Source organism: Myiozetetes cayanensis, unplaced genomic scaffold, assembly GCF_022539395.1.
Source record: "Myiozetetes cayanensis isolate MyiCay16 unplaced genomic scaffold, myiCay2020 scf2-11, whole genome shotgun sequence".
NCBI lineage: Eukaryota > Metazoa > Chordata > Aves > Passeriformes > Tyrannidae > Myiozetetes > Myiozetetes cayanensis.
In genome coordinates, this window is record NW_026087411.1 from 56,582,654 (window position 1) to 56,654,742 (window position 72,089).

Here is a 72,089-nt window from a genome sequence, read left to right on the forward strand (position 1 = left end):
CTGAAGTAAATGTTGAGGTATTAATGATCTGCTTTGGGCATTTTCCTCAGTTTTTTTTACATCTTGATTTGCTTTTTCAAACCATGAGAGCAGCTGGGGCCTTTCTGTATCTATGGCAAGGAGGGAGGACTTCACTCTTGTAACAACATTTTGCAGGTAAAAAGTCAGTTATTATGTAGGACAAACAGTAATTTGTTATATAAGGCTATAACAACTTTAAAATTGATTGGTGAGTCATCCCATGTAAAACTATGTTGAGGACCACAACTTAGTTTTTGATGTGGCGGCTGGTTGATTTCTGAAGTTATATTTTTCTCAGTTGATTGACTGGAAAGCTAACCTTAGCTTTCTTTATTATTAGTGGCTACGTTGACCTGTTTTTATTTCATCTCTAGAGACTTATTTTTTGCAGTAAGGAGGCTGTAATCCCTGACAGGGATTATCTGGCAAACTATAAGCATCTGCTCTGAGTTTGTTTCCTCAGCAGACAGGGCTGGTTAAATAAACCTTGTGGCTATAAAGGTGTGATGGTTATTGGAAGGAAGAGCTGTAAACATTAGTGCAGATGGTCTACTGAGTTTGAAGTTTGAGAATAAATTTGGTAAACAGTTCAGTTTTGTTGTTCAGTAAGACAGAATTGATTTCTTGTATGTAAACAAAATCACTTCTTCCCCTATATAGGAAGGGATGGAGAAAATGTTGTAGTGACAGCGTTGGCTTCTCTGCCTCCCATGGTAGCAGGTGGTTTTTGCTGTCTATGCCCAAGTTGCAGGTCTCATGAACTGTGTGTTTTTTGAATGTGAACATGGTGAGCAAGAAGGTTGGAAGTCCCCAGAGGGTTAAAACCTGAAAACAGCTATTGCGAGTAATATGTCTAAATTTGGTCTCATGTTGTCCACACTCAAGTACACAGCAAAACCTCAGGTGATTCAGCCCAGAAGCAGACCACACACACAGAGGTGTGGTACATCAACCGTTTAGATAGAGAGATGTTAAAAAATCCTCATCCACAGAGTCTGACACGTTTTCCAGTGTAGGATTCTGCTCAAAAGTGCTATACCCTCCAACTGAAACCAAAGCCCAGTTTCTCAGTTATGGCTTCAAGCTGTTGACAGTGAATCATTTAATGGCCTGGCCAAGGGATGTCATCATGTGCCACTTGGTGGGCATGTGTCTGCATTGTTTACAAGGTTCACACGTTTGCAACAGATGAGCGCATTGTTTCCCTCTTTCATGTCGTGTTACAATGACACTGTTGGCACATTTACAGCTATTAAGCTCTTGGGGGTAGGTGAAGTTACGAAGCCATTCAACAATCCACTTTTATCCAGCAAATTAGAGAAGGGAAGATTCAATTTTCAAACCTGCTGATGCAGAACATGCTGCCATATGCGTGTATGGGGAGTGTGACCTGTAAGGGTACAAACACACAAATAGTGGTGACACACCTCTGAATTAGGGATAAAGTATTTACCTAAGTGATTCCTTTCCCACCAATGCATAGAACAACATTAATCATGTCTTGTATAGATACATTCTAGCTCCTGTCCAGTTACTGAAAAGCTTAACCATATTATAACCCCATTTTGACTATCTGTTGCTTGGGGAATCGGCTTCAGGCCTCCTGAAGGCACTAAAGAAGTGTGAACAAACACTGGCAGGCACTGGCAGACACCATCTTTATTCTAAAAGCACTTTAAGAGCCATGGTGGAGATTTCCATCTCTATTGGATGCATCATTTCTCCTGGAGCAGGTGTCTTCTCCAGCTGCTGATTCTGTCCCGGACAGCTCTGTGCTAGTCCTAGGGTGAGGAGATGGTACCATTTCTGACAATTCCACAACAAAAGCCATTGACTTGGGAAGAAGAGTCCCTGCTCATGTGCTTGTAGGAGGGGCAGTAAGCTGTTAGAGACTCATGTTTATGATTGAGTAACAAATTGTTTGCTAGGCAGTGTGGCATTAAAGGAGTTAATAATAATCAAGACAGAGATTAATATCTAATTGTAGCAACTCCAGGCAGTTTAATTTGCTTCCCTTGGCCTAGTGACAGAGTGAAACTGCCAGCTGGAATTGTGTGAAGCCTGCTCCACCCAAATCAGAGTGGTTTCAGCCAGAAAGCACCTTTCAACCTGCCCATTCTGCCTTCTTGCATGTACAGAAATCATGTACAGCTCTCCAGCTCCTCATCTCCAACTCCTAAGGTCCTCTGCACTGAGGGAATTACCCATGATCTTATCCTTGGTGGAAGCTGACATCTCCTCAAATTTGTTAGGCATGCTGAAGAAAAGGTAAAGTGGCTCAATGACTTGAGATTAGTCTCTGCCTCCTTTTGTCGGAGCCATACTCACAGCACACTGCCTCACCCCGTACAGGAAGGAGAACAGGATCAAAGGGATTAATACAAAGAGTTGCAACTCCACACTGAAATACTGTTTCACTATCTCACTTTTCTGTCAGCTACACCCCACTGCCCTAACTCTGGAGTTAGACTAGGCTCAGGAAAGGAATAGGGTAACCTGGATTTGGCACTGGGGATTAATTTTGTACCTGCACATCTCTTTGGAAAAGACTTAGAGAAATGTATTCACTATAGCAGCTTTCTTTCAAAGGGAATACTGTGTCATCCCTTTGTACAGGAATATTTTTTGTTACCTTTCCACACTGCCTAGGTTGTAATAAAGGCGTTGATCTACAGCATACCACAGCAGTGGTAAAAGTAGGAAAGTACCTGTATGTTGCATTAGCAGCAACAACAGTGGTTGAACCCACAGGGGAAATTCTAGTAGACTGGATGAAGTCACCCAGAGTGGAATTTGGCAAAAAACCTAGATTATTTCCTTCGCCTTAAAATGGTGACCCTAAGGGCTTACATGAGAAAATGTAATTTTATCCCTAATATGGTTAAATCAGTCATTCATCAAATTAATTTGAATTACTTTTCCCCATGCAAGGCTTTGTCTACTTTAGGACAGTGTCCTTGCCAGACTTAATTCAGATGATTATGTTTGTTAGAGAAATAATTACTTCAGGCTCCCAGCTCAGAATCCTCAATGTTATTTCTCATGCAAAAGCTCAAAGAATATTTATGAGCAAACTGCAGGTGTAAATATACTGAAGGGTTGTGAACTTATGTGGTACTGGCTAGGCCATGGTGACTCCAAGCCATCACAGTGAGGCACTCAGGTGGTGAGCTGCATTTTGAAGGTGTCACAGACTGCAGCAAGTGCCACTTCCACCTTTTGCTCAAAGAATTACTAAATTCTGACTGACACCATGGGGAGATTTGCCATGCAAAATGACATGCTTTTTTGATGTGAGATCATAGAAACACAGAATGGTGTCAGTTGGAAGGGATCTTAATGATCATCTAGTTCCAAGCTCCTTGTCATCGGTAGGGACACCTTCCACTAGACCAAGTTGCTCAGAGCCCCATCCAACCTGGCCTTGAACACAGGGATTGGGCATCCACAACTTTTCTAGACGACCTGTGCCAGTGTCTCACCACCCTCATAGTAAAGAATTTCTTCCTTATATCTAATCCAAACCTACTCTCAGTTTGAAGCCATTCCCCCTTGTCCTGTCGCTATATGCCCTTGTAAAAAGTCTCTCCCCAGCTCTCTTGTAGGTCCCCTTTAGCTACTGGAAAGCTGCTATAAGGTCTCTCCAGAGCCTTCTCTTTCTTCTCCAGGCTGAACAACCCTAACTGTCTCACCCAGTTGTCATAGGAAAGGGGCTCCAGCCCTCTGATCATCTTTATGGCCCTTCTCTGAACTCACTCCAACAGGTCCATGCCCTTCTTATGTTGGGGGGTCCAACATAGTAGCTGGATGCAGTACTCCGGGTGGGGTCTCATGAGAACAGAGTAAAGGGGCAGAATCACCTCCCTCAACCTGCTGGCCATGCTGCTTTTGTTGAAACCCAAGATATGGTTGGCTTTCTGGGCTACAAGTGCACATTGCCAGGTCACATCAAGTCTTTCATCCTCCCACACACCAACATCCTCCTCAGGGCTGCTCTCAATCCATTCTTCCTCCATCATGTACTTATGCTTGGGATTGCCCTGAGCTATTGTGCAGGACCTTGCACTTGGCATTGTTGAATGTCATGAGGTTCACATGTCAAGCCAAAGGTACCTCTGGAATTATGTTGTTTCATGCCTGCTTCTTTTTAGGTGATAAAGACATGGTGCTTCTTTTAAAAGAGCGAGATCCCAGGGAATCAAAAAAATCAGGAGTGACTGCAGAGAAAAATTAGAAAATCACAGCATCATTAAGGTTGGAAAAAACCTCTAAGATCATTGAGTACAACCATTAACCCAGTACTGACAAGTCCACCACTCAACCATGTCTCTGTGCACCACATCTACCCATTTTCTGAACACTTCCAGAGACAGTGACTACAGCACTTCCCTGTGTAGCTGGTTCCAATGCTTGACTACCCTTTCAATGAAGACATTTTTCCTAAATGCCTGAGCTGACCAAGTGTCTTTGAGACTGAACCATACAATAACGTAGTGACGGCAAATTTTGTCTTGTCCCAAGACCAACAAGAGTCTCACCGTTTCTTTTGGCCAGTGTCATGACAGTCAACAAACCTTTACTTCCAGACACAAGAGAGGTGCAGTGAAGAACGGAGGGCTGGCCTGGCAAGGGCCTGTGGGAAAATGCTGCAGTGGCACCGGGAAAGAAGGAGAGGGAGAGGGGGAGAGCGAGACGGAGAGGGAAGAAGGAAGCGGAAGAGGGAGGGAGAGCGTCTGCGTATCTCTGCCACGAGTAAGGAGCAACAGCTTGCTCCGGGCACTCAGCGCAGACTGAAACTGCTTCCCGGAATCCCCGGCGGGATTCCCCGCCTCTTCCCACCGGGACTGTCTCCCGGTCCCGCGCGCCCCCTGGCGGCGCCCGGCGGCGCAGGAGCCGCGGGGGCGGAGCGGAACCGGCACGGGCGCCGGGCACGGCGCTTCCCGAGGCCCGCAGGGATGGGATGGGCCGGGATGGGCCGGGCGGGGCCGGGATGGGCTGGGCCGGGCGTCGCCAGCCGGGCGAGTGTGAGCCGCAAGGGAAGGGCGGAACAAAGGCGGGCAGATACCTTTCCGCCTTGGGCAATCGGCCGTTTGACAACCCGTCCCGGGCTGGGGCTTTCCCAGGGCCGCAGGGGAGCGGGCAGAGCTTCTCGCCGCTCTGTGAGGTGTTAAACGGCACGACGGGACCGGCCCGGAGGCTCCTGCTGCAGAGCCGAGGGGCAGCTCCTGTGGCCGGGGGGAAGGAGCTCCCACGGCTGCGGCACGATGGGCGTGGGCGGAGCCGCCCTCCTTCCTGGCATCCACGGGGCTCCCGACCGACTGCCGGCGAGCCCAGCTTCACCTTCCTCATCTTCCTTCAAAGAAGGAATTAGCAGCAGCCAGGCAACACCTTAGGTTGCCTTCTTGCCTCACGCAGCGTGGAAACTGCCTTTTCTGATTGCCACATACCACTCATATGAAATCTGGGACAGGCTCCCAGAAATACCTTGGATTTAAATCTAGGTCTTCCCCAGATGGGGACAGACAGATGGATTGGATTGGTGACCTCTGCCTAAGATGAGGAAGATGTTGTAGGCTGGCTGCTGGCTTCGAAGGAAGCCCAGCAAGCCCACTGCAGCTGAACCTTGTCCTCAGGGGAGTGGTGGGCTATGACCCCTCCTGCTGCTTTGTGGCGTAGCTTTTTTTGGATCCTGAGCACACATACATACACACACACACACACACACACACGCATACAGATCTGTGGGGTCAACTCCCAGCCAGCCCTATAATACTCCAAAGCTCAGTGACACCAAATAGCACAAACATAGAAGAATGTTCATCAGGAAGGCCCTGAACCCTTCCTTCTTACTGGCAATCCTGATGCAAAGATCATGCTGTATCAGTATTACATTCTTAGTAGGATGGTAGGATGTTCTCAGCTCAGTATGATTTGTAACTATTTCTTCACTGTTTTTTTCTTAGTCATCTATTTTGCCTAAAAGTTGTGCAAGCAGGTTATGCACAACTTTATGAGTATACAGTGATAACCTAGTGACTAAAATACACAGAAGATTGCTGGGGCTAATGTGCTACTGGACTGTATTTTGGGATGCAGACACGTGACGTGTCCCTGTTGGGCTGGCAGCTCTCAGTGCCAAGGGGACACAGAAGCCTCCATTGAGGCTTGGAACAGGCTGATTCTTGGTCTTATTGAGCCATTTTGACTCTCTGTTTCTCAGGGGTTTATACTGCTTGAAATTGCCACTTGTCACTTGAGTCCTCTTGATAGGAGTTAATCTTGCCTAAATACCTTTCCTCCTGTCTTTGCTTTTACTTCTCTTATGTGGTACAACTTGAGCTTAAGTATCCCCAACAGCTTATCTACCCCACAGCTCCTCACTAAAGTTGCACCAAGGGCATGCAAGCTTGCCTTGCAAACCTGGGCCTTGGCTTGCAGCAGCTGAATCCCTGGGCTGTGAGGTTATAGGTGGCAGAAACATGCCTGGCCTGTGAGTCTGTGAGCTCAGAGAGGGAGCTCAGGAGGACTAGCCCACTGTAGGAATAATATTCACTCTCAATTGCAGTCAAAGCAAAGCCTAACAGTGAAATAAAGTGGTGATGTGATTCCGGTTCTCTTGTGTTAATAACGTGCCTGAAAGGGCTTGTCCTCATGATGTGGCTGTCACCTGCTAAAAAAGGATTTGACTCATTTGAATGCATTTCGTATTAAAATGCTGATTTGTTTCTGTAGACAGATTGCCACACAAAGTAGAGCAAGCTCCATTGGTATGAGAATGCAAACATAGATGCTAAAGGTTATATTGTTTAATTTTATTGTGGGCACTCTGTAGGCTGTAATGCATACCCCTGGTTAAAGCAAACAGCATTAAGAGAGGGCGTTGGGAGTCTTGCCTCCTTTCACACATTGCTTTGAGGTGCTACAGCTACGTGGGGCCCCTAAATAGCTCATACAGCACATAGGCAGTGTCTCACTGGGGGACCTATGGCTGGGCCTAAGTGATCAAATCTTCCTTTTTTTCCTCCTTCTGCAATAAACCCGTTTCTCATGTTGCCATCCTCTGCATGGTCCATGGGTGAATGTTTCCTGAGTGAAGGGGAGACAGAGTGATGTGTGTTGCTACCTGTCCTATATCAGGGACCAGCTTAACCATCTTGAAAGGTGAAGTGAGAAGATGTGGAAAACCAGTTGAATATTATTACCTTGTGATAGTAATTTAACAGGAATTAGAAGCTGCTACTCAGACCTATCAGCAAGCTTTTCTAGTATTCAGCTGGTGATATGAATTAGATTATTGTTAGATATTTCTGCAGTTTCTACTGCAATTCCTTTTTGTTATTTCATTATTTGACTATTAGCTAAATTGTAAGTATTCCCACACAGCCTGTTTAGGATGTGTGAAGTACCTTATATGAAATAAAACTGTTACATACTTGTGTTCCTTTTTATTTCTGTTTTCATGCATTTCTTTAAGACTCTTGAATCAGCATTTCTCTAAACCAAAGTGGAAATGCTAATATATAGCCTGGGATTTGTTTTAGAAAATAAGTAACAAAATATTTTATTAAGGAAATGTCCTAGATATGTGTAAAATGAAAGGATAAAGAGCACACCAAGATGTTAAGTGTTTGTTTAAGATGTGGGATTTTTATAGATATGTAATCACATAAACACTAAATTAATGCAAGGAGCAATAGAACTGTTGCCATTTCTGTCAGATATCACCCCTTCTGGTAGTGCTGAGTGCTTAGTGCCCAGACCTAACTATGGCTTCCATTTTTAGAAAGCCTATCAATAGCAACAAGTTGAGATGGCCAAGTAGCCAAGAGGGCCAAGACCTCAAGGGTAACCCTATGTGATGTACAAGGAGGGAGGGAACTTTCTGACTTGTACACCCTCACTCTCTTGGTCTCTTGTCAGCCCTGTTCTCTTTTGAAAACTAAACAACAATTAACCACTAGATGGCTGTATTCAGTAACAAAAGGCTGCACATATCCCCTTTTCCTTCTATAATCTGTATTAAAGGTGCAGTATTCTTTTTATAAGTTCAATTAGTCTTTTCATGGTCAAATTCATGTGGACAGGCCAAAAAAGCAGGACAGCCCACCCTGACAAGGTTATTGGCTGTGTTAGCAATCTTGGTTATTCTGTGTATTAGTAGTTGGGTTACTACCCCAGATAAGGAGGGATGTAGGGTGCAGTGCCATGCAGAGTTTTGTGTCATAGCTCTTCACAAAACCAGCTTGAGCAGGACAGCTTGGTCAGCATGGATCCTGAACATGTAGGTCCTGAGCTTTCCTCTAGTGCTAGACCCAGACTAATTCTAATTTGTTTCTATTACCATTTAGAAATCAAATTCTTTTAAAAAGCAAATAAAAATCATTAAAAGGGGCTGAAGAATTTCTTTCACAACAGACTTCGAAATTTTTGAAACCTGAATGTTGAACTTCTCACTAAAGGATGCTAGATAAGTGATAAAAGTTCAGCAAAAGAAATCCAATCCTGCAATTAGTCTCACTTGGACTCACTCAGGAATTCTACTTTAACAAAAATCTGTAGTTTTGGTGTTATTTTTTTAATGAGGATTTTAAGCAGATCATCTGATTATGTCAGGAATTTCTCATTTCCTCTGAAATAGTATTTTGGCAGAACAGACACAACATTGTGAGAATCACTTCGATATAATTGTTTGTTTGTTTGTTTGTTTGTTTGTTTCATTCAGCAGTGTTGTGAAATGTAAGCACTCAATAAAGCCCTGGGTTAATCACTGGGGTTTTCTGCAAGAATAATTTCTGTGGCACCAAAAACTTTTTCTGCCCAGCAAGGTTCCTGGTTCCTGGGGATTCCAATATGCTCTGCTGGGGTTAAGAAGAAACAGTGATGGAGAATGGCAGACCAGTCAGGCAGTAGCTACTGATATAACCTACCCACAAGGAGGGATTGGTGTATCTTGTTGACCATGACAATTGTCTTCAAAATCTTGTTGCAAATTCTCAGCTGAAAAGGATAGTGTTTTTTCTACACCTTTTCACTATTCCAGCAGTAAGATCTGAATTTAGATTATTAACCGCAATATTCAAAATAAAACTACTATGGTCAGCTGAAAGTGTCTGAGAGGTGATTTATATGAGGCTGAAGTGGTTTAATCAACATTTTACCTTCATCTTAGTCTTTTAGTAAAAGGAAGGCTCTTTCTCCAGGGTATAGCGTGTGAAACTGTTAACTACAAATTAACAAAACTTAATTAAAATTGGGCAAAACCCTTTTAAACATTTTTTATTAATGTCATGCCAATAGAAATTAGTATAAATTTCAAAGTGTGCAAATAAAGAGTTACACAAGCATTCTCTAGAGGCTTTTCTTATGCTGAGTGGTGATTTATTTATTAACTTTTTGTCCATTTCTGTCAATTGCCGGTAATTCTTCTGAGTTGTGTTTGTTTCTAATAACAGGACAAGGACTCATGCAAATTTGGAGAAAACACATGGTTGCAGCCTTCTAAAATGGGGAAATGATGGATTTCTTAACAGACCGTAAAGCTAATCTTACATCCCTGTTTAGTCAGTCCTTGATGAAACTGCCCGTTGTGATGCCAAATAGAAAGTGAGTTGTGATTATGAGCCTCTCTTTAGGGCTTGTCAGCTATGAGCCTGGCTCTGGCCATCACCTTCACTTACAGAAACATTGTACACAATCACCTAAGAGGTGATGGTGACTTGTTTGCTGCAGCAGCACTGAGATAGGATTGGGTATGTATATGTAATATACATTTATATAGAATATCTCAAACATCTGATCTAGTGTTTGAAAATGCTATGCAGAGCAGTGTTACTAGGAATGCTACTAAACAAAAACAACCCCAAAACTGAAACACTGAGAGGTTAAATTTATATAGGGAGACCAAGAATTGCCACACATTCTCCCAAACTCACAAAATTATCCTATTCACAGACAGACCTCTAGAAAGGATTAATTGAAATGCTTGGTTCAGTGGAAAATGAACTCCAGTGCTTGTTTTCTCCATACAGTGAATACTTTGTTCACCTTTTCCTTCTTTCTCTATGTGGCTGCAAGTACTGCATGTTAAATATGCTGCAGCAGCGGTACCGTGCTCCTCATGGGTACATACTGTCTGTTCTGCGTCCCTTTAGCAGCTGTCATTGATGCCTGTCAGCAGATGTTTATATGAAGTTACTGTTATTTTGTTAAAAATAGGACATATAACCCCAAGGATGAACACTGAACAAAAAAACAAGTTGTCGATAGTGATTCAAAAGGCTCAGGAGTTTTCATCTGGAACTAAGGGCACCACGAGGTCAAGTACTTTCCCTTATTCAACCCCACACAATACCCCTGGCTGCTCTGTATTTGTGGTTTCAAGCATTTTCTATCTTTGATATCATACTGTTCCACCAAAAATCAAGGGCTGCAGTGAAGAGGAAGATTTGTTGGAAAGCTTGGGGTGTTAACCCAGGCATTGGCCTACTTCTCACACTTAGATTTTAAGAGGTGGCAATCCCTCTTTTCTGCTTTTAGAAACAAACACAAGTCAAATCTCTCACAAAGCTCTGAAGAGTAAGCTGTATATATACATTGCTATATCTTGCTCCTTGCTGTGATATTTGAATGTTTTGTGGAACTCTATAATGCATGACTGCTACTGAAGCCTGTGGTGTTTTCCTCTGCCTTCAGCAGACACTGGAAAGACATGGAGAAAATTATTGAAGAGGGAGGAAATATTTACAAATAGTAGTTATGTTACTTCTTAAGCCAAAAAAAAAAAAAAAAAGAAGAGAGAGCAAAAAAAAAAGCATAGTTAAATGGCAGGAAGTGGTTCTTCAGAGAATAATTCTCCCAAGCTCTTGTGCCATTTTTAGCCTTGATCCCATAAGCAGAGCACAACAGCTCTCGAAGGACACGTGTGGGCTGCTGTACATCTTCAGCATTTTCAGCAAAAAGAACTTCAGGGGAAAAATTGCAAATAGTTCAGTACAGAGCAAAAGCCTGGGTGTGCTTCCAAGCACAGGGTGAATAAAAGATACTCCCAGCTGGGTAGGCTGCTAATCACTTGGTGGAAACATTTCTTAATCATGCAGCAGACAGCCTTAAATAATAACCTCCTAGAACAAAAGCAAACACTTCTCCACTCTTGATGCCACACCTTAAGGAGGGAGAGAAGCACTGAGAGGTAGCAGAGATGGGCAACCCCTGTGAAGTGCTGTGGGCTGCCCAGAGCAGCAGTGGTGCAAGGGGTGGGCCAGCATGGATTGTATGCTGCAAAGCTAGGCATCTGGAGCAGACTGGGGTGGTGGATGGTCATGGAGCAATGTACATGTTTGCAGAGGGGAAGATAAAAAGCAGCAGGCAGGCAGGCCAGCTGCTGGCCAAACAAGCACGAGGAGGCTGTGACAAGCAAGGAGTAGGCAAAAAATGGCTAGTAGAGGAACTGGGAAGAAGAATCTGCCCACAAGGAAACTTTTTTTAGCTGTCAGTGTGACAGCACTCTCTCTGCATGACAGCAGCTGTGCCGACCATGAGCACTGCCCTGATGCCTGCGCTGGCATTCTGGTCACACCCAGCCCTGTCCTGACATGGGCAGGCAGCACCCCTCTGCCATTGGAAAGCATGGACATGGAGAGATGGGGAAACCTGAGTGGATGGGGGACCAAACATGCAGCAAAGCTGTGGAGATCCCCCAGCCCCTGGAAGACAGTAGAGCTGTGGGAACTGAAGGCATCATTTGAGGACGTCAGATGAGTGTGCAGGATGTGCTGCTCCAGCTAAAGGCCTACTTCCCATCTGACATCTTCTAGCCACAATTAATTTTGAAATGTATGAAAGTACCTGTGACATTTTGAAAAAATATTTTCCTGTTGCCTGGAGAGATGTAGCTAGAGATAAGAGCTACGTTTAACTGAGACTTATGTATGAACATTTCCACCTGAGATACACAGACATTTGTGAAAAGCACCTAGATAAAGTGTCTGAGGAACTAGAACTACTTTCACATGGGAAAGGAAGAGATTGCATGAATCATTATATACTTCAAACTTAGATTTTACAGTAGTGAGGTTTTAGAGAGGAGAGATACCATCTAAAAGTTGGCCGAAATTGTGTCTAAAACATGCATTTGTGTAAATCCAAGACCTTGAACAAAAAAAAAATTGTGTGACTGAAGTCACAATAAACCACTTAGTTTAGCAAAATAACTTCACAATTTACCAAACCCTGTCTTATGGTGACAAACCACATGAAATCTGTGCAGATAAGCCATCACCAGTGGCTCACTGACAAGAGGTGGGGAGGACTATGTGTAATTAATGCCCAGGGGAAAAGTAGTGAACATCTGTTGAAGTAATCCCTCATTACACACAAGTGGGTTATTGATCAAATGAAATCGAATATGCTTTTGTACTAATATTCCTCTTGAGAGGATTCAAGCAGAAGGAGTAGAGAAGCTGTGGTGTGGCCTGGTGGTACAGCATCCTGCCCACTGCTTCATGCCTGGAGGGGCAGAAGAGATGGGACAAGGGGAAGCCCTTGGCTGAGATGAGCCCATGCACTGCACTGCTGGTGGGCATAGAGGCAGATTCGTCCTGTCTGGATGAGTATTTAAAGGCAAATTTTTAATTAAGTTTTTCACATGGTCTTTGATTAAACTAGAAATAGGAGGGCAAAAATGATTTGAAGGTTGGAAAAAAATCACTTGCAAGGGAAGATTCTGAGTGTGGTGTAACTTATCTTTTCCTGGTTCTCACTGTTATTCAGTGAAAAAAATGGCTTTTTAATTGTAGTTATTATCTTTACGTGGAGCCCCTGGTGGTCTAGTGGTAAAGGCGCCGCGCTATCACCGCCAAGACCCGGGTTCGATTCCTGGTCAGGGCCACTCCCGGGCAGGTGGGGCTCGTTAGCCCTTAAAGGCAACCCACCTACGTCCTAAGGACCTCGCTGCCACCGTCCAAGCTCGCTTGGCCCCGGCAGATGAACCTTAGGATTAAAGGGTGGGCTCAGTTCCACGCACACTGTGTCTCACCTAAAAAAATCCAATGCGCAGGCTGGAAGGTGTAAAGACCTTCCCCGGATCTTCGCTCGCGAAGACTGGCCATTATATATCTTTACGTGATAAACTTAGTTCTGGTGATAAATAATGTTGTAAGACTTCCTTTTCCTGTCACCAGGTTCTTTGGTTAAATAACTTATGTTTATTATGGAACAAAGCAAGGTACAATTCAAATATACCCTGTCCTTTTATTCAGCCATTCAGTAATATTCACAGAATCACAGAATCTCAGAATATGCTGAGTTGGAAGAGACACACAAGAATCATCGAATCCAACTCTTAACCCTACACGGGACCATCCCCAAGAGTCACACCATGTGCCTGAGATATCATCCAAATGCTTCTTGAACTGTGTCAGGCTTGGTGTTATGACCAAGCCTGGTGCTGGGAGCATGTTCCAGTACCCAGCTACCCTCTGGGTGAAGAACCTTTTTCTAATATCCAACCTAAACCTCCCAACTTCAGGCCATTCCCTCAGGTCCTGTCACTGGTCACTACAAAGAAGAGATCAGTGCCTGCCCCTCCTCTTCCCTCACGGGGAAGTTGTAACTGCAATGAGGTGTCCCCTCAGTATCCTCTTCTCCAGGCTGAACAGACCAAGTGACCTCAGCCACTCCTCATATTGTTTCCCCTCAAGGCCCTTCACCATCTTCATTGCCCTCCTTTGGACACTTTCTAAAACTGAATATCTTGCTTATATTTTGGTGCCCGAAACTGCACAGAATGTTCAAGGTAAGGTGCACCAGTGCAGAGCAGAGCAGGACAATCACCTGCTTTGACTGGTTGGTGATGCTTTCCCTGATGCCCCCCAGAACATGGTTGGCCCTCCTGGCTGCCAGGGCACTGCTGACTCATATTCAATTTGCCATCAACCAGCACCTTCAGGTCCCTTTCCGTGGCACTGCTTTCCAACATCTCATTCCCTGGTCTGTATGTATATCCAGGGTTACCCCATCCAAAGTGCAGAATCCATCATTTTCCCTTGCTGAAATTCATATCATTGGTGATTGTCCAGTCCTCTAATTTGTCAAGGTCTCTCTGCAGAGTCTCCCTGCCTTTGAGGGAATCAACAGCTCCTTCCTACCCTTGGGCTGGAGAGCCCAAGGTGAGTGCTCTGGCTCCTGCACTCAGGGATTGCCCAAGGTGTTACTGGGCAGGGATGGATGCCCCGACCTGCCTGATTACCCTGCTGGGAACTGCCTCAGCTTACAAACATGGGAACCTCATGGTAAAGTGGCAGTGCTGGTGTGTTTGCTGGCATATCAAATATATGGAGAGGAGGAAAGAAATGAAAATCCTGCCAAAGGTGAGGTGGCCAGGTGTCTGCTGCACAGAGGTGTGCTGTGCTCTCCCAGCTCTCACACTAGACACTGGTGTGAACCCCTGGCTGGTTAGCACTGATTGCACCTAGCAGCCTGACCCTGATAGTCAGCAGGTACCATTCGTCTTGACAATCAACTCTTTTTATGCAGGAAATATGTTAATCTCCCGAGGCCACAAACGGGAAACCCCCTCTTTGTAAACCACCTTGTAAAAGCACCGTTCAGATTCTCCCTAGACAGAACCTCCAAAGAGAGAAATTATTCTTCTGACCTATCAAGCCTGAATCTGTTGGAGAAAAATGGTCCTGAGGTGTCCTTAGTCCTTCCAAGTTGCAGCCTGGAGTCCTTGGAGCTGAGAGGGACAGGGAAATCCAAAGGATGTTTCTCTTGAGATAAGATCTTAACAGATTTTCCCTGGGTTATCTCCAAAGCCAGCTCCAACACCAGCCCACCACAGAGTGGGACCAGGAGTCCCAAAGAAAGAGTACAAGGAAACCCAAGAGTCCCAAAGAAAACCCTATACAACAAGGGTTTTTCATTTCTCCCCTGGGAATGAGGATCCTATGCTCCGTATAGGTGAGCTGCCACATATCTTACCTGCTCTGTCAGCGCCACACCTGGTATCCTACCAGGAAGGACTGCTGATGGGACACACAACATCTGAACATAGCCTGAATCTGGGCTGAGCTGGCTTGCAAAGAGGCTTGGTGCTGGACATGGGAGACACAGCAACCTGCCTCGGGAGTCAGCAAGCACAGACAAGTGCAGGTGTGGTAATGCTGACTTCTAGTCACCATGGAACACTCCATAGCATAGAGGTTGATGCTTGTTGGTCTACTGTAAATTTGACATTTTTCATTTCGTTTAGTCAGAAAAATAAAAAGATCTTGTTTCTTCATAAGCTTTCCTCCCCTGAATATAGGCTAAACCAAGAGCTATTTAATGCTCATTTACATGGAAATTTTTATTCTGATAGCAAATATATTCCTATGTGCTTTTGCTTGTGTGCTTATGTAAAATCTTAGCACAAATATGTGAACTACTTTTTTTTTTTAATTATTGCTGTTCTCTTGAAAATTTTCAGTGACCTGATGCAGAAAACCAATATCACACTGTTTTCTCTTATTTATTGTGTTAGCAGTTTTGCCTAGCCCTGCTGTTGTGTAGATTTAAATAATACAGCAATTGTGTAGAATTAAAAATAAAGAACATCACATTTTCCAGACTGAGGGACGAAAAAGACCTTTCCACAGCTGTGCTGGAGCAGCTCAGTAGCCAGAGTATAGCAGCAGAGTTGAGTGGATGGTGCAGACGCGTAGGAGTAGGAACTTTTTGCATTGCCACATAATGCCAAAACTTGATGGTCGAACTCTAACTCAGCACCCTGTGTGTCATTCATTTGCTCTTTTGACATCTGACTTGTTTACAGCATGAACACATCTCTCCCACACACAGGGACTGAAACTCCTTAAAGTCTATCATCAGGTGCTGGAATATAGGGTTGTTTACAGGCTTGAGCAGAGAATAGGTAAAAAAAATCTTCCTAGCATGCAACTTCTTCAAGGGTTTGACTTTGCTTATTTTTCTTGCAGATTAGATGGGTACACAGGAGCTACTAAAGGTCAATGACACTGGAGAGCCTTTATACTGTAGGTTATCTCCCTAGGTCAATTAATGTCTGAAGTGAAAATTTCTTGAAGTTCAGAACTGAAGGTTGACAGACTGTGTGAAGTGGTTAGTCCTTTTCAAAGGAATTCCACTTTATAAAATCAGAACATGAACATTGATACAAGGATGACTTTAGGAACATTTTGTATGTCTTCCAAAGTCTGAGTTGCACTCACATGGAGGGAAAATCAGAAGCTAACAAAACTAAAGGCAATAAAGAGTTTTTTTATCATCTAATTACTCTCAGCAGTAATAACTATCTCCTCTGGAGATAATAAAATTCTAAGCATAGAAGGAGAAAATGTTCAGCAAACATCTTGGTTTTGTATCTAACATTTCCCTTATATAATAATGTATCAGAAATCATTGTTCTTACGTGGTACAAGTAAATAACATCACTTCTTCCTGAATGCAATGTACATCCACAAATCCTACAACAGTTGCTTGAAGAAGAAGGAAAATAACCAGTGTAATTCTATGTAAATTGTTAGAAAACAAAGTTTCTTTAATAAACCTGATTCAAAGCTTTGCTGATGTCAATTACTAGCCTGGTTGACTAAAGCAACTACATAGACTTTTGTGCAGTAATTTTTTGGTATTGTAGAATGTTTGGACAGAAAAATCTAGGAACTCTTGTTGGCAAAAAATCCATGCCCATTAAAGTGAGAACTGATGCCCAGGCACAATTACTAATACATTGCCAATAAGAAATAAGAGTACATGACTTCATTAGTTATTTTTCGCACAGATCAGTGCCAGATTTGATCTCATTCTACATTTTCATCTGTGACCAGGAAGAAAATATTAAGTCACAACTGATAAAAATCAAACATGACAAGAAACTGGGAAAACTAAATATGGTGGAGGCAGAGGAGTCAGACAGTGTAAAATAGATGGATTAGCAAACTAGACCCACCAAAACAAATACATCTTACTACAGGCAAATACAAAGCGTAATGTTGCATCCTGAGAGCAACAAACAGAATAAGGGGAATGGTGAGCAAATAGCTCACTATGGGTTCACGATTTACAAGGTTAAAAGGAATGATGCAGTTCAGGGATGTCTAAGCAAGCTAGCAGAAAAGGTGTTTCTTGCACTTGTATTTTTCATTGCTGAGATTTTTTTTCCATACTTAGAATTTAGTAATTTTATATCTTTTTATTGGTTCTTCTCAGGTCTCACTGAGATCAAAATTTTATCTGTATTATAAATGTTTTTCCACTACAAGTCAACAAGTCAATATATAAATAGATAAAAGCCAGCTAAATGAACTTCTCGCTTCACTTCCTTGTTCATGCCACAGTAGTTTATTCTCACCTCCCTTGATAACCTTCAAAACCTTAAAGTAAACAAGTGGGTAATCTATTTGCCCCAATTTATAACATTAATCACTCTGTAAGCCGGTTACAAATTCCCTGGTACATATCAAGTGTATTATGATTCGAAGAAGATAAACATACCATTCAGCAGCCAGTGGTGTACAGAAAATTGTGACTCAGTACTTTTTCTTGTCGTTTGAAAAAATTTCAGATCTTTTGCTTTGTCAGAAAAAGAAACTGATGATGGAGCCAGGTAGGTTTTTGATGCAATTCCATTGACTACAAAGGAAAACCCTATTTTCTTGAATGTAGTGTTAACACAAGTGGAGGATATATTGTTTTTGGCAACAACACCAAGTGTCTTGCCATCAACACTTCTTCCAAACAGCCCTACTCTGGTATATCTCAATTTGCTCTGATTTTCTACACTGAGAACATGTTGTGCCTGAACTGGGAATTCTTTAAAAGTTCCAACGCATTTCTAGAATACTGCTAAAATAACCAAGAAGATGGTAATGAAGCAATTGTAATAAATGGTAATTCATTAGTATTTAGCTGTTGTTCAGTGTAGAGACATACATCTGGCTCTACCTCCTCCCTTTAGTCAAGTTTCATTTTGATTCCTCTATATCCCATGGGGTACCTGAAAGGAAACATGACAAAGCTACTTCAGAAAAATGAAAGAGGAGTCTAAGCGAGAGACTTAGTTGATCCCAAAGGTATGGTGATAATGCCAAGTGAGTACATCCTCAATGCAGATAGAAATAATTATTGTTATTTACCCTAATCTAATCTCATAACTATTGAGAAGAGGTAGGTGAGTACTATTTCTCCAATTCTATGCAGAACAAACATATAAATGGAAGAAGTGAGAGGTTAATTGCACTGATATGCAAAGCATTTAAATACCTAACACCCATTGATTTCAGGAAGTACTAGTGGCTGTAAGTTTTGTGTGTTTCTATGGTTTTCCCAGCATCAAACTGATTAGTCAGGAAGCTGTGTAGAGACAGGCAATCTGCATATTGCCCTGACTTTCTAACTTTCTCCAAGAGGAATCACTGCCTTAGAAATGGGTTGTAAGATTCATCTCATTGAACATGTCACCTTTACAGTGTAAACATCTACATATGGACTAGTCATCTGGACACTTCTTTTAGTTAAGGAAGGGAAAGACAACACAGACGAATTCCAACTTCTGTGTCAGCATCGTAAAAGTGGAATACAAAAATGCAACCTACACCAGATGTGGTCATCCACTTACCCTTGCTATCCTGAGATTCACTGGAAAAAACCACAAAACATATCCAGGGGATTTCCAATCCTTGATGTTATCTTTAGAGTGTTCTAATTCAGTTTCAGAATAAAGAATTCATTTGTACTTTTTCTTGTGTCTACTTGCCTCTGCTTCATCCAGCTCAAAACAAGAAAGCTTATAGATTAAACATTTTCTGGCTGCACATGCCTAGAAAATTATCATTTCCTCCTTTCAATGACCTCTGTGATGCCCTGTGATTATTTTTCATTTATTATAGGCTTTTCTGGATTAATTTTATCTGCTGATGATATTTTCATCATTGCAGAATTAAAATAAAGATTTACTCAATCTTTTATGCATTATCAAATATTTTTAAATAGTTTATGGCTTTTTGACAGGGGGAAAAGTAAGTTACAAACAATGTGATCTAGCTAGACTTTTCCTGGAACTGAAAATATTTAATTACACCCTGGAACATAACAGAAAGAGCATGTTGATAAAAGGTTAGGCACAAACACAGTTCTGGCAGCCAGAATGCAGATGTTATTACTACAGGCTGAGACTTCACTGCAGACAAGAAGAAAATAGGTAAAACCCAATAACTACTGTTTGCTACTGGACTTTGTCGAGACTTTAATTTGAAGTTGTTTACAAACAGGAAGTGCTATTAACTCAGAAGAATAAATACTGTGAAATTTGGAAGGTAGGCCCTTCGAAAAGCATGGCCTGACTTCTGCATTTCTACAGATAAATCCATCTGTGAGACAAAGAAGGCAAGCATAAAGGAGGAGCCTTAGGGGCTAGAAATTTTCAGCAAGCTGTGTTTGTGATCCTCATCTTCTCCAAAGCCCTGGGGAACAGAGGAATGTGACTGCCCTGGGAGCTGGCTCACGGGTGTGAGCAAACCAAGATGCACCTAGACGCAGCATGATGGTGGGAAAACAGTGAAGCAGAGACCTCATTGCACTGCAAAATGAAATCACAGGTACCTTGGAAAGTTGGCTAAAGCTGGAAATGTGTCATCTACTTGGCACATGCAGATGTGGAAAATACCACAAAGCTCTGCATATAAAGATCATATTGTTCCTGCTTCCAGTTTATGGCAGGTTTCTCTTCTGGGAGGGAAGAGTCAGCTTGGATCAGAGGACAGACACATGGCAGTGAGGTAACTCAACATTGTGGCTGCAGTCAACTTAAAACGTGCAGACACATCAACAAACCAAATCCTCAGAAAAAATTGTACCACTCTGAGGAGGACTTAGTGCACCGTGGAGCCCAGAGAGGAAAGCTGATGCAGCTCCAGTGCAGGGGAGATGAGCAAAGATAAAGGTCTGATGCAACACCAAGCTGGCTGAACTGAAAGTTGTTAAATTAAATCATGAAACCCCAGTGATAAGAAATTCTGCCTTAACAGGTCCTCTCTGCTGAGTCTACAAAAGAAAAAAGTGAGAGGGAGAAAATTCTGGTGATGAATATGTTAAATTTGACATTCATGTAGATTTAAGTTTGGCTGGGCCTATGGGGCCTGAGCTACATATCTGGTGTGAGTAATACTTTTTGAACTTTAATGGTGCACACTTCTGATATGACTCAAATGCACAGAAGTGCCAGAAAGCATTGGAGCCTTTCCTGCCTCCAAGCAGCTGACCTGGCACCAACCTTCAAAGAGAAGAACTATGGCAGGGCTCATCATTTATTATTCTATCACAACCACCAAAACTTCTGTTTTTTTCTTTTTTAAAGTCTCTGAAAATGATAACTTTTTTCTTTTAGACAAATGTAGACTGGTCTAAACATATGCATGACTATGAAAAAGCCATGCAACATTATCCCTTTCTGCTAGGATGTGCCTTAGTAATATATAAATGAAAAATAATGTGACTTACTTCTTCCCATCAGTAAAAATGAGCTTTATCCTCATTGCCGATAATAAGTTACAGGATAAATAAGCTATAATCTATCATGCTTAAATATCAGTTTGGCTACTTTTCTTGTCTTTTAAGTAGCTCTGTGTTAGGGACCACAGCAAAGGCTAAGACACCTAATTTTTATTAAACTCTAGCCAACAACAGAGACATGCATCTATATGAATACAGAGACTTAACAACCAGGTCTCCTCAGATAGGCATGCCTTTGTGGCATGAGGATACCAACAGCAGCAATTTAGGGTGCATCTTTTCACTCCAGAAAGAATAAAAGGAAATAAGAGACTATTTTTATAGGATTGCTGGCCAAATCCCCATTTTAGTTATCCTACAGAATACCTGGAGGGAAGTTGCAGAGCAAATTAAATTGTTAAAGCTTTACATGAATATAAATATTACTGGAGTTTGCAGCAAGACCTTTAGCCACTGTCACTGTCGTCCTCACTCTTCTGCCACCAGTGTCAGGCAACAGGAAATGAAATGAGTCCCACAACAAATAATGTTAGCAAGTGGGATTTCTGACCAGATAATCTCATGCTGCACTGTACTTCATGCTGTGACCAAATCCTGCCCCGAGGTGCTTAGCAGCATATCTGACAGAAGTCAGTAAGAAAAGCATTGGTTTCAAAGCACAAAGCACCACACTGAGTTGTTTTCCTCACAGCAGATCCCCAGCTCGCTGGCTTTGCTTTACACTGTAAATGAGAAGGGGATTTTGAGCCCTTCTTGTGACATGACACCCAACAGTGGCTCTTTTGAAAAAACAGTACTGGCTGGGAACTGGACTAGCTTAAGATGTGCATTTGTATGAGCTCACAGGAATCCCTTGACATCAAGCCACAAACAGAGGACAAAACCTAAGATCCCCTTTTCCCAGTAATTTACCAGGGGAAATCTAAATTCCTACCCAATACCATGTATGGGTAGTAGAGCTTAACTCCCCCCAAAAAGGTGGTTGGAGAAAAACAGACAAACCAGTAATGAAAAGAATCCTTGCTGTCAAAGATCCGAGGTGGTGGGAGAGAGGAGAGGTTGCATACCTAATACTCACTTTAGTGAGGCTGGAGGAGGGGGCGGTCTGGATAGCATGCTGTAGGCTGTCTTTCAATATTAGACACAGGGATTTTTTTTGAAAATTAAGATTAGTACAAAAAGAAGTCATCACAAAACTCCCAAGCAAAATTACCTGCTCTTATTTTAGATTTCTGTTTGACAGACAGTACATTGGGGTTTTTGGTTATTTTAGTATAGATACATGTATACCTACATACAGGCTTTTTTCAATAGGCATTTGTCATCTTGACAAATGGAGATGCTGGGGCTGACCAGGTTTCCTACAGCATCTGTTTCAAGTAAAAGGGCTGCAAGAGCCCTTGGCAAGTGTGCTGGTCTGCTGGGGCTGGACAGCCGTGGTTCTGACCAGACATCAGCAGTGGGCAGCTGCTGGAACCTGGGCAGACTCACTGAGTTGCCTTGACCACAGGCTGAAAAGTGATAACATTTGTACAGGTGCAGGATTGGGCTGTGAGGTACATCTAAATTTGTCCTACTACACTGAACAGATAGATGAATAACCTATCTGAGAGCTAGTGGCAGTCTTCTCCAAAATAACCATGGATAATCAAGGAAAGGGGAGTTAACAATGTAGCAGCTCAGTTAAAGCACTTGCCTTTCTTACTAATCAGATAGGACAGCCCTTCTCTGAACCAGGCAAGGGTTGATGCCATCAGTATTTATCACTGATGTGGGGGAAAGTATCACCACAGGAATGACTGAACAAGTTTAGTTTAGGCCATTGAATCTGCTCCCATCAGTGACAGATTTGCTGCACTTTATGTCAAATGTGGGCACCTGAGAAATGGAGCACTCTGATGCACTTCTAACTCCTGATTTTAAGGGGCCTTTGCAGTTTAATATAACCTGAGATTATAACTGTTCCGTGTTGTGGTTTTCTATTTCAATGGTCAATACATATTACACTATAATCTCCTACTCAAATATGCAGGGTAAAATTATGCAGCTGCTGCTCCCCTGTGGCTCTCACCTGAACAAACCATGCATAAGATCACCATGACAAACTCATGTGCACAAAATTATGCTCAGCATGAATTTTTTTGAGATTTATACCCAAAACACGTATCTGGCACCTAGACATTAGTAAAATCTTCACAAATCCCCTCAAATATTGCCTTCAGCCCCAAAAGTCCTTCATCCCCTCTGTCAGTAAAAATATCCAGGTACTGAGGATGTCTGCGGTGAGTCTATGCCCCAGTTCCCACACTGCAGAGGTGATCAGAGGCCTTTCTGCTGCCAAAGTCTCAGCAGGATGCTCAAACAAACATCACTGTGGGCATATGAAGTACCAGGGCTTGGTCCTATCAGATATTCCTGCCTACTCATTGCCTCCTAAACACAATTAGGGATGAACAAGATAATATTCTAATTACTTCCCAGTAGGTTGACTACCTCCTTGACGTAGCTGCTTAAAAGTCCCTCCACTGCCTGTTCAGAAAAGGAGCTTAGAGTCAAATATCCTAATCCCAGGTGGAAATGACACCTTAAACATATCCTGAGAGCTTTGGTCTCACGATCTCTACTTTTGTGTGTGTATCCTAATCACTGAACCACCTTTTCTCCTGTGCCTATCACTGTTAGTGTAAAGGCCACAGCTGCCACATAAATGTGGTTTAACTGACTTTAGACACTTTAGAAGAATGCGGTGGTATAGATTAGGACAGTCTGTAGCAAGAGCTACAGACATCAGGATGAAAGACAGCTGGCAAAATGGCTATCACTTGTGATTTAATCAAGCACATAAAAAGTGAATATGAAGCCACTCCTATATTTATACTAACTAAGTCAAAGGCTTTTCATTTCCTTTTATTTCATTCTTACTTGCTGCAGGCCATCAGTGGTTCAGCTGGAATCTGTACACCAAGTTGCATGGCAGGCAATTCATGAAAGTTTCATCAAATCGGAGATCCTGTCTTCAAAAACCACTTCTTGACAACTCTCCTGGAGAAGGATGTTTGCCTGTGAGTCTGCCCGCAGCAAAGAAGCGCCACTGGTGCTTCAGGCTGCAGGTTCCCTCTATCTCCGGATAACTCTTCTCTTCCACTGTGCTGGGTGAGGGGGAGTACTGTGAGGGTGGGGATGGAGGCTGAACAAGTGCAGAAGGAAAGGCTGGGGAGATGACTGGTAACTGTTGCCTAGGGCTCCTGGGATACACACGGACGTCAGTAGTTCAATGTCAGGTGTTTTCAGCCAACACAGTATGTGCTGTTTTGTGATCCCAGACCTATTAAGTGGCCTAGTACTTCAGAACACGCCAAAGATTTGCTGAGCAGAGCGCTGAAGTATCAAAAGATAAATATATGTTCTCTCTGTACTACTGAAAATGTAGAAAGTGCTTTTTTCTTTTCTATATCATAAGTTATCTATGAATTGAGTGGTTAGATTCCTGAGAAATCAAAAAACATAGATAATATTCAGATCATCTCATATTCCTCTAAAAGTATCCCTTCTCCCAATAAAATTAATATGTAAGCACAGCCTACACAATAATTCCTTCCTGCACTGTGTTATAAGGAATTCCAATGCAATACAAATAGTAATTTAGCCAATTGTTTCATATTGGGATTGCTTAACCTGGAGAAAAGGAGGTTCAGGGGAGACCTTACCATGCTCTACAACTACCTTTAAGGAGGTTGTAGCTGGGTGGGGGTCAGTCTCTTCTGCCGGGTAACAAGTGACAGAACAAAAGGGAATGGCCTCAAACTGCATCAAGGGAGGTTTAGATTGGATAATAGGAAAAAATTCTTCACTGAAATGGTTTTAAGGAATTGGAACGGGCTGCCCAGGGAAGTGGTTGGGCCACCATCTGTGGAAGTGTTCAGAAATGTGTCTATGTGGTACCTGGGGACATGGTTTAGTGGTGAACATGGCAGTGCTAGGCAGTAATCTCGGAGGTCTTTTCCAACCTTAGCAATTCTATATTAGTTTTGCCTTTCTGCTAAAAAAATAATGAATCTCTGGCTATCAAAAATTTGTGTCTTAGCAAAGGGACTTCCAGAAGTGGTCACAAAATGGGAGAACTCCAAATAAAAGTTCTCTCTTGCAGAACTGGAAGGTAAAAAATATATGAACTTGAAGAGTTGCCTGGCCAAGGAGCAGAAAGCATCAAGTGGGTCAAAATACCCTAAGGACTTTAGGGAAATACCAGAGTACTTTAAAAAAAAAAAAAAAAGGCCTCACTAGCTTTAATGTTCCCACACAAGTAAATCACAAGAGGCAGGCTGGGCACTCATTTATGTGGGGAGCTTCAGAATGAGATCAGCCTCACGTGACTTGAGGGTTATGAGTAATAGGCCCAGAAAACAGCAGAGAAAAATCAGTGGGTTCTGGGGCATTTGATCTGAAATCCTTTCTCTCTGCAGAAGTTGCAGTTAACAGCAACTCGAGTAAATCAGCCTCCTGACACTCAGGGTGTCATGATGGAGGTTCTGTCTTTTCAGTGATCAGAAGCTTATGGCTGCTGAGACTAGATCCCATGAGCTGCCTCCAACTCCTGCTGCCTGACTGCAGACATCCCTCCCAGTCTTTTCTCTCTCTTTCACTACCAAGGTGTCTGCCTGATGCAAGGTTCAATGAATTGCATGGGCATGTGAGTTGCATGAGTTGTAAAGAAGGGGGAAGTGGGGCACTGGTCAACAGAGAGTCAGATTTTGTAAAAGAGGAATATGCTGTAGAGATGTGGTTGGTAGGTCCAGCAGGCTCTACTCTGGTGGGCTAACTTCTAGGTTGTGTGCTTTGAAAGAAGAGGTATGTGAGTGCAGAGGGAGCTGGGCTACGGATTAAAGAGTTAATCAGGATAGACAGCAACTGGCCTGGAAAGATCATCCTCTTAGGAGGGGGTCCTCAGCTGCACAGGACCTTTTCAGCTCTGACTCATTTTTTTCTTTTGGGTCATGAGCAACACCGAAAAGCCATGATAGTGTACAATATTGGCTGTCTAGGCAGAGTCTGAAAACACCAAAGTGCCAGTACAGAACGTAAAGTGCAGAAATCCCCTGGCAGTGGGGCTCAGTTAGGCTGAGCTTAGGATGAGAAGAAAACACCACTTTCATGTACTACACCTTCCAGGGTGGTATTTAAGCACCACTGATTGGGAATCCCTGGTATAACTGACGCATGAACAAAGAAAGCCAAGCCAGTGTAGCTTAGGTTTCCTGGCAGCCTGCTCCTGTACCATCCACACTCTCCCATACCCCTGCTTTGAGGGACTGAAAATTCTCTGCACCTACAGGAGTGCCCAGGAGTGTACCTCCTTATGCCCAGGTCCCTCAACAGTACCAAGAGCTCTTCCTGAGAGAACACTGACTTACAGCAAGTTATCACCTCTTCAAAGCAGTTGGCTACATCATCTGAACCAGGGAGCACTCAGTAACACGGTGAATGGTAGTACTGAACAGAAATGCTTCCTTAGGAGATTGGTGTCCCATCCTCAGCTGTGCTCTCTCTTTCTCATCAATACAAAAATAACAAGTTCAATCCTTAAATAATTTATTTCTGTATGTCAGAGAATGTTTTTCAATTATACATTTAAGTTTGTAACCTTCAACACAAGAGTAAATATATATATATAAAAAAATCCTAGTTGTGCAAATTTCAAATTGCATTGTTTCAAATAATATAAATATTTTAATAAAACATACGTTCACATTAAGGTTCACAAAATATATAAAATCTAACAGAAACAAGTAATGAGTTAATTTTTTTTCTTTTTAAAAACTGTTTAATAACTAGAAAAAGATTCTAAACTTGAGAAGCAAGTTAGAAGAGGTATCACCTCCAAAATCATAGCAGCAAAACAGATGATGAAAACTTACAAGGTGTGAAAGAAGAGAGAAGCAGGTACCAGGCACAGTGGTAAAGGTGAGGTTGCTAGAGAAAGTATTGCAGATTGAGAAGTGGATGCACGAACTCTGTTACTGAGCTCCAAGCTGTTTGCATGACAAAATCACATTAAGGATGACAGAAAGTGTGACAGAAACGGGGAGGGAGGATTCAAACAGCACACACATACTCCTTACAGTTGCAATGCAAGAGAGAGAAGAGTCACTCTTGTTTCAGAACTAAGGCTGAAGACAAAGGGCTTTGGGGGTTTTTTGTCCACTGGAGGTAATTCCTTCCATATGAGCGGGAAATGGCAGGATACATTTTTCCCATCACACATATTTCTTCTGTAATCACCTGTATTTCCACCTGTCTTGGTTTAGGGAAAGGATCTAAATGCTGGTTCGGTTAAGCGTGTTGAAGGAGCAGACCAATGCTGGTCCTGTTTCTGGCTGCAGTTTGCTGAGGGCTCTGCAAACACAGAACTGCTCGCCGTGAACTCCCTAAATACCTGTGGGAGCTCCCACCTTGGCAAACTCTGTAAGAACACCAGCAAGGACATGGACAAAATTTCTTCAGACATCAATTGGAAGTTGCATCAGTCTGTCCTGGGGAATCCCGTCCAGGAAGCACTTGCCTCTGACTGATGTATGAAGACATAAGGAGCTCCTGCATCTCCAACAGAAGACACAGCTCCTCGCTTGGGAGAAGGGGAGGTATTGAGAAAGAGGCAGAACTGGGAAGTTCTTTGGATTCAAAATGCTTCACACTTCCTCCTGGGAAGTCCAAGAATTAAATATGGCATTGTAGGAACTTAGTCATGAATGAGAGCTCTGTGTAGAAGGCAACGTGACCTTCTCAGCAGTCCTTGTGTGCAGTGTTTAGAGGAAGTAGACATTTATTCCCATTCTTGGGAATAAACATGAACCAAGCAGACAGCTTATGTTTCCCCCCACTCTCCCATTCCCAGGACTGTGAAGTGTTTTGGACATAGCACCATTTCAGGGAAGGAAGTAGCTGGTATTCCTTTCTTGTTCCTTACCAGCTCCTCCTCTAGCCATAAATCTGTTTGAACTGGTAGCATTCATTGCAGTAGCCGTTGCACTTGGCATTGCCATAGTGATCACAGGCGGGGGCTCGGCAGCGCTGCTTTGGGGGCTCCTGCGCCGCCGGGTCCCTGGTACTTCCCGATGGTGGGAGCTGACTAAGTCGCCGGCACTCTGGGCACAAGTCATCACTTCTGCAGGCCTGGTTGTTTCTACATGAAGCCACAGCACACTGTCTCTTCTGGCTACTCAGTGCTGCTCGCTGCACATCTCCATGCTGCCCTGTTCTCTTGAAAAATATTAAAACACATCGTCAGTTGCTGCGCTGGTAGTACAAATAGCTTTTCGTTTACTTTCAGCTCTGCTCGTGGTTTATATAGGTAACCACTTGGGGGCTGTTTGCAGGCACATGTTGTTTCTGCAAAGTGTAATACCAAGAGCCAAGTTCAGTTTTACCAAAGAAATTCACAAATTCTGTCATTTCTTAGGAACAAACGGGTTTTTATCTTTGGTAACAATTCCGAAAGGACCGAAACAAAGCAAATTAAAAAAACCTTTCTGGAACAAAGACAATGAGCACAATTAAAAAGGCAACTTGAAGTGAACTGAACCTCTTGATGCAGTTGTATACCTCTAAGGGTAAGAATGAATATCCAACCAGCAAAACAAACCAACTGTTGATTCAATTGCTTCCACTGAAATGGGATTTGCTCAGCTAGCAAAATCCCAGCTGAGGTAAAACTGAGCACAGCCATGACAACCCTAAACTGAGAATGACTTTTTAGGAGTGCTGCTCAGTTGCAGCAGAAAAAAAATCACGAGATGCTCTACGCTTGTCTTTCCATGATACTTAGGATGCAGTCATTTAAGGATTTTCTAGTATGCATCCTGAGTTGTTCACACAAGAGAAAAATATGCAGCGCTAAACAAGAGGAAGATTTTGAGGAGTTCACACTTACTTCTGTCTGTCTCACCAGCTGTTCTTCTGTCCTTCTGGCTTCCTGAAATCGCTGGTTCTGGGCTATAATGAAGCAGTTCTGGCAGTACCCCTCGAGCATCGTGCTGCCCAGGGTGCCACAGTCACGCCGCTGGCAGGACACAGTGTTACGGAAGCCAGCAGTGGAGGTACCTGTCTGACCCCCAGCTGAAGACTTCCTCTGAGATCTCCTCTGGTGGCGCAGCAAAGCGCTATCTGTAATGCAATGTACAGACAGGAGGAGTTTGAATGTGCCCGATCGATCTGTAGACCCAAAGCAACTATAAAAATCTCTGCAGTCTAAAAATAAAAATAAATTTAAAAAATCTACTAGCCTCAAACATGGGGTTTTGGCAATCGTGAGACCTACCAGTTGGTATACCTTCCTTCAGGTTACATAAATAAGGGAGCTAATACAGCTTGGTCTTCATATAAGTTGTTGAAACAGATGATTTGGGAAAAACTTGCCCTAAGTGGGAAACCTAGATCCCTTTGATTTCATCTTTGATTCCAGCATGTCACCTGTGACCTACCCTGACACTTCCTTTTCAGCCTCTCCCATTTCAGTCACATGGGATAATTAAAGTACAGTGGTACAGAGTTTAATGGGAAAAAGTGCATTATACTTTTTAGTCTCATGAAGAAATCTTATATATTCCACAATCAGAAGGAAAAAAAATTTCATTGTGAGCAACGCTGGAAAATAAGCTATTGCAAGCCAGCACAGAAGTTCCCTATTCTGAAAGCATGTGGAAAGCTCAGTGTTGTGAAAGATGTCCCTGCCAATGGCAGAGGGGTTGAATTAGATGATCTTTAAAGGTCCCTCACAACCCAACCTGTTCTATGTTTCTATGTTTATATTGGCACACTTATTAGCAATGAAATAGCCTGAAGAGATAAGCAATTCTCTTACGTGTGCCTTTCACCCTCTATACCTAAGGGCTCTTTACCTGTGTAACAGGGCAGTAGCACAAAAGATGAAGATTTCGTGCTGTGATTTATTCCCAGACTAGCTTTATGAAGGTCAGCCTTTAAATATACGTGTGCATGCACACACATGATATTACTAAGAAAGATTGAAAGGTATATTATAGCATTATTATATTATACACTTCTAAGTTACTCCAAAATACAAGCATGTTATCCGCAGTCAACTTCTACTTGCTCTGCTTATCAAAGCAACTACAGTGGTTACTCCAGAGCATTAAACTGTTACATGCAGAACAGATACAGATCTTCAAATTCTTTGCAAGCTTTTTAAACGCTCTGCTAACAAAACTGGTTTTGACAACTGTCAATATAATAGCATTTCCCTCACTGACTCCTACAACTTGTCTAACTGTGAAGAAAACTGATACCAAATCATGGTTGCAGTGGATGGTGGGGAGTTACCAAACCCACCCGCTCCTGAGTTAGTTTTGCTTCCATTTAAGATGAAAGGAAATTTTATAATAGATTTCACAGATTTCCCACACCGTTGCCACATGCGCCTTTATGGGTGTGCTGGTTTTGGCTGGGGTAGTTAATTTTCTTCACAGTGGCTCCTATGGGGCTGTGTTTTGGATTTGTGCTGAACACAGTGTTGATAATACAGAGATGTTTTTGTTATTGCTGGGCAGTGCTCACACAGAGTCAAGGCTTTTTCTGCTTTTCTTACTGCTGTGCTGGCAAGAAAGTGGGGGTGGATGGGAAATTGGGAGAAGACATAGCCTGAACACCTGCCTGCCCATGGCAAACAGTGAATTAATTCTTTGTTATGCTTTGCTCTGTGTGTGTGGCTTTTGCTTTCCCTATTAAACTGTCTTTGTCTCAACCCATGAGTTCTCCAGCTTTTTTTTTTTCGATTCTCTCCCCAATCCTGCTGGTAAGGGAGTGAGCGAGTGGTTGCATGGGGCTTGGTTGCTAGCTGGGATTAAACCACAACAATGGGATAATAACAGCCAGAAAAGCACCTTCTCCTCACACTGCTATTCCTGCTCCACACTGCTTTCTCCTGCCCTTTTAGCACCCAATCCACTCGGAGCTTCACAGTTCAAGGAGGCTGATCTGCAGCCAAAGTGTGCCAAAGCTCACTTCATGTTGACTTACCATGGTTTTCTCTGTACTCAAAGAAACACAGTGTGCAAAAGCCCTCATTTTGTGATGTCCCAAAAAACTTGCAGCCAGGTTTCCTACAGAGGTTACCTCCCCTGTTCTCCCCAGGAGGCAGCGCTGGTGGAGGGGGCTCCTCACCACGGCTGTTGGGAGCCTGATGGCCGGAGTACTGGTGAAGGATCTGCAAGATCTGGGATGGGTCAGACGTTGATCTCTGGTGGCAGGTGGGCAGGAAAGCGGGGCTGCCATTTGTGGATTGCTCTGTAGACCTTTTGAAGCAAGTGCTACATATGCCATTGAAGGTCCTGTTGGCCTTTTGACAGCACATTTTGCACGTGGCATAGTCTAAATGTCTCTGCTTATCCAAGTTGTTGCAAGGACCAAGCTGCCTGGAGTTGTAGCAGCGTTCGCACAGCCCATTGTGTTGCACATTCTGTGTAAAGGGACAGTCTGGTGTCCTGCATTTCATGGCCGTGGTTTCGCTATATAGGAAAAGGCTCGGAGCTGTCGGAGGTGCGGAGCGAGGCTCTGTTACAGGCCCTTCAGGCGGCCATCCCCCAGGTTCACAAATATCCCTGCGGGAGGAGCCCGACCCAGCTGCCTTCATTTTCTCAGGTGCTGCTTTGAAGGTCTGCTTTCTTCCATTTGCTTGGGACCTCTGCTCAAAGCATTCATGGCAGTAGGGCTGGGTGTTCACAGACATGTAAAAAGGGCAATTCAGCGTTTCACATTTCATCTGTAAGAGGGAGAGCTGGGAAAGGGACAGCTCCTGTTTGTTCCTGGAACAGGCCTCTCTTCTAGCAGGTTCTGCATTCTCCTGCCACTTCTTGTACTCGTGCTGTACCAGTTGAAAGTAATCTTCCACGAGGTTTATTTCTTTGGGGAGGTTGCCTTCATCTAACCTGACAGCCAAAAAAAGGAAGATTGCATCAGTGGTCAGAAAGAGCAGATGGTGGGGATGGAGGCAAATACAAGCAATGTGGGAAGGAAATGCAGATTTAATGCACATCCATTTTACTTAGATAGAATACCTGGGATGTTACACTGATGCTGTAAATGGAAATAGTTTTAAAAGCAAGTGTTCAGTGATGGAGACTTTCACATTTTAAGAAATGTTCTGACACAATTCTAAACAGAAATATTCTTAAAAGGATTTTCTAGGTGAGGGTTTTCTGTGTAAGAGCTGTTTGCACGAAGGATATGGGTAATCCCTCACAGGTGAAAAGTCCCCCAAATCCTGAATATCTCTGAGGACCGGCTCAGCTGAGGAGAGATTAGAGTAGAAAACCCCTTTCTTCACCAGCCCACACTAAGAACAAGCCTTTCCAGCAGTGGGGTCAGCATTTCATGATACAGTTTATCATTCAATCTGCTTCTGGTTCTGCCTCTATTGGATCTGTATCTACCAGCGGAATTCTTCAAACAGACTATGAGGCTTCAGTGTGGTGTATGCAATGCTAGCATTCACCAAAGCATTCCTACTTTGCCTCTGGGAAAACCCCACACTGGGGATTCACCATGCCACAGTTAGTAGGATGAGGAGTTAACATCACTGGGAATACTCCAGAACACATCTACACAGTGGCACTAGGGAAGCTTGTGTACTACTCCATGTGTGCATATATCTTTTGGATAGAAGGGCTTCAATTTTCAAGGCTCCTAGAACAGAAGCAGACAATAGTATAAAGATACTTCCCTGTGTGGTAATGGAAGCAAAGACAGAGAATATAGGGAGTCACTTCCCTCCAACACTCATGAGGGGACTGGTTGGACACTGCTGTCAGTGCCCACTAAATGTGAGAAGCTGATGGGTCCTGCCAGCTGCTCCCTGCGTGGTTCTGATGCTCAGCCACCAGGGGGATAAGCAGAGATGCCAGTTCCTCCACTGGCCACTTCTTCCTGCCTACTGCTACACAGAGCAGCCCAGGGTGGGGAGGCATTTGTGATAAGAGCATACCGCCGAGTACTTTCCCTAGGGCAGCCAAAATTACACCAACTGCCCGTTATGCAATGTGCCCTTACATAAAGCACAAGAGATCAGCCTAAGTAGTTCCTGTGTTTAACTGCATGTAATCGAGAAGTCACTGAAACTAATCAAATGGATTTTTTCTTCTAAAATACTAGTTTCAGTCTGCTAAGTCTGAACACATTTTTGCCTTTAAATTTGAGACTGGTCTTAGCTCATACAACTTCAAAACACGTCAACAGTAATGCTAATGTTTCATATTTCAGACAGTAAACATGTGGGCTACTGTGGAAGGAAGGAAAGACCAAAAGAACACACTGGGCTGCCTGGCTTCTCCCACCTCTGTAAACAAGATAACTTTGAGGAAACAGGAATGACACTCACTTTGCAGCATTGATTAGATGAGTTGTACCATGATCCCAGCCTTGTACTGGAATTTCTATCACTATCAAGTAGACTTTTAGCAGCTGCTCTTTCTCCTTCTCTTCTGCATCTGTCAGAAAGTGCACACTTAAATCCTCAAATCTGCCTTGTTCATTGGTGACCAGAGGTACAGCCCGGATTTCTGTGGGGAAACAAGATGGATTAAGATGCATATACAGGTATAGGAGTAACCACAAGATGCAACACGGAGACAAGACACACAACAGAGATGACCCCACTGCTGACAAATTTTTGAGAGAGAGAACAGCTGGCCAGAGCAATCAGTTTCTATACAGTACCACTGGGGGAAGTTACAAACTCAGCCCCATCCCACAGCAGTTCTACTGTCGGCATAGCAATCTTCTTCTCCATGTGAGCAGTGTTGCAGATCTTAGTTTGTTATACCTTTCATGGGATTATGCTGTAACCTGAACCTAGAGAACTGCTATCCACTCAGAAGAGATGCTTTAAAAAAGGTAAAGCATATATTTCATTATCCCTGCCAGGCAGTGGTACAGTGCTGTGAGATTGCATCCTTCGAAGCTTCTTCTCTTGTGATGTGGTATGGAAAGAAGGCCAGAACACAACGAAGCAGAGGCCACTCTGACTAATTCCAGCCTGCAAGCAGGTGAGTTGTACTCTACTTTCAACCAAAAGTTTGAAGGTAACCTTTAGTTTCTGTTCAGATTTACAGACAAAGCTGTTCCTGCTCACATTTTAAGAACATATTTCAGAGGAATCTTTTACATTTATTTAACTTCAAAAAATCTAATCTAAGCCAGATCATATTTTAAATGTTTTATCAGAACAATGGTATCGAAGAAGGGACATAAATACCAAAATGAGATACTTGAAAAATACCTGGCCCACTGTCCTTCAGAGTCACCAGTGGTGTAAAATGCATGTTGTCATAGCCGAGCACAATTGGATATCTGTAGCATTCTTCAGGTGGCCACAGGAGAGGCAAGTAAACACCACCAACGTTCAGAGGAGCAAAACTGGAGCCTGACTCTAAACTTCTCACCACTTTATCTGCATCAGGAAGAAAACACAAATAAACACAAATAAATATGTGCTACAGGCAAGAGAAAACATATTCTGGGTGTTTTAGAAAAATTCCTGAAAACTCCCTGTTCTGAAATGTATCTACCTGAACACAACAATTACGGAGTAAGGTTACTAACACAGCACGGAGTAACATGGTGAGATGACTGGAGAGGCAACTCACCTGCAAGAACAATGACTGGCCTTCTGAGGATGTTAGCAAGGATGAAGATGTGGATTTCTTCCAGTGCATTATATGGAAGCCTGTTTTGAGCCCCAGATATTTCTGGAGAGGTCATTTCAATGAGGTATTCCCACTCCTCCTCCCAGTTCTGAGGAAAGAAACAGCCATCAGCAATGATTCAGACATGGAAGTCAGGAACCAGCTGCAGCACAGCAATGCTCAAATAATCACATTTTCCCATTTCCTCCAAAGGAAGACTATTTCTGCTCTCCACTAATGGCAGAATCCATGAAGCCAAAAAGCAGATAAAGTCAGCAAGGCAATGCTGGCAAGCACTCAGAAAACAGCACCATTCTCTCAGGCCGCCTTACCCGGGTGTCATAGTGGAGGCCTGTTTCTACAAACTCCTGGGATTTAATAGCCTCCCGCTGCCAGCGGAGCTTGAAGTTCCGTGTGTCAATCTCCCTGAGAGCGCTGAACAATGTTTTTCTTAAGACAAGGTCGATATCTTCAATACCCCACATGTACTGTGATGCAGCATGCATGAGGCAATTTCCATCACCTGCAAAAAAAGAGAGTCCATTAGCCTTAAATGGCTACTTAAATAAAAACCCACAAGTGCATGGGATGTAGAATCACACTGCACACATGCATATTCCCCATGCACTTCTCTCTAAGCCTCAGACAGAAGGGTTTTAACAAAGAGACCATAGCTGTGATCTCTATTCAGAGACAGAAAGGAAAAAAGTCCCCTCTCTATTGGTTTTGTCCCTGCACCAGCCAATGTTAAGCTGTCATTGAGCAGTGCCCTTTACCTATCTGACTTAACTTTGGTATCATGAACTAAATTTTGGGGTCAGCTACAAATGTCAAACAGTTGAAATAGCTTTTAAACACTACAAAGTCACTTTAAAATTACAAAAAACATGTAAATGTCCCTCATCGGTGTTTATACAAATATACACCCAATGGCACGGGGTTGCGATAATGGAAACCACTAAGAAAATATAGTAACACCAAGCCTCACATCCCCTGATGAGCACTGCTTGGCATTTGGCTGTGACTGATGGAGGAATTGTAATAAAAAAAAGAAAGAAAGAAAAGAGCAGGTGATTATGTAAAGTAATCATAGGAACACCTCTTGCCTTCTTCTCGGAAACAATAGTATGCTGGGATGTTAAACCTATTATTTAGAGGGCTGTTATTTTAAAACACAAAATTAAAACTAAATAAATGAAAAAGACTTATCTCATTTTCATTTATACAATCTTCTTGCATTGGAATAAAATCCTCTTTAAAGAAGGAAGGAAAGCAACGTTCCACAATTTCAGAGGGGAAGAAACTGAGAATCAGAGGAGGTAACTAACTTAATTAAAAGGTGGTACAAAATATGCCTACGGCTGGGTTTCAAATTCTATCTCTAGCCATCTTCAAAAGGGAATGTCTCCCCTGAAAGGGAGACATCAAGAATCATTACTGTCATATCCTTAGACTCAAAACTAGGTCTGATGTTTACTACAGTGGTAAATAGATTCACCCAATGCTAAGCAACCACAGTGATTTTCTTGGAATAGAGGATATCAACCCTGATAAAGCTACTAGATTTTTCCCAAATCGGAAAAAAACCCCACACTCAAAGAACTCCCACAAAAGAATTACACCCAGTTTGCCACAGACATTATGAATTCAATTACACCACTTGCCAACACTTTTGTTACTTTTTCTGTGAAACTGCAGAGAAAAACGTACAACAGACCCCAGATCCTAAAAGAGATATAATTTGAAATCTACTCAATACTTCATAAATTGTTATGGGATTGGTGCATATCAGGTTCCTGCAGCTGCTTTCTGGTTTTTGAATGCTGTCTTACAAAGCTTACTTCAATCTGCAGGCTGCTTACTTGAGCTCAAAAATCGGGGAACAACGTTTAAGACAGAAAAATTGACTGGGTTTCCTTCTGACCAAGAAAGATGACATATTAATCCCATTAAAATTTTCCCTTTGCAAAATCTAGAGCAAAGATAAGATTAATTTTTTTCTCTCTCTGAGAGCTCGCTTTCAGTTCTTTATTGAGAAGCACTGCCCAAAATTCCTTACACAGCACTTGGAATTCCCCAACACCGTTTGACTAGCAATTGAGCAACAGTTGTACTTTTTGTTCTGCTGCGTGCAGAGCTGCGCAGTGAAGCCTCCCTCGGACTTTCCCAGGGGGTGTGGCTGGGTGAGCTGGAATGAATGCCAATTCATTATACAAGTGAAATCACTACAGCCAATAGATGCTGGAATTTTCAAATTAAAAAAAAAAGAAAAAACCCCAAACAGTTTCGATTTTTATACCTCCTACTGCTCTCCTTCTATCCTCACTTAAGATGCCTGCAAAGAAATGTGTGGTGATTCAAAAGGGCTTTTCTAATCAAAAAACCCCACCACTCCACAGACTCACAAACATATTAGGTAAAATATACATCAAAAGATCCTGTAGGAGATACTTTCTCTGTTTCCAACAACTACAACCTTCAGCAGAAAAAAACCCAGAATTTTCTGAAGAAAGCCCACTGCTGGGTGAAAGAACTAATATATTCCTCCCACATCAATGGGTTAAGCAGCTAAATGCTTAAAAAAGTACTCTTCATGCCACTTTGGAAGAAAAAAATGTTAATTTCTGGGATAATACAGGTCTTCTCCAGGCTTCCGCCCTTCTTTCAGAGATCCTCTCCTTCAGTCCAGTCTACCTTACTTCTCATGCAAAGATCCTTCAACGCAACTACTTTGCATAAACCACAGGTTCCCAAAGCCATTCCTTCTACCCATGCCATTAATGACCCCGAAACACTGAACTGAAGCCAAGTTTATACTCTGCGCAGGGTATGGGGAGACCACAAACCAAGTCCTTCCTTTGCCTTCCCTCAAACTGCCCTAGCACTTCAGCATCTTGTATACTGGTACTCCTGCTCATGGGCAGGATTCAAGTCCATATTGTTGCCATGTGTAACACTGGTCGACTGTCATGAGACAAAGAAAGAGGCCAGTGTTACTGAATATAACTTTGTTAGCAACAAGGGTCCATCCAGGCAGTGTTAACCCCTACAGGATTTGTATTGACAGAAGATGAGGGATTCTAAAACCATTACTCTTTGCCCTGGGCAAAAATAATTGTGCATATTGTCCATTTTCCTAGTAAATCTCTTAGAGTGCACCTCCTGAGGTGAAGTTTTGAAGATGCAACACTTGATGTTACTGTCCCAGTACCTATAAAGCGCTGCCTGCAACTCCAGTCCTTCCAGAAGTTCGAGATTCCACAACCTCTGTGCAATTACAGTCATGAAAATCTTACACCAATGCAGAGGCTACCAGAAGGTCAGTGACTCTACAACAGTTACAGAGTTGTACATCAGGATCAGGCTCTTCTAGGTTGGGGCGGTGACATGTACTAAGTGGGTTTATTTTTATGGCTTCTGTACAACACAGCTGTGTACAATCAGACTGAGAAATATGGCAGAATATGGGATGGGAACAACATGGACTAGGAAGATAAGGGTAATGTGTATATAAGCAGATATGAAAAGAAGTATCCACAGAACACAACATGGACTTCAACAAGGCTGCAGGTCCACCCCACCCAGTGTTTCTATAACTGCTGTGATCTGCTCCTTAAGAAAATAATATGTATTTTCCATCTTCTTGGAGTCCTCACTGTCTCAGTCTGTCCTTCCTGGTTTAGAGCAGCCTGTCCTGTAAGGAATCCTGAGTCCAAGTTTGCAGCAGAGTAACCACAAGTCACAGCATTACTGAATCTTTCCTCCACTGAATGTGAAATACCCAGTGACTCTTACAGTCATGTGCCAAAATTTCCTGCTCAAGGCTGTGGACAAATGTAACCTGTTCAGGAAATCTTTTCACTACCGTTGTACTTTTTCACTTATAGCACTTGATGCAATACACACACAGCAACCCAAAAGCCAAGTCTTAAAACCAACACTGACTGTTGAAATAAAAAGGCACTGCAAACTTTGTGTTGCACAAGAATGGCTATCAGTCACGCACATGGGAGGTACGAGTGAGCCTTGAGGGAAGGTGAGAGCTGGCAAACTCCAGCAGGTAGCTGAGGATGAGGGAGCTGGCCAGGTGCGGGGTGCTGACCCCAGGGACAGCAGTGTCAGGTTCCCAGAGGCTCCCTGTTCAGAACACTCCTGCTGGCACTGTTGTTAAAGCTGGATCAGCGAGCAAACCTTGCCTGACAGTTACTACAGCAGGGCTTATGGAAGGATATTAGCTTTTGCTATATATACACAGGAATGCAACTCAGTCACTCAAAGCATCTGAAGTCTCCTCTTGCCTGGCATTAAAGGACGTTCAGCGCTTCCGACAGGGCAGCCAACACAACCAGTCAGATTCATGGAAAGGCAATGGGTTGCAAGTTACGTTTCTCCCCTTATTTGACTCTGAAGTGCCACAGGTTACTGACATTGTGAAAATATCGGTGAAATTTCCATGCTACTCACAACACTGTGGTATGGGCACGGGTCTGCTACAGCCTCAGGACAGTACATCATATGGGAAGAATTTTAGTTTATAAAACTAAGATTAAACGGCCCCACATTTTTAAAATTATGCACTTCTCTTCCAGTAACGTGCACTCAGATGCTATTAATAAAGATGCTACATTCATCTTACCCATTTTACTGTGAGTGCAAAGACCTGCTCCTAACTTACCATTAGTCTTCAAAGGAACAAGTCTCCGAACCTCCATGCACCAGTTGAGCTTCCTCTGGCGCTCCAGTGAAGTCTGGGTAGCCTGGTCAGTCAGGGACTTCTGAAGCGTTTCCCGAAACTGAGGACAAAATTGGCACATTCTGAACATTTCTATGGTGTATCTGTGCATAGTCCTGAAGTGGTGGATTATTCCATTGGGAGGTTTGACTAGATCCTCAGGTGTCCTCTCTCTGATCTTCATAGCCTTCAGCATATTGCTCTGATACAAAGCTTGAGGAAGGATGTGTTGGCCAGCCATGTTTCTAGAAGACACCTGAAATGAAAAAGGATCCTTTTATTGGCATGTTAGTGTCCTTGTATAACAGCGGCACTTTCAGAGGCTGCAGTTCTGCCTAAAACAAGCACAGAGTGGATGCAGTCCAACTGAGCCTTTAATGGTTTTTAAAATTCATATTCAGTAACCTTTCTGCATTACTCAGGTATAGACACTGACTAGCTTATCCCACTCAGTTGCTGCCATAATTTACTGAGATATTAAAGACAATTTATTCATAACCAAGGAAATTGCATCATCACTCAAAAAAAAAGCATTTAAATCAAAGTAAGGATAAAAGAAGGCAAGATCAAGGGAAGGGAAAATTATCCTGGGAACTTGACTAATTGATAATTGCACAGTGTAATCCCATACAAACTTGCTGAACTTTCAGTTTCAAGCTCTTGTTTTGATAACGTGCCAAAAAAAGCAGATAATGACCATTTCAGATTTTGTCAGCCCATACATTCTGCGAAGTGATGGTCAGTAGGGTACAGAAAAAGCCCAAAGAATTGCAAGCTCTGCTAATTATCCGTCCCATACTTACAGTGGCCAAATATGGTAAATGAGGAATTTGTTACAAAGCAAGCACTCAAGGGCAGGTTTATGTTACTCTTCTTGAGGCTGTTTATATTTTGTGAGTGGTAGAGCTACTGCACTGAGGTGCTTGTGCTGTGTGTGTGGGGGTGCAGACTGTAGTGCCACTATTACTCAGTGATAAGTCAACATAGCTGAAAAAGCATTTCCACTTGGCTCAAAACCCCCAATATTTTTCCATAGTAGGACATATAAAGTTTACTGCCCTGCATCCCTTTCTTCCGTATCTCTGGCCTGATGGGCTACAGCAAGAAGAACATAGAAAAAGGACCCCACAACCCTGAAACTGTCTACACTTTCTGAAATACTTATTCATAGGACACTAACTTTGTGGCTAGCTAGAACCAAATGTAAGAACCACATCCCCCAAAACTCCCGTGCACTACAGTAACAACAACAACAACTATCTGCGTTTACATAGAGAGATTCTCCATGCTGTCCACATACATTATTGCTCTGTTTAAAAACAAAGCCAAATTTGTATCAAGACAAATAGAAGTATGCATGCCTAACATGTTTAGAGTCCAGCTAGTCACATTAGGAGAACCCTCCACTGTGATTATGAACCTAGGGAAAAATATCAAGCCATAAGTGCATATTAAGATCTGGACATCAATAAAAGGAGATAAGAAGCAACTAAAAATTGTTTATGCAACTATTAGGAAATTTTCTCATGGAGCTAGGAGTCTGGAGGGCTACGGAGAGGAAGAAGGACATGAATCTGATGGACTGACTGGGAAGGCACTCTCAGATCTCTGGAGGCAGAAGGCCCCTCTTGCACAGAAGGACTTCAGCACATCCTTCTCCACATGGAAACAGTTGCTCTCTCCTCCCAGACACATCCATTGGTAATATACACCTCCAACCGCCCAATCAAAGTGCTGAAAAAAGCCCTCCCAGGGTAAGAGGGGACCTCAAACTCCTGGTGCCAAGAGCTGACCTCTATAACCTCTCTGAGAAACAGATGATGGAGAGATATAGTGGACATCCTGTCAAGCCCCAAACAGAGGCAGGTAAAAACAGGTGATGCTACCAAGTCCTCTCTACTTCAGGGCAATGTCATTCACGTAGTGTTTCCTCTCCATCTGTAAGAGCACTAGGGACAGGGCTCAGTGCTGTCATATCTTGCAACATGAGGAAAAGCTTTCCTTTAGGTAATAAAGATGGCATATTCTTATAATTCCTCCACCAGCATACAGCCTTAAAATGGAAACAATACATTTTCCCATCCACTCCCCTCACCAATATAGTTTGACACATGCTATTTATCTAATTCTGTATACAAATGTGTGGATGATTCTAAAAAGAAACCATAAACAACCCCTTACTAATCTGTATAATAAACATAGCTATATTTCGCCCAAGATGACCAAACTGCTTCCTTTTATAAGTAGAGACACCGAGTCAATGGGATTTTTTTACACAAATAAAGACTAATCACATGATCAAGCATTACCGGCATGGATCCTTGAAAGGGTTATTTCCAGCCTTAACTAACAAAAAGTACTGAATTTACAGAAGCGTTCACTGAAACTACATTATTTGATACTATGTTTTACAGACATATTTCCCCTCCCCACATAGAAATTACTGTCTATGCTATTTGCAGTCATTAAACGTCAATCAAGGCAAAAGCCAAGCAACCCTTATTTTCAAAATCAATGTGATGAGAAAAACAGAACTCAATAGCCATCCAAGCTATAGATTTAAGAGTCAGAAAACAGAGCTATAGTTGTATTAGTTTATAATGTACTGTACCGTGTGCTATGTTACTTTAGACAAGTAATGACTATGAATTCCCAGAAAAAAACAACTGTAAACAATGATTAGAAACAGCATCCTTTCTGAACATGCAATACTGAGGATGCTGGGCTCGGGAAAGTTGAATACTGTTCTGAGATCTGCCAGTGCTTTCATAAAGTTATTTTTATTTTCTGCCTTCCATCTGAAAACTGTCAATAATAAACTTCTTCGTAAAGTGGTAAGACTCACTGCCTAAGTCTTTGCTCGGTACAAAACAAAGCATAGTATTACTCTTCACCAGATAAGGAGATAAGGACCGAGGCTGTTTTGTATCCCACAGGACTGATTTACACACAGTAAGTGTTCCGCGTTCTTAGTACCCCGACCTACTGCTCTGCTGGAAGCTGGGTATGCAAGGTGGAAAGGACGTGATCCCGCCCGCCAGCTTCCCAGGGGAAGGAGCGCCGAGCTGCAGGACGGATTTCCCAGCCCGCGGCCGTGCCGCCGGCGGCTCTCCCGCCCTGCGAGCGCCCGCGGGGTCCGGGTGCCGCCGGGCCCGGGCCGACCCGGTCAGCAGAGGGCACAGCGGCACCGCCCGGGCGGGGGCTCCGAACGCGAACCGGGAACCGGCACTCGGCCCCCCGGCTGCCAGCCGGGATACGGCCGAACCCCGCCGCCAGAGCCGCCCGGGCCCCCCCGGCGTCCTCCTGCGAACGGGACGGGGGCGACGGAGCCGGCTCGGGGGCGATGCAGCCGGCTCGAGGCTCCGCCGTGCCCGGTCCGCCTCCCCTCCCGCAGCCAGAGCGGCGCTCACCTCTCCGCGGCGGGCTCCTCCTCTGGCCGATCCTGCCGGCGACTCCTTCTCACCAGTGGGTCTGGGGGGCTGGTGGGACGCAGGCAGGCTCGGGATCCATCAACCCCCACACAGTGCAAGGGTCTCCTTCCTTCCCTTCTCTCCCCCTCTCCCCGCCGGAGCCGCCGCCGCTGTTGCTGCTGCTGCTGTTGTCGCCACCGCCGCTGCGGAATGAAGGGCTGAGCCCAGCCTCTTGTTGTTTTTTCTTTTTTTTTTTTTTTTTCCTTTCTGTTTAAGGGCTCGGGCGCAAAAAAAAAAAAAAAAAAAAAAGGGAGAGAGAAAACACACAACACAAAAACCCCACCGGGGATTTCCACCGGCAGCCGGGCAGGGACTTTCCGGCGTGTGACAACCGGCGCCGCCGCCCCGCCCGCCGCCGCCAGGGGGCGCTGCCGCCGGGCAGCCCCGCCGCCTTTCCGCCCGCCGTGACGCACCCGCGGGCTCTCAGGGAGCCGGGATGGCATGTTTTCCTTCCTTATGCCTTTCCTCCCGGGCGAAGGGGGATGGGGGTTTGCCCGTCCCCTCCCCCGTCCCACAGGCCTCGCTCCGCTGCCGGCTGGCCCGGTGCCAAGTGGCTGGGTCCGGAACAGCTCTGTGTCCCTGGGCAGAGCAGCGCCCCGGCTGTGCCCCGCACTCTCCAGCCGCCAGCACGAGGCTTCCCCGGGAGCCCTGGGCTCGTCCTCGGCCACGCGTGACAAGGGCCTGCTGGCCTCCTGCCCTAGCACACGGGTGTCGGGGTGTAGGTGCCCGGGTGTAGATACTCACACCCCTGCCGTCAGCATCCCAGCGGCACTGGAAGGGAGCCCATCCCACGGAAGCTATTCTCTGCCAGACTGTTTTTGAACCCAAGCAAGTATTTATTTTTTTGATTTAGCTTGCATCTGCTTCACAGTTTTGGCTTTGTATTATAAGTAACCATCAGTGACTTAATTTCTTTAATTAGAGGTTACGCTGATACATAATCCCATATACTGGCATTTTTGGCAGGAGATGTTAATAAGGTTTAATCCAGCCCTGCTCAAGGTAAGGTCATCACAGGCAAGGGGCAGAACCTTGGGCTAAAGCTATGGAATCAAGGAGAGCTTAGTGCCTGAATATGTTTATAAACTCTTGACTGCACCTAGCAGTTTGTAGGAATCATTACATTTAATTATTGTAAGCAATTAATTCACACCTTTAAACAGTGTCCTAATACCTGTGCAACGAAAAAACTCACTGAATAAAACTCTTAATATGTAAGGCCCATTAATATGATTTGTGGATGGGATTTGTGCTGGAATAGGGATAGTGCCTTGCTCAACAGCCTTACCACCTGAAGGCACCCAGAAATGAAATACAGTGCAACAAAACTTCTTGCAGTATTAGAAGACTTTGGTGTCACAGATGCTGAGTTCCCGCCTGTTTCCGAGCATCCACCGCTCTCACTGCCTGGATGAGAAGTTAGGGTTGCTCTGCACCTTGAAATCAGGTCTTAAATATTAACTCCTTCAGAGAACAGGTGGGCTTTGGAGGAGTCCATCCTTGAGATCACTCACCTCACCTCCAGTAGCAGCAGCTGGCTCAGCTCATGTGCTCGTGTCACACAACTGGTTATGTGGCAACATAATCTTTCCCAGGGTTTACAGGCCTGTGCTGGCTCTGCATGGCTAGCCGTCCTTCTCTGCCTTTATTCAAAAAAAAGGTCGGGGATGTGACTGGAAAAAGAATAATCCCTTCCAATTTCTACACTCCACCCTCCCCCTCTCCCTGGAGAGATTTCTTTTAAAGATTTTTGTAGGTGTGATGGGGTTTTTTTCTATTATTTCTTCCCTTGCTTTCTTTTCCCTGTAGCCTCTCTGCTGCCTCGGGAAGTAGTAGTTGGGTAGGAAGACTCTACATTTAATGATTGATGGCCCGAGGGGTGGCTAAAATCCAGGGGATTGGATGCCTGAGGGAACAAGGCCTGAGTGATTGCTTGCATAAGTAGAGCAGCACTGTGGTGTGATTTACCCAGTATATGTTTCTGCCAGTATCCTGCCATTCCCTGCTTGCACCTGGACATTTTTCTCTGTCCCCGCATGTGGTTTGAGGTACCAGATTACTAAAGTAATCTGATTAGATAAAAGAAAATAAAATGTTTTAATCCAAAACATTTCTCTCAAGTGATATGAAGCCTGGCCCCTCAAACAGTTTTGCAGAATTTACACATTTGAAGTGATGGAGGGTTTCACTGTGCAGTGGGAGTGAGGAGCTAAGGAAGGAAGTAGGGAAAAAAGAGCTGACTTGTGCTCTGCTTTGTGTATGAAACTGCAGCAAATAGATAAACAAGTGGTCCTAGCCCCTTCTGGTTTTCACTTAGGAGAAGAAGGAAAGGAAAATAAGTGTGAATAAGAAGACTTACAAATATGCAGGTATTAGCTGTGAGCCCATGAAGAAGATAATGAGACCCAGGAAAACCTGAAAAGGCAACAGCTTATTTTGTTTTATAAATGGTAAGCACATTTGAATATTCATAATTACTGTTTACACCTTGATAAACTGAGAGTTGACTGCACATTGCTACAGCTGATGTTTATCGAACAGGTCTGAGCAGGATGGCAGGAATTCATTTGATCTGAGTGTGCACAGCACAAAGTGAAGTTCTTGTCAACCATAACTCCGAGGCAATATGGGAATACATTAAAAACATCAAGAGCATCAATAATTATGAAATGCCCTTTTCTGAATTAATCCTATTTTTTTTGTAATTATACCCTATAGTTTATCTCATAATTTATGATATAATGCTTATATTTGATGGAATATAAATATATATACATATGTAAAAAGTCAAGGAAAATTTTCTTCTTTGAAGTGTGTGTAGATACACACACACACACACAACTATATATATACACACATATTTTTATGTATATATACATATCTATATCTCTTGAGGGAAGGGAGAATTTCTTGCCATTGAGGACAGGATAAGAAATACTTTGAATTACAGCTACCTACATTCTGGTTAAGCGTAAGAGTGAAATGCCCACTCTTCTAAGTGGTGAAGTTTATATAACCCTGGAGAACTCTGTCTAGGGAAACTGCAGAATATCCATTTTCTGAGAAAAGTAATCAGTTTCAGTTTCATGCACATCAATCAATAACAATTCTTTTTTGTGCCTAGGAAGAAGAAATCTCTCAAGGCCCCATTCAGCTCCTTACCTCTAAATTATTTTAATTACTCTGTTTCTTTTTACTGTACAGGAAGGAGTAGCTCATACTTACTAAATTAAACCAAGACGTCAGAGTGTTCAGAACACCATCACCAAGTGTTTCAGAGGTTGCATTAGGAACGACTCATAGTTAAAACAATACTTGTATAATATTCTATCATAGGATGATGACTATGGTAATATTTATGGATAGTAACATTCAGACTTTAATAGCTCAATCATGTGCCAGGTCTTCTAATAACAGATAATTCTGTAAGAGGTGTGATTCATCTAGAATGGAGGAAAAGGATCCTAAAAGGGAAATCCCGTCTATTGCAATAGCAGTGCTTGAGGTCACGCACTTCGGTCTTCCAGGAGCCTTTCCGTTGCTTCTTTTCCTAGTGGATACATGATAAAAGGTTGTCAGTGCAGAGGAGAAGGAGAGGGGAAAATCCCTTAAACTTCTATCAGACAGAAAGATGGTGCTTAGTACTGAATCAAGTAATGACAGTAAAAAAAAACAAACAAAACCAACCCAAACTCATCTCTGCCACTTAGATAGCAAGAACTGAAGTGGTTTAATTATTTTTTTTTTCCATTATACTCATCTGAATACAGTAAGAGAAACTACAGATTCCCAAGGAGACTTTTGCCAGGGTATTGTGACAATACTAGAAGTAGGAATTCTTATTTATGCCCTGGGCCAAGGCTTCCTCTGCTTTTGGTCTGCTTTTTCTTTTTTCTTCTTCTTTTTAGTATATGTAATAGAAATGTCAGAAGTAAAGGGCTGGAATTGCAGTGGATTCAAAGAGGCCGAAGGTTCAAATCTTGCCTTAGCCCCTTTTGTTAAGCTGAAGGTTAAACTGTAAGGGTAGTATTCTCCCATTAAGGCTGGTGAAACACTGCAGTAAACAACCTATGGAGGCAAACAGTGGACATTTTTAAGAACAGATTTATTAGCTAGAAGAGGATAAGTATGGCATTAACCATACCGAAAGTTTGCCTTAACCATTCTTACCTGCTAGTCTGGAGATAAGTTTCATTACTGTTTTATGCTTGTCCCTGAAATGTGTGAAAAAAGTCAAAGCAGTAATGATAAAATCTTTCTAACTTGATTTCTATCTGTCATACATTCCTTTGATATCTGTAGGTACTGCAACAAGCCTCAGGGCCCCTAAGAACTACAGACATACCTATGTATAGCTACATTTGAGATGTAGCATAGCCCAGCATTACTGACCCTCTGCAATACATAGTACAGAGAATTCCAGCAAGGCCCCAGCAAGAAGTAAGAGGGAAACCAACATTATTTCTGCTTAGGAGAGCAAAGTTATTTCTGTGGGTTTTGAAACAGTCTCAAGCAGGGCTTGTACCTAAATTGAAGAAAATAAGAACAGCAATAGTAAGCCAGACCAAAGGCCCATGGAGCTCACTACGCTGTTTCTCACAGAGGTTGAGAAGGTGCTCAGGAAGGAGTGTAGAAACTAAGGTGAATTGTTCCTAATACTTTTCCAGCCTGAATTTTGTCACAGTTTTCTTGTTGGATCTGGGGCTGTGGCTTAGCTTTCTGATACCTCAGTTTCTCAGTTATACAGTAAGTGTGAGGATGTTTCTTGCCTCACTGTTTTTCGTTATCTTGCTTGTTTAATTCTAACTACAGCTCTTTAGAGTGGTCTTCTCCTGTTTTGTATTTGCTGTATCTTAACACCTAGACACATGGTTATTTACTGTGCTGTGTGGTCCCTGCTCCCAGAAAGCTACCAAACAACTGAATCAGACTTCACTTAATGCGAACTCTGACTGTTGGAATGGTCTTTGCTTTAGGTTGAGGGTTGTGAGCATAAAGGATTGTGTAAATAACACCATGGAGGAATGGATTCTGCAAGGGATGGTCTTCTCTTTCCAAAACTTCTTGCCTTAATGCACAGAGTAAAAGGCTGGGTTTAGGTAGTGCAAACCTACTCATTTTAACTTTTAACTTGATCTTAACATGATCTTGAGACAACTGCTGTTCTGCCAAAATGTCCGTTGCACAAGGGACTTTAAAGAAAAGTCTGTTTTTAGAGCTGTTTGTTTTCAGCCAGCAGTTCAACATCTGTGAGTCAGCAACTGGTTAACAAATAAATAGCTAAAGACAATGCCTCGTCTGAAATCAAGCAGGGACTGCTATTGTTTTCCATTTTATATTCCCATCTGATGAGATTGCATAAGCAGCTATTCTAATTTTAGGTATGAAGTAAGCATTTAGTACAAAGCTATACCCTCTGGGAGTGAATGGGAAGGGTCAAGGAATGCAGCTAGCAAATACTTGCTCACATAATTAAAGCTCTTACTCTTCTCTCGTCTGTTCGTCGAACAATTTCAACATGTAATGCAGTCAGTCAAACTTTCTTAGATAGAACAACCTGCTGTTCAGCAGACTATCCAGTGTTCCAGATCTTTAACATTCTGTGTTCCTTTCCCAGTTAACTCTAGTCTCACTGGGAGTTCTTACTTGCTCCCAAAATATATGCAGTTTCTATAATCTGAATGGCAAAAAATACACTGCAACCTGTTCTTATTTCTTTTAGACATGCTCAATAATGTATTTTGATATGTATGTTTCCATTTATTAAGCCAATCTTACACTCTTTAAACTCAGTAAATCTATTTTAAATTGTGTTTAATTTCCATGTGCCTGGTGAATATGTGAATAAATATATGACTGGATCATTCCTTGCCAAAATGGAGAACTGCTGACACTGTTTTCTCTCAGGATGGAAATACCTCTTCTCAGCAGCTCTTAACGATGGAAGTGATGCTAAGTGAATAAAGAGTGACCATGTGAAGGTAATCTTTAGTCACAAATCATAGAGCGGGAAGCTTGTCAATCTTTTCCCTATGTAATTTTTGTAATTTCCCCCAATTCACTGAAATGTGGAGAAATAGCCAGGAAATATCAGTTTCTACAGTCCATGGTGAATGCTTCTGACCAGCTTTTATATTCGCAATTGTCTAATCTGCCAGACAATAACACAGTCTGTTGAGCTTCTTGGGCAGTTTCTGTGTCAGCCCCATAACTGCTGCCAGATGTCAGCATCTCTTTCAGGAACAAACTGTTTTGATTTTGTTAAAGAGAACAGAATTGTATAAGGGGTCTGGTACCCACAGCGCTTACTGTAAATACTTTTTTAGAGTAACTAGTGTAGGTGTGAGAGTTAATCTCAGTTGGCACACCCTCAGCCAAACTGTTTAACTGGGGTTTTACCTCAAAAGTGCTAAGCATTTCATTGGTTTCAGTATCTTGTGTGTTAAGAGGTTAACTGTTTTGGGTCTATTCGAAGCTCACAGCCGTTTTCAGTGACAATGAGGAAGTTAATTAATTCTTGGACTTTCAAAAGCAAAGGAAAGGCATTTCCTTTGTGTAGAGCAAGTTCTGTGCACGGGGAATAACATGGGAGGCTTTATGAGTGGCCAGAAATTCAAGCTAGCTTTCCAAGAGGAGCAAAAATCTATTTGCCCTATATCAGCAGTGCTAGAATTTCCCCAAGAAAAATTCCTCCAAAGAAGGATGTTTGTTTACGCATAAGAATTTACTGGCATATGCTGAACTAAATAAGAGTCCCTAGATTTTTTCCTTAAAACTAACAGTCGTCTCCCACTAGGGAAATGGTGAGTTTGCTTTATAAACATGGGTTTAGTCAATGTTCACGACGACTCTGGTCACGTGTTTTTAACTCAACAGGTACATTGTTTTCATCTGATTTCAGAGAAAAGGGACTCCCCATTTCTGCAATAACAGCACTTGTTAGTAAGACTAACATAATCATTTATTCCTAACTTTACAGAGAGAGTTTTGTGAGATTTCTGCCATGTACATGAGGGAATGTATTTTCATGTCATATGCCCCCACTTTTGTAATTTTTGCTGCCACACAAGTGAAAATTGTAGCTGCTTGCTACAAATTACAGTTTACTCATTCAAGTGGAGAGAAGTAAAAGTAGTCCCGGATAGATTTGGGAATCGTAGAGAAAAAACCAGTATATCATGTGTAGGAGATACTATAGAAATGTATTCATCTCTGGTGTACGTGAAGCATCCCAAGTAATTGTTTCCATCCACGCGATCCCAGAGTATTAAAACTAAGGACTGTCTGATCTGGATCTTCCCTTCCGTACCGAATAATAAATGTTGAAAAAACCCAAACCAAACTCCATGTAGATGCTTTTGCATGATATCTGAAGATAGATTGAAGGAAATATCCCACTGTAGACGAGATAAAGACTGAAAGTCCATTGCCAGAAATTCAAGTGCAGTATGTATAGCTTTGTCCGAAGCTGGGTCACATCTGGCTTGTGAAGCAGAAGTCAAACAAGGTAAGAAGTCCAATGCACAGCTGATCCTGATCTCCTTAGGCCTCTTCTTTCTGCTGTTTTGCTGTATTTTCCCTTTTATGGTTATACACTTTGGCCATATTAGTTCATTTTTAAAACAGATAAAAGGGAAGCACCAGCTTTATTGCTAATTCTCAAATAACTTGTCATAAAATTTCATGAGAATATACGGCAGAAATACAAGGAGTCCGTAGTCAGTAACTGTTCCATGGAATTTGTTACAGCAGTAAAGGCCTGCTCTGGCTTGACATGTTTCGATGAGGTCAGTTATATCTGCCTACATAGGTTTTCCCTTGTAACTTCATCAGGTTTATGGCATCCTCTAATTTCATGGACAAATGAAGTAGTTTAGGTGTGTAGTTTAGTACTTTAATTGAGGAGCGGCTATGATATTCTCCCAAAGAAACATCTGTGTTTCAGGGGTGGTTCCAGTTTACAAGAAGAAGAGAGAATGACTATCAAAGAGTACCCTGGGTCGCACTGTCTGCTGAGAAACACACAACAGTATATGCTGGATATGTGTGTGAATAATGATTATTCTATCATTAATGTAATACGTGGGCTGTATGCTCCAGTAAGGATATACATCTATGTACATATGTGTACACAGATGGTAGAGAAGTGGAACAGAGAAGGCTAAATCACAAGGTGATAGAGGCAGCAGAATACAAACAATAGGAATGAAGACTGTGACGTAGTATCTGCTGCAGAATAGAGAGTGGGTGGTTCTCACAAGTTCTCGGTCACCCCTGTCACTTCCCCATGAGTTTCTACTCTTTGACACTCTCAGTAATAGCTTTTCAGCTCTTCTTCATAAGTCCTTTGAAACTTTGTGCTTTTCTGTTCTTATGAATACCATGTCAGGATACTGCACAGAGCATCTCCAGGCTGTACTTGTGGGTGAAGCAATCCCTGCTGCTCCAATCTACCTGCATTGAACTCCCCTGAGCTCCTGACTCTTGGAGCAGCCATGGCAGTATAAGCTCAAATCTGTCTGCCCTAACAGCACCCTTCCTGGTCATCTGAGCAGGAAAGTATCTCTTTTAGTGTATCCAATGTATTTAACAGCATTGTGATCAGCTATAACCATAATTCAGAATCTGTGTCCTGAGAGGGGCTTAATCTGGTTTACCTCAGGGTGATGGAAAATGAAACTGATCAATAAGCTTCAGGCTTTTCTAGTCATCCTTCAAGATCATCAGTCCTAGGACAGTGTGTCAGCATCTGAGGGACTCACTAGGTACACTCTGACGTGGTCACTCTCATCATGTCCCTGTAAGTACACTCAGCCTTGACATGTCTGTTTTACAAAAGTCCTGCATCCAAAACAGCAGTCATTAGTTATTCCTGGTCACAGGCAGGACCTTACTCTAAGTGTGCATCATTCTAGGGGTTCCTGTGCTCCTGTGACTGTTCCTTCTGGCTTCAGGTACATTACATTGGCTGTGGGAGCAGGTATCTATATGATCTATCTGTGTTCTCTTTCTACAGTACGTTGAATCCCTAGAGGTGCAGGGAGGAAGTAATTTCTGTACCCTCTGCCTTTGTGATAGATACTTGTGGAGATTGCAAAAGGAAGGTCTGTTCTGCCCTCCCTGGGTTGCTTGGCATATGTTGCTTTGATTGGGCATTAGTGAAACCAGGTTATCTCCGCCTCATGTTCTGCAGAGAGATTAGTTCCTTTACAGATAGGACAGATGGCACCAGAATGGGTGTAGTTTACAACAGGCTGAAGTAGAGCTTTGCTGTTATTTCAAAGTTCAAAGTGGGAGTCTTATAACTCCGGAGAAACTTCCTGGTACCAGAGCTATCCTGGGCAGAGAGCATAAGTCCTTCTAATGAAGTCCTGCACAATTCTGCCGTAGCTCTGAAGTAGTTCACCTACTTCCACTGAACTGTGCATAAAACCCCAAAACGTTGTTGTAGTGCATAGCTAATTTAACATCTGAATTGCTCATCAAAGGTAAATCCCCTAGCTGAACATTCACCACTGCATGAGCATTTTTGCAGATTAGAGGCACCTACACACACTTACCCATTTCTTGCCTTAGTCCAGTAATCAGTGAGTCTGCTCAATGCTAAGCCATCACTGTTATTATTAAGTGAAAGGTGATATATCTCTCAATAATGAAATTCAATCTTGTTTTTTTGTCTTATGTCTTAATTATAAGCATAATCGGGCAAAACTAGTTTACTGAAGTGTTCAGCATTGCTGGTGTTAAAACCCAGTTTCCTGTTTTTTCCATGGTTGTCAAACCACAATTTTTTTGGATGAAGTATCTGATATTGGTCTCCACTGATAATTTGGTGACGGGGGGAGGAAGAAGGAAAGTCTCACTTAAAATGGCTCATTCTTTTCTAGGGACAAGATTAGGAAAAAAAACCCATAATTTCGTCTGTGTAAAAAAATCCACTAACTTTTTATTTAAATTGATCTGAAGACCCAGTCTTAGGAACAGAAACCTGATCTATGGCAATAAAAAGACTTATGCATCAGGGATGTGCTGTTTGCCACTCAAAGAAATGTCAGTCTAAACCTATTATTAGTCAACTGCTATTTGCACTTGTGGGTAGAGACTTAAAAGTCAAACTACCGATAGTCCTGTAATGAGTTACCGTGTGTGCAAATTCCTCTTAGCCTCTGATGGTGGCTGTGCCATTGTGCCTCCATCAGTCCTGGCTGGAGCTGTGTCTCTGGACCACGGCCTGCAGAGCTTAGGCCATGCCTTGGCTTGGCTGTGCTGCTTCAGTGAGTAGCATATTTTCCTGCCATCCAAGAAATACAGTCTGGTTGACCCAAAACCAACAAGAGTCAGATCAAATACTTGCACCTCTCTTCAGGGTGAAGACAAGTGGAAGTGTCAATTCCTCTTGTTGCCCAGTGGCTCAGGGGAGGGCTCATGCACAGAATGTTGTTGACTCAGTTTAGTATCTGCCTCTACCATGGAAAGCCAGGTGAAGGCAGAGGCAAACCTAGCTTCCCTTTACTCTCCTTGGTGAAAGGAAACCTTGCAGCTGTGCTGAAGCACAGGGTATGTGGAAAGACTCTTTCAGTCCCTCTTGCTCAAAGTGTGGCACTTATATATATATATATTTTTTTTTTTTCTGGGTAGGAGGGAAAGCACCAAGGAGATATTTTTCATCATATATATACTAATGATGAGAAATCTTACTGAGGTTATTCCAATTAACAGTTAAACATTTCTGAATAGAGTAGGGGAGACTTGAGATGCAAGGTTAGGAGCACCATACCCTGGACTGTACCATCTGGTGATATTAGGTGTAGAAGAGCCTGGGTCTCTCTGTAGTCCTCACATACCAAAACCCAAAGGCTCCTCAGTTAAAAGGCAGGAAGCTATAACACTGCCTCCTTGTTCTTCATTTTGTACTGTTTGTTTTTTATGTTTTCAATGCTGTAAGTGAAAATGAAAGCTTTTCTAGTCAGTAAAAATGCAGGTGAATGAAATTTTTCAGGTTAATAAAAGGAACAGAAAAAAATTGCATTTTCCAACAGATCAAACCACTTCTTTTATTGATTTTTTTGTTCTTGCAATAAACCAAACCAGCTTTATCCAGAAATGGACTAAGTTGCCATCCTGTAACTGCGTGCTCCCCATAGTGGGTGAAGTATATTCCATCCCCTCACCCACCAGGTGCAACTGTGCAGGGTGATGCAGAGAAGGTTTTCTGCAGCTGGGACCTGTAGGGCAAGGCTGGGCCTCCTGCAATTCCAGCTCCCCACTAGCCCAAATCAAGGTGGGAGGCAATAATTATATAGTTATTTTATAAATGAAACAACAGAACTTCTCCCTATCTCATACTTCTAATGTGCTTTGTCTTGCTGGCAAGCACTGTAGAGGACGAGAGTATTTGTGACTTGGGAAAAGCCTGGTGTTACTTGAGTGGCAGCTGAGACTTGGTGATGATTCCTGGCAACTAAGGTTGAAGAAGACTCAGCTTCAGAGTCTGGGGAGACTGTGGATGCAGAATAGATTCTGTGGGATATGGGAAACTGGGAGATGAGAGGCTGCCTAAGGAAAGCAATTCAGTCAATCAATTAATTTCTCAATGGTACTAGAGTAGAAACAAATTGAGAGCGGGGAAATCAGTGATGGAAAAAGCATCACATCTTACTAGGAGCTAAAATACAATATGAGAAAAGGAAAACAGTGGAGAAAAAAAGATCAAGTAAAGGAAGAACTGAGTGGGACAGGGAGAGGAGGAGCATAGGGAAAAGACTATGATGAATAGTCAGAAAAAGAGAGCTGGGAAGGTGAAGGCTATCAGCAAAATGTCCAATATTATGAATTTTGAAGAGATGAAGACTTAGCCAGAAGGGACAGAAGAGGACTGGAACTCAGTAAACCAAGGATATGAGAGCTTTGTTGCAAAGCTTGTGGAATGGAGAGTGAAAGATGAAGACAAAAAAAATTAGAGGTATAGGAAGAAACAAGTGCAACCTGAACAGGGAGGAGTGAAGAATGAAAATAGGAAAGTGTGAGGCAGTGGACAGAGAGATGCATGCCCCACTGCATAGTCTGTGCTTGAGCATGGATTGGTGTTCAAACTCATCAAGTTTTGCTATTTCTACACCAGGGATTGATTGTCCATTACCATTGTCCCACACTTCCTGTCACTGTCCCTGAGATTAACACTGAAGTCACGAAGTGTGATACCAGGAGAATTCCTGTCTCCTTCACAGTACTCAATACATTTGTCCTGGAGGAGGCAGGGTTGTGAGGCAGAGTGAAGAGGATGTCACCTGTGGGTCCAGGACCTTCACCTTGCTCAGTGTCTTGTTCTGAAGATGCAGGCTGAAAGAAGAGATTGCACTAAGAGCGAGCACAGCATGTGGTGAAGGTGGTCACATGCTGGCCTGGGAAACTGCTTTATCCTCCTCTTTGCCACAAAATTTCTGTGCGGTGCTGGGCAAATTTTTGAAACCTACCTTTTCAGAGGTGATGACCAACTGGGTGCTCCTTTTATTACGCATGTGTGGGTGGAGATTTTGGGTCTGACGTGAAGGAGCGCTGAAGTTCTCACAGCAAAAGCTGAGGTAATGCATACTGTGCTTTGGAGACAGAAAGCAGAATATTCAATAAACTGAGAAATTAGGTACTAGGGAGTAAAGAGAAGTAATGGAAACTTTTGACCTTAGTCACTTACTGCTTCAGTTCCCTCTGTGTAAAATGTGGATTGTACTACCCCCTCATGCTTCAGGGCTTACGAACAAAGATTAGCTAACATTCAGAGATACTCAGATGCTTTAGCGATGAGGCAAGAGCAAGAGTCTCTGAGTAATTTTATTTTCAGAGCCGTTTTTGAGGAGTAGGGTGTGAGGCTAGCCATCGAGCAAAGGGGAGGGCACAAAAGCCCGAAGAGCTGCTCACTAAATGACTAGCTGTGCAGCCTGTGCATGCAAAGAGGTGGCAGTGGGGTGGAAAAAGTTATTGTGCGATCATGAAAGGCCTCTTTCCTAAGGTAACTTAAATTCTGGGGTTTCTTACCCTGAGTGTTTGATTTGTAAATGTCTGATGAACATTTTTTTGTGCAGTGTAAACATCTGTTAGCAAGCTGTTTGGTGAAATGGACATTTCTCTCTGCTTGTAATGCAAGATGAATGAGGCTTTCCTTGTCATAGAGTAGTGTACTGTGTTGGTGAATAGATTTTATATTAATTCAGCAATCCTAATTTCTATGGTGGCATTCATAGTAGTGGGTTTGTAGAAAAGGAGGCAATTATCCTGACCATTTTACAGATATATCAAGATTTGAAATGAGCACTGGAGAACTGGAAACAAACCCTGGATTCCTTCATCTTGCTTTTCCCCCTGAAGATAAAACAAGGCATGCATTTTTGTTCCAGTCACATTGGGTTAGAAACACTGCATAAATAAACAGGCCTGCAGTTTACCTTGGAGTCTGGTGGTTGACTCCTTGTTTAGCATAAATAGAGTCAGGTCTGGAGATGAATATTTAGGAACAAAAAGGATGTTAGAGGTAAAATCCAGGCCTGATATTGAGGGAAAAGTAGATGAATTTTGATTTTACAAAAAATCTGTGGGGTCTGGTTGGGTCTGGTTTGATGAAATCAAAAGGGCTTCCGGTATCAACAGCTCAAAGCCAGGACAAGGATGACGGGTCTGGCTTTGAAATTAAAGGCAGTTTCCTAGAACTGACATTCACCTGTACATTAATGAGGAAAAGGGGTGCTCCTTCTGATTACACTGAGAGTGTTTGGAATCCCCTCTGATAACTGATAATGAAACTGTAACTGATAGTTTTTAAGTCACACTTTTGGTGGTTTGTTTTTTAAAAATTTCTGTGAGTCATAGGAATCTGTGAGGTCAGTTGGGAGCAGGGGGAGAAAAAAAACGAAACCCTCTACAATGTAGGTCAATAATTATCGAAAAGTCAGTGGAGAAAACATAAAAGCCCCAAATCCTAGTCACTATTTTGGGTACAGAAATATTTAATTTCTGAGCAAGAAAAGAACCCAGACCTTTGTTTTCTTCTCCCCCACAAAAATAAGATCAGAGTGAAATTTATTCCAAATGTCATTATGGTCTCTAGATTCAGAACAATGAGTCCAACACCACCTAGGACATTTATTAATATTTAGTAACATTTTAAAGCTCAATACGTACCATTTTCCTGGTGTCTGTTCTCACTAGTGTCTTCTCTTGGTCTCAGACGTGAGTTTTCTATTTACATACTTTATATTCATAGCAGGAAGGACAATGTCTTTTCTCCCCTTTTTTTCTGAACTTTTTGTAATATTCAACAATGTGGCTTAAAACTAAGGCCATAGCTTTCTTGAATTTCACCGTGGAAGTAATAAATAAAAGCACAATTTAAAAGTATCTACATCCTTTCCAAGGCAAACACAAGAAAGTAGTCATTAAATGAAGAGATTGTGCTGTTTCTTTCCCTCTCTTCTGCTGCGGCTCTACCTACAGCTGAAATTGTGAACCCGACACCAGCTACTGGAAAGTGTTTAATATTAGCTATTCTGTGAGCAGAAAATGCCGTAGGCCTTGGCCTGTCATTTTTCTTCACTCCAATCACAGCATGTATCTCCTTTAGACAACTGATTCTCTGCTGTATTTGCTGTTGTGGCATATTAGGATTTGCCCACAACAAGCATTGTCAATCAGGACTGGTACCCATGGCATGGAGGGGGCAATAGGTGTGAGCAGCTGCTGAGAGGTATGTTGAGATCTGGAAGAGAACACAGAAGTAGTATGTTCAAGGAGGTATTAAGTTCTAAGATTAATCTCAAGCTATTAAGAACCCTATTAATGAGGTTTTATCACAGATATACTGTTAGGGAGCTTGTAACTTATCTGGTTAAACTTCTGGAAGATTATCTTTCTGGCATACCTTCTCCAGCTATTTTTTTTTTTTCAGGACTGCTGATTTTAATTATTTATGGTGGTGTTTCTAACACAGTCCATTGGAACATCTAGTTTATTATCTGGAAGAGCATATCTATTTTTATAGTGGTCTAATGCATGCAGACATACAAACTTAACCCTAAAATCTACCTTTTAAAGAATGGTGTGAAAAATGGAGAAGCTGTGCAGTGTAGGTAGAGTTATATCTATCTGAGCAGCTGATATAGCTGGAAAAATAGAGGAAAAACTGAATGCATAAGCCCTTCTTCCACTTTAAGGCAGAAGAGTCAATTTTCAAAAATGGCAAGGCATATTTATAGGTTGGACAAAATGTTTTTCTCTGAGAGATTTAAAGGGCACACCACAGCCCTTGGGCTGAAAGAAGATCAGTTTAGAAGGCATCTTCTAAAAGAGACAGGGCCAGGTGCTAATGGTGGAAAAAGGCAAACATACCCGAGCAGCTGGAAGTCAAACTAGACAAGTTCAAATGATAAGTTAGCTTCTCATAGCCAAATTATAGTTAATCGTTATGGGAACAAATACAAGATGAAGCCAAGATCTCTTGAATGTTAAATCAAAAGAGGAGAGCTCTCTGGATGAAAAGCATCAGTCGGATATCACTGAATGCAACTAATTATGGTCAGTGCAGGAGTGACTAGGAGACATGTAACACTGTGATTGGCAAATGATTGGATTGCCCCTCTTGTCCCGTCATTCTCTGAGGCTGTTGGTGATGACTTTGTTGAAGAACACATAAACTTCCCACTGTTTAGATAAATGGGTCATAGACCCAACTCTACACATCTTCTTTGAGGAAAATGGTCTGGAAGATACTGTCAGAAATAGCTAAATGACTTGGAAGTCCAGGTCCTACCTTCAGAAGTGTCCTTTGTCTCATCTGCACTGCGAAGTCCAGATTATTGTTACTATGAACTGGCAATGTGTCCTTGTGGCAAAGATGTCAGGAGATGCCATCAGGAGATGCCATCCCAGGAGATGTCTATCAGATCCAACAGTGGAGGAGGTGATCCTTCCCCTCTGCTCAGCACCGCAGACACACCTGGAGTGCTGGGTCCAGTTCTGGGCTCCACAGTACAGGTGGACTTTCTGGGATGAGACCAGTGAAAGACCACAAAGATGAAGGGACTGGAGCATCTGTCATATGAGGAGAATCCACGTGAGCTGAGACTGCTTAGCCTGGAGAAGAGAAGGCTCAGTGGGATCTCATCAGTGTGTACCAATACCCATATGGGAGGAAGAGGGAGCCAGGCTCAGCTCGATGCACAGTGACAGGATGAGAAGCAATGGGCACAAACTGAAATACAGGAAACTCCACTTAAACATAAAAAGTGATTTTTTACTGCGAAGGTGATAAAACACTGGAAGTTATTGCCGAGAGAGGCTGTAGAGTCTTCACTCTTTGAGAAATTCCAAACTCAACTGGACACAGTGCTGAGCACTCTGCTCAAGCTGACCTTCTGAACTGGGTGACATCTACGAGATGATCACCAGAGGTGCTTTCTCCCCTCAGTGACTCTGGGACTCTGTGAAGCTGGTAAAGAGGGAAATTCAGACAATAAATTGCAGCCTGATGAGTTTTTTTGTCTGAATAAACACAAATATATGTACAAAATACCGTTTCATTCCAATGCAACTTTCTTCAATTTAACAGCGGGTAATTAAAAAAAAGTATTTTCTATTATCAGAATCTTTGCCAGCACAACTATGTTGGCAGAAAATCACCTCTTATCAGGATATCTGTACTGATTAAAAATAGAGAAATATATACTGAAGACCCAAGTGTCTAGAGAAGGCATGTTTACACAGCTGTGAAGGTGTTCTATGCTTCTGTGCTACAGGAAAAGACAAAAATTATACTGATAGAAGTTATGTCCTTAATAAACTACGTCTGAAGCAAGAATTGTACAGTTCCAGTAAAAAGCGCATCCTTAATTTAACAAAGTTACTTGCCAAAAATTCTGGGGTTGCCTGAGGAGTGAAGTGACTCTTTTTTCCTTTTTTTTTTCATTTGGACACTGACTCTAGTGAGAGGGCTGTTGCAATGTAGATATTTCAAACACATCGTGCAGTTGGATTAGCTGAGGTGAAACAGACCTGTGTGTGCAGACATCAAATAGGAAGTCTCTTTACCAACATATGCAGTCTCTTAAACCACATGTAGAATGAAATATGATCTTTCAAAAAAGGAGAAGGCATAGCTCTTCCCTGTAGGGACTGTATCCACAGAGCACTCATGGATTATAAAGATGTGCTTACTTTCAAGAAAATGAAAAATGGTCAAACTGGGTAATAAACATCCTTGTACAGTGGTGTTTTAACTGAATGAGGCATATACAAAAACAGCAGTAGTCTTCTTTGGAAGCTATATAGAAGATTCAGGTTTAATATAATGTAGCTAGTTATTATTTTTAAATGGCTACCTTTGCCACTCAGATCTTCTAAGATTATTGTTTACTTTGGGGTGTCTTATTTTTTGTGTTCTGGACACCCAAAAGAAACTCGAGGAAGGGCACTCATGCAGCATTGCTTAAAGTACCACTCAGAAAGACACTACCAAACTAAGGCAAGTGAGGTGACTAGTCGGCTTTGAATGGTTTGCCCCTCAAAGGAATGGACTTCTAGATGCACACTGGCAAGCATTACTACTGGGTTGTTGAAGCACAGTCTCTATGGATTTCAAACACAAGTGTTTAATACTGCTGCCAGCTGTTGTTGTTTCCCTGCCTGGGGAAATGGGTAGTTTTACCTTGTGAGAGTTGCCTCTGGCCAGTAGTATGGCAAGGCTGCCATGGCTGGAGGGGGAGCATGCATGATCCTCCTGTTCCTGTTTTGTCAGTGGAGGAGAGTTTGCAGCTACTGTGTACTGCTGTTATATGCTTGAAAAGTTGCACAGGAACTCAGATTGGTGATGCTGCATCAAGGTAATATGTGCTAGATTGCAAAGGTGCTGTCATAGTGACTGTAAGCAACAGTGCTTTTCTCCTAGCAGGTGCATGTTTACAGAATTAAAAGAGTTACATGTGAGATGCTGATCCTGGAAAGAAGGTCAAACCACTTCCATCCTTTCCTATTACCTCCCTTTGTTTCCACAGCATTTGTGACTTTCTCTGCAAATAACAAACATGCTGCTGCAGACCTTCAGTCTCTCTTAACTTTGTAGATTCCTTTCGTACCTGTCAGTGGCCACAATAGACCAGTTGCTGCTTAAGGATAGCTGTTGACATCCAACCCATTTTCTTCACCTTAGTTACATGATCAGTGTCACCCCAAAAGAGATTTATCTGATTCACTTGCTGGTGTAGTCACTTCAAGAGATGACAGATTGAATTAAGTGATATGTTGTGTTTCTGTATTCTGCTACGTGTCCCATCATTGCTGCTCATCATTGCTGCTCGTCTGAAGTAAAACTGTGTGCTGAAGATGCATGCATGTGGGAATGAAAAGGCTCTGGAGGGAATGAAAAGGCCACTATATTCTAAGAAATGGAGGGCCTTTGGAACTGCTGAGTGTAGTGGTCAGTCCTCTCAGTCTGCTTTGTGTACCAGATGTGGGACAATCTGCCCACGCTTGTGAATGTTTTTATAGATACAGGCTAAAATAGTATTGCTTGACTGCTTTCTTCTAAGCAATATCTTCTTTCTTTCTCTCTCTCTCTCTTTTTTTTTTTTTTCTTGAAGGGGAATGCCAGACTTGACTAACAAAGTCAAGAGCAGACTAAATGTTTCCTTAACAGGAAGCCACTAGCTCTCCACTTAGCAAGTGGGGAGGAAAAGCCTTTAAAACTGTTCAAACTTTCTTATGCAAATTGCAGTTTCACAGAAGTTTTGGGAGAACTTATTCAATTGTAAATTGAAGAGTGTCTCAGTGATTATAAGTGCATGGTACACAACTCTGTGCAGCACCACAAAGAAATCTAAAGGTGAGGGGGCTTTCAGGTCTCTCAGGGTGTTGTCCTATTGTTTCCATCTGATCTTTTGGGTTTTTTTTTATCTGAGGATAATATTTTTCTAAGAAAAGTTTTAGAAGGCTTTGAAGCAAAAATAGAGCATTGAAAGGCAAAGTAAGCAATCCCCCTAGAGGAACCTCACAGTTTCTCAAATTAAGGCATTTACTACAGTTGTAGCCAGATAGCTTTTGAGTGGCAGACAATTTTTATCTCCAGACTGTTCTGCCTTGGATTTGGGATCTGTATGCATACTTTCTTTGTGACCTTGGTGGGGCTAATCACTTCACACAAAGATAAGCAGATGAGCAGTGACTGAGGCCTTAGTCAGCAGCAAGATACCATCAGAGAGATAGGCCATTGTTAACAAGTTGTCTTCTCTCATCAGTCCTCACGATAAAAAGGAGCCTTATGGATGTGAAGCAGTTCTGGTGAATTAAAGAGCCACTGCAGTTGCCATAATGGCCTTCCTAGAAAAACAAGTGTTGGTACCAAGCTCTCTTCCCTGGACCTCTCCCAGCCTCTTGCAGAGAGGCACAGAAAATTGTTGTGTTGGTTTCCATTGGACTTTGTGAAAGAGTCTGCAGAGGGGCAGAGGCCTTGATGTGTGTTTGATGTTGCCTTATAACTGCACTGTCTGGCACATTGCGCCCAGATGGCTGTCACAGAGAGAAACTAATGTTTCCAAGGCCAAGTTTAACAGGCTTTACGCTTTGGCTCTGTGTGTATACAGGCCAGCATCTAGTGATCCTAAGGAACAGATACCATAGATAAGTTTCAAGTCAGCAAGGGCATGTCTCCTCCCTTCACCTTCTACTCCTTACAACGTAGAGGATGCCTTTTACATTTGAGTGAACAGTCTGTGGCTGAGGTGGCCGACATCTGAGAGAAAATACCATTCTCTAAGGAACTGAAAGTGCTTTTTGGTACATAAGAGAATTTTATTCCCTAACAGATAAGCACAGCACTTGCTACTGAGAAATAACCTTGGCCAAATAGCCTGTCTCTAGCTGTCTTTAGCTTGGTCATCTTACAGCCACACATGCCACACATCAGCAGATAGAGTGCTTTGGGCCTTGATGGAGGGTGGGAGATGGTTAAGGAAAGTTCTGGGTGCCTACAGGTGGCACCCACATGGCAGCAGTGGAAGCAATTACTCAGGAGGCAGCCCTATTTTTTTTTCTGACTCATTGCTGATCATTTACCTCTGCCTGTTACACAAACTGTGTTGCTGCATAGTTACTATCTTTTTGATGATGTTTAAAGCTGAAGTTTTGACACTGTTTAGTATCAGCAGAGGCTGCAGCACGTTTTGCCCTAGCAGGTTGAGATGAGTTTTTTATGGGTCATGATAGACAAAGTAAGCAGCCTGGCATTCAGATGTGATCTGTCCTACCCCTGCCATGAGCCTGGACCTCACAGACCTCAGCTGACTCTGACAGATGCCCCTATTACCTGTTTGAATGCACCTGCAATGATAAGGCTTTCACACTTGCTGTTGGAAATCTGGTCCAGCATCTCCTTAGTTTTACTGACTGTGAGTGTGTCCTCATGTTTACCTTACAGCTCCCTAACTTGTGCACTCTGCAGTTGGAGCCAAGCAGTATAAACATCATTTGGTACCGAATACCAAACGCTTTCACTTTGTAGGAATTAAGTGAATGATTCTTTTTCCCATTATAGAAGTGTGGAGAGGTTAGGTATTCATAGTGCAAATACCTAGTTTCAGACTTTGCTTTCTATTTTTATAATGAAAACCAGCTAAGAGAACTCACCACTGCAGGCTGGATGTCTCAGGTGCCCCTGTGCTGCTGACCCACAGTTAGGACCAGTGACAGCATCAAGCCTTAAATCCTGTGTCACTAGCACATGCTGTCACTGCTGCTGCTACCAGTCCTGGCAAGGGTCATTTCAGTCAGCAGGGCTGCAAGACATGGCAGCACCTTTGCTTTGGCATTTCATATGTCTTCAGCAAAGCTGGAGGCCATCGCGATGGAGGGGGGTTAGAGCATGTGTGGGCAACTGAGTCACTCTGTGGGTGGTCACAGAGTGGGTGGGTGGGTGGGTGGGAGGGCAACAGTCACATTTGGTCACCTTGTTCTCACCTGAGCATTCTCTCACTGTGTCCTGGGTGATAAGCACTGCAGAAATCAGGCATGTTTCTCATTATGACTGTGTGAGGAACAAGTAGTTCCTAACGGAGGTCAGTGGTTTCACCTGGGCTGGGCAGTGGCATTCATCATGTCCCACGGCACATCAGATGGGTGATCATGGTGGAGTGCTGATGCCAGGTGGGGTTTGGGGCACAGCCAAGGCAGCACAGTGAGGCGAGGAGTGGCACGAGGCAAGCCAGCAAGCCACATTCCTACTGTGGTGATGCCAGCAAAACTTTTTAGGACTTCCCACAGAAACCAACACAAACAAGGTTAATATCTCTTTTGAAAGCCTTCAGAGAACTTCAGAACAAGTCCTACCCCCCCTCTTGTCCTGTAGACTTATCCTTTACTTCACTTTTACCAGCCAGATAGTTTAAGCAAAGAGATGGATCCTGAATAAATCAAAACAGCTCAGTTGAAGTCAATAGCACAGCCATGTTATTTTAGTACCAGTGTGTGAAACAGACCCCAAATTGAAAATTAATGTATTACCTGCCAGGATATAAGCTCACGGTGCAGGTCCTCACTTTCCTTTCCTGTCCTGTCCTGCTGAAGATGTCACCAGCCTGGTTTGTCTTGTTTCAGCATGAATCTAACCATAGTTTTTGGTGTTGTGGGTCATAATCAGCAGCCACTGCCTGCATAGAAATTCACTTTTTAATTTTCTCTTCAAGGGTGGTCACCTTGAAGGTAGTCTTCTTCCTTACCCAGCAAAATTCTGTCCTCAACTTCAAACATATGCATATATCATAAATCCCCTTGTATATTGGTTCATTCCTGTGCCTCTGCCTAATTTTTCAAGAATTTTGCATTAGCCAAGCTGTTGTAATTGCGTAATGGCAGAAAAAAATAAAACCAGTTGCATCATTTATATTGCACAATTACCAATATTCCTTGATGTATCTATTTCTTGTGTATCAAGTATGTGGCAATTTCACAAGAAATGACTGCCACTTCACTGAAAGTGACTTTTAGCTATATTACCAGGGAAAAACACTATTATTTTTCATTTCCCGGCAACAACCAATTTAGTTATTGTAATAGCTGAAATGGAGATATTTTCTACCAGGATCTCCTGATGACTTTTTTACCATAAGCGGATCATTTCCACTAAGAAAGGTCATCAGTCCTGTTGTAAAAGTGGCTGGTTCCAGCTAGACACATTATGACTACTTTTAATGAAAGTTTTTTTCAAGTCTCTTGGTTTGCTCATTTTTACTCTGTACTGACTTTCTACATTTTCTACTGTTGTGACAAAAGCTCCACAATTTCTGAAGTGTGGCTGTTTTCTGCTTAGCTCTGTTTCTAGCAGTTGCCTAAAAGCATTCTACCTTTGAGGGTATGTAGTCCTGCTGATAGAGATGTCAGCTCTAAAGGAAAAAACCCGATCTCTTTTTTTGGGGTTAACCCATTTTTGACCTAGCAAACATAGGTGTGATTTAGGTGATTGCCAGCTACACCGGAGGGCTTGTTCATCTCGCTGCCGCTGGAGCCAGAGGCTGATCTTATGAACATTGTTTTTACAGGCGTGTGACTCTGCTGACGTCCTTTGGCTTCCTGTTCGGTGAGACTGCACTTTGCATCCTCGGCTTTAGGCACAACCTGGACTTTCTTAGACTTGTTTTGTTTTATCAGCCCTTCCCTGCCTGTGAGTAACGTTTGGTTGTGATCACAGCACGGGGTGGCTACAGGGAGGGAGGGTCCCCTCTGCTGCAGCCCTTTCAGTGGCAGCAGTGTGGGTGAGGTAGGTGTGTGTGGGAAAGAGAGGGAACAGGTTTCAGGCAGTTTCTGGTAGCATGCAAGACATGCAGTAGGTGGTTATGCGTGCCCTCAACACCCTTAAACCTTCAGATTACGAGTGGGTTGAATCCTATCAGGTCATAGGCATGTTATAAAAATAAACACAAACCTGTGAGTTGGACAATTACTGGTGAGGTGGCAGTAGCATGGCTAAATCAGATCATTCCTCTTTCTGGTAAATACTGAAAGCAAAATCAACTGTTCCCACTGCCAGGCTCCGAGGCTTTGCCTCCCCTTCTGCTGGCGTTGGTGCTGTATTGCATCTCTTGGACAGCCACACCAAGGAGGGGTCCTGCTCATGCTGAACTTTCCGAGTACATTTGAAGGTGCTAAGCACTGTTTTCTGGTGCCAGACTAGAATAATAACAGTGGGCTAGTGAGGAGCTTCTCTTAGAATTGCTGAGTCCAGAATTAAGTGTCATGCTTGTCCATTATTTTATTTTTGAGTATTAGGGAGGGTAGTAGATGGAGGGGAGAGATTATCCTCCTTCACTCAGGGCTCATCAGACCAAATCTAGAATACCATGTCCAGTTTCAAACTCTCTCCCTTAAATACAGGAAGGCTGGGGCATGTTCAGCAGTGGGCCACGAGATGTGAAAGGCTGGAACACTTGCCCTGTGAGGAGAGGCTGAGGGATCGGGTCTACTTCAGTGGCAGAGAGGTCTTCAGAAGGACTTAAGCGCAACCCCCCAAGAAAGGTTAGCAAGAAGATGTTGCCAGAATCTTCACAGCACTACACACTGAGAGGACAAGAGACAAGGGACTGAAGTTGAAACAAGAGTCTCAGGCTGGATATAAGAATACACTTCCGAGGACAGTCAAGCACTGGACCAGGTCACCCAGTGAGGTTGTGCACTCTCTGTTCTTAGAGCTTTTCAAGACTTGTCAGACAGAGCCCTGAGCGACCTGGTCTGTGCTTACAGCTATGTCTGCTTTGAGCAGGAGGCTAGAGTAGAGACTTTTCAGCATCCCTTCCAGCCTGACACCCTGTGATCCTATGTCTAGGTATCCCACACTCAGAGGATCATGAAAAATTTCAGAACTGGGTGAAGGGTTGAAAGGTAAAAAAAAAGCATTTTGACTGCTCTCTCCACATTCGACCAACTGATTTAGCTCCAGTCCAGCAGCAATGATACTTCCTCTGATTTCTCTAACCAAGATCAGACAGTGGGCTTGTGTACATGTTGGTTTGGCAGCTCATATTTTAAGGTGAACTCAGAGGACATGGGTGCTGGGCAGAGGGTATGATGCACTCACTCACTGTCTGAGGAGGTTCTAATGCTAAAGCAGGGGTTAATCAAATGGGAATACCTGAGCTTCTGGGGTGCCTTGTAGGTTCAAAGGTAGGAACAGAAATTCAGCTTTGCCCAGAAAGTTATACTTAGTGGTATACTCCCAGTAAGTAAGCTTTTCATACACACAGATACAAAGCATGTAGTGGTGACCAATTTTGACAGTTTTAATACCTGCAGAATACAAAATCAATATTATAGCACAGCATTAAAATAATTGCAGTTATTTGCAGTATTTCAGTTTCTAACCTGAAATCAGTTGTGTGCAAATTCAGCACTGAGACTAAGGCACCCCTGCTGCTTGTGGGGCAGTTACTGTGCTCAGTGGTGCCACTGTATTGTACTTCTTCCTTCCTTGCAGATCAGAAACTCAGTGTGGGTCTATCTCCTTACTGTAGATCCCAGTAGGCAGCAGCAGCCAAGAAAAGTCACTGTGTTTGTGTGTTGGTGGGGTTTTTTAATGAATGCAGGAATTACCACAACTGAATGAATAATTCATTCATAAAAATGATGCTTGAAAAAGAAGAGTGCTTCTCTGTTATTCTTGGAAATTGTTAACCCAGTTGCTTTTTTTTGCCTTTGCTGTGGTGGGACCTGGCAGCGGCTGTCACTGACAGCAAGTTTGTGCTCAGTGAAAGTTTGTGAGTGGCGGGCAGGAAAGATGCAGGTCTTCTGGGGATGAGCCCTGTTCCGAAGTCACTGGTGGCTTTTGTGGGTGTTCTCAGAAAGTCCTGCTGGGCGGCCGAGGTGACTCACCCGCAGCTGACTGAACACAGGCAGGAGGCCAACAGCCCCAGCACAACTGGAAAGTACAGAGCCATCCCAGTGTGTGCCAGAAAAAGGAGAAGATGACATGCAGCGATGTGTCTGTCTGCCTGTCTTGTCTGTCTGTCACAAGGCTAGAAAAAACGTGATTCCATATTCCTTGTAGGATTTATGGGAACTTGGTGCTGTGAAGTCACCTTTATTCTTGCAAGAGGGACTGTCACACGGTCACATAGCTATTCCAGGCTTTCTTCAGGTTTCTTGGCATACCAAACTTTCTGGGACACACATGGTATTAAATCCTTTCATGGGTACAGTGTACTTGAGCATCCCTCAGGACCATGGTCAAATTTACTCTCTCAAACCTACCCACTCCCGTATGAAGCTCCTCTTGCTGCTTTCTGGGATGCAAGTGATGGATACCCAAAGGGATAATGTATGTGGTCATAAAAGGGTAGGGGTCTAAATACAGTCCAAGTCTCACCTCCTTCACTGGGGGCTCTGAAGAGCATATCAGGATAACTGGTTCTGCATGTTCACCCTGGAGTTCATGAAGCCTTTTTCCTACAGAGCGGTACCTTCAGCTTTTGTGACAGTCTCTGTCTGGAGATATTCCTGTGATGGGCTTCTTTATGAGTTGTCCCTTCTCTGTGGACTTGATGGTACTCAAGGAAGGTTACCCTCCTGACAGAGCACTCCTTCACCCCCTGGGCTGCTCACTGAGGCAAACAGCCTCTTCCCATAGATCTGGCAGAATTCAGTTTTTTCAAAACTCTTGTCCCTGCAAGTCGTGGTTGGCATTGGCCAGCAGGCTCAGGGCTGCCTGACAGGGTGTCTGTGAGTGGGGGGGAGGCGGGAAGGGCAGGAGAGACAGGCAGAAAAACAAACACACACACTGACTCCTGGTACTTTTTGAAAAAGCCGAGGTGAATGGCTGCTGAGAGTTACCCCAGGTAGGATCTTGTTGCTGCCCCCAGAACCCTGCCTAGATATAGCTGCAGTTAGCAGTCCACCAGCAGCACATGCTGGTGGCTTACACTGACAGGCCTTACTATAGCCCTGCCTGGACATCCCAGGGCCAGGTCTGACATTGGTTCCCCTCACCCACATGAGACATCCTGTTCATATTCCTGGGGAGTTTCCCAGTGCTGAATCACTGCTTGCCAGTTCCTTCCTGGCCCTGGATGCCCACAGCTCATTAGCCAAGAATGAGGAGTCACTGGTGCTTGTCCCTAGCTGCAGCTGAGCCTTGGTATTTCAGTGTGCACCACCTCCCAGCCCCGGCTCCCACTGACACCGAAGTTATTCATCAAAGGCAGGAAAAAACCTTCCTCTGTGGAAATGCTGGGGCATGGCTTCAGCATGATACAATGCAGAGCAAACAGTGATTCAATTTTGATTCAAAGCCCCTGCTGAAGGGGAAGGACAACTTGGCTTTACCTCTTTTTACCTTGAAAGGGCAGTTTTCCACCAGTATCACATCCTGGGAGGGACAAGAACACTCCTCCTCCTTCCCCAAGGTCAAAAATGGGAGGGTTTTGCAAGGGAAGTCCATTGAAATGCCCACAAAATCCACAAGTACCTTTCAGCTTGTGTACCATGACTCAGATTGCATGGAAAATGCTACAAGGTGCTTTCTGGGGGTCAGAATGCAGGTATTTCTGCTTCCAGTGAGCAAGATGAAGAGACTTGCTGGAGCACCACAGCTGGTCTCTCTAGTAGACACCTCAGGATCCCCACAAGTGATGCTCAGGGACAAGCCTATGAGGAGAAAGTTTACATAATCGAAGTGCAGGCTGGGTTTGTTGAATCACCATTTAAGTTGCTGTCCTAATATGGGCAGGACATAAAACTCTAGAGTTTAAAGAGGGAAGTGACACGAGTGTTTAGGGATGAAAATAATGAAGCGTTCCTTTTTTCAGTAACAGTGACAGATCTCCAACTGCAAAGAGGGAGTTTTTCAGAGTGCAGGCACATGCTTTCTGTGGTTTGTGCCACCTGACAACCATTCAAGCTACAAAACTTGTCGAGTAGGTCTTTTCTGTGGTGAGTAGAAGAGAAGATTGAGAAGCAACCCTCTAAAAACAACTGACCTCTGCAAAGCTTTAGTACTTTGTAAAATCAAGGGCTGATAACACCAATGTGGAGCGACATAGCTTGCAGTAGGCACTGTGCAGCCTCCACTGCTGAGCTCCTGGTTTCTAAAGGTGAGGGTGGAGAGGAGGTGAGTTTCATGGTAGAATTGCCAATTTTAGGAGCTCTGTAAACACAAACAGAGTAAAGTTTAGAAAAGACACGTTGTTTATTTTGTGCTGGGTGCAAATTTGTGGAGGTTTCCACAAATTAAGCACACCATGGGGTAACAATATATAACAATTTTACAAGGTAAAATTGTCACGAACCCATCTATCTAATACATATTCTCTGCTTACCTAATTCATATTTATTTGTGTGGTATAATCTTACAGCAGTGTTTGGACATCAGTTACGTTTACAAAAGTTGAGAAATCTGTCCTGGGGACAGATAATTCAGCTTGAAGACAAAAGTAGGAGCAGAACCCCATAAGGATCAAGTGAAAACAATTACTTTGCATATGTTGGAGTACTGGAGCTTCTTTCTTTTTCTGTGGGTGTTTTATTTATTTTTTAGCATCCCTTTATCTGAGAAAAGGTGTGACAATCAATAATTCTTTTAGCCCAACTCAAAAAACCAAGGGGACTCAGTAGCAGACAGGTCTGTGACACTGAACTCAGCATGGTTCAGAAAAAGACAGTAGTGCCAGATCCTGGGGAAATACAGGAGCCTGACCCTACTGCCTACTGGACCGAACCTTTTAGGGTACCTCTACTCCCACTGCAGGGACAGCAGCAAGCAATGCCACAGCCCCGCAGTGCTTGGCTACAGACATGCATATGGCATGTGGAAAGGGCTCGATGGACACTTCTGCCAGCTCCTTCAGTACCCTTGGGTGGATGCCATCTTTCCCAGTAGACTTGTGCATGCCTAAGTGCAGTTGCAGGTCACTGACCATTTCCCCTTGGATTATGGGGCTTCGTTTCACTCCCTGTCCCTGTCTTCCAGCTCAGCGGGCTAGGTAGCCAGGGAACAAGTGGTCTAGATGTTGAAGACTGAGATAAAGAAGGTGTTAAGTACTCTCAGCCTCTTCCTCATCCTTTGTCACTATGGTTCCCCCTGCACCCAGTAAAGAATGGAGATCCTTCTTTACTCTCCTGTTGGTGCTAGTGTATTTACTGAAACATTTTTTATTGTCTTTTATGTCAGCAGCCATGCTAAGTTCTAGCTGGGCTTTGTCCTCCTGCATAACCTCATAACTTTGCTGACTTCATTCTGGGAGGGCACCACCAGGTTGTGTTTCATTTTCTGTTTCCTATGGCAGCTTTCAAGTCCTTATAATCCTCCTGGGTTGCCTCCTCCTTCTTCCATAGGCCATAAAATCTTTTTCCCTGTGTTCCAGCCAAAGCTCTCTGTTCAACCAGCCCGGTCTTCCCCACTGCCTCATCTTTTGACACATGGGAATGGCCCACACTAGCACCTTCAAGATTTCCTTCTTGAAGAATGTCCAGCCTTCCTGGACTCTTTGCCAGGAGTCTGCCTCCCAAGGGACCAGAATCCTAGTCTGTGCTGCAGCAGTCCAAGGTAGCAGTTCTGCTGACCCTCCTCCTTACTTCTCCAAGAATTGAAAACCCTATCATTTTGTGTTTGCTGTGTCCAAGATGCCTCCAACCATCACATCACCCACAGGTCCTTCTCTGTTTGCACACAACAGGTACAGTGGGGCACCTTCCAGCTCTGCACTGTGCTGCCTGCAGTTCTCTTGCCAGCCTGAGCCATGGGTGAAGCCAGCCCAGACTTCACTGCACTAAACATTTAAAACACTAAAACATCTTCTTGTCCCAGCACAATTTTTGAATGATGGGGCAGTGTATCAAGGTTTATACTATTAGGAGTATTTGTCACCCCCTATTTTCTATGTTAAAGGGACATAGATTGCAAAATGCAGCTTTTGGTTTCCCTTTAATATGTTTTCTTATGACAGAATAAATGAAACTCATATAGATGCCTGAAAAATAAGAAAAGAAAATAGTTCTGGAGTTCTTCATAATTCAAAAAGTCAGAAAGAAGCCCTGGTATAACTTATATAATAAGGTAAAATTAGGTTAAATCTTACTAGGTAAGATTGGGTTAAAAAAAATTACATTCAGACATTGCCTTAAAAAGTATGCAGCTAATTAAAAGGGAACTGCTAAAACTCTCTGATACAGGATGTCGACTGGAGTTCCTATGGATTGAAAGGGCATTACTGTCTGTTAATCCAAAGCAAAACCCTAAGAAGAGAGCAAGGAAACCAAAGGCACAAACAGAGGAAACTCCCTTGCGCTGATTCCACAGTTCCCCTTCAAGTGGTGTCTGAACTGCAGGAGGCAGTTTAAAGAATCTCCTGTGTTATTGCACTTCCATCCGTTGCATCGTTTCCTTCTCTGTCAGTTTTAAGTATGTGTAAACTAATAATCTAAAATATTTTTTCTTGCTCTGTTGCAAAGACAGTAGTACCGTGCTATCAGATAAGGTACTGTGAGCTGGATATGGTTTCTTCTTAAAAAGAAAAGAGATATGAAAATTACTGTGGGCGCATTAGCTATGGAGAAGTTTTGGGGGAAGCTCAGTGTTTTGGTTAAACAAGTACATCCTGCTTGTAGTTAATATATTCAGAGTTTGTAAAAGAT

At 43.0% G+C, this 72,089-nt stretch overlaps 1 protein-coding gene across 2 annotated transcripts; it reads right to left on the minus strand.

Moving 5' to 3' along the window:
* Nucleotides 1–26,246: 26,246 nt before the first annotated feature.
* Nucleotides 26,247–42,530, minus strand: TNFAIP3 (TNF alpha induced protein 3). 2 transcript variants are annotated; one of them, XM_050316532.1, is made up of 9 exons: nucleotides 42,384–42,530; nucleotides 38,917–39,229; nucleotides 34,574–34,764; nucleotides 34,203–34,350; nucleotides 33,836–34,006; nucleotides 32,936–33,116; nucleotides 30,724–31,487; nucleotides 28,475–28,707; nucleotides 26,247–27,804 (listed from the first exon to the last, which is right to left on the minus strand). In XM_050316532.1, the coding sequence occupies exons 2-9, from the start codon at nucleotides 39,212–39,214 to the stop codon at nucleotides 27,523–27,525; spliced, it is 2,268 nt and encodes a 755-aa protein (XP_050172489.1). In that variant the 5' UTR covers nucleotides 39,215–39,229; nucleotides 42,384–42,530; the 3' UTR covers nucleotides 26,247–27,522. The 2 variants fall into 2 exon arrangements, with proteins under 2 accessions (XP_050172489.1, XP_050172488.1); XM_050316531.1 differs by having other exon boundaries at nucleotides 30,580–31,487.
* Nucleotides 42,531–72,089: the final 29,559 nt, after the last annotated feature.

Coding starts and splice junctions, on each gene's coding strand:
- TNFAIP3 (XM_050316531.1), bottom strand. CDS start 39,214: ATGGCTGGCCAACACATCCTTCCTCAAGCTTTGTATCAGAGCAATATG. Junction 34,765..38,916: donor TGTTCCTTTGAAGACTAATG/GTAAGTTAGGAG, acceptor CTTTTTTTGCAG/GTGATGGAAATTGCCTCATG. Junction 34,007..34,202: donor GCCAGTCATTGTTCTTGCAG/GTGAGTTGCCTC, acceptor TTCCTGATGCAG/ATAAAGTGGTGAGAAGTTTA.